This window comes from Nuphar pumila, chromosome 14, assembly GCF_984573655.1.
Source record: "Nuphar pumila chromosome 14, dmNupPumi1.hap1.1, whole genome shotgun sequence".
NCBI lineage: Eukaryota > Viridiplantae > Streptophyta > Magnoliopsida > Nymphaeales > Nymphaeaceae > Nuphar > Nuphar pumila.
In genome coordinates this window covers 10,816,277-10,888,365 of record NC_143262.1, presented here as the reverse complement: position 1 = coordinate 10,888,365, position 72,089 = coordinate 10,816,277, and the positions used below count along the sequence as shown (strand labels likewise).

Below are 72,089 nucleotides of genomic sequence, written 5' to 3'. Positions count from 1 at the left end.
GCGCATTTGAACTAATCAAACATTCAATTAGTTAAATGATATACCTATCACAGGAGCCCATGAAGATGAAGGTTGGGCATGACTACTACTGGATGAACGACCACTGTAACCTCCATGAACCATATTCTAACAAATAACATATGTCATACAATACATTCAAATAATTCACATCAAGTATTACAATACATTCAAGTCATTCGCATCAAGTATTACAATAATTCAAATCATTCACATAAAGTATTGCAATACATTCAAATGATTCGCAACAAGTATTACAATACATTCAAATCATTCACATCAAGTATTGCAATGCATTAGAATTATTTGTATCAAGTATTACAATACATTCAAATAATTCAAATCATTCACATCAAGTATTACAATGCATTCAAATAATTCGTATCAAGTATTACAATACATTCAAATAAATTTTTTAATCATTCACATCAAGTATTGCAATACAACTCATTCATTCGCATCAAGTATTACAATACATTCAAATAATTCAAATCATTCACATCAAGTATTGCGATGCATTCGAATCATTCGTATCAAGTATTACAATACATTCAAATGATTCAAATCATTTACATCAAGTATTGCAATACAACTCATTCATTCACATCAACTATTACAATACATTCAAATAATTCAAATCATTCACATCAAGTATTTCAATGCATTCGAATAATTCGTATCAAGTATTACCATACATTCAAATAAATTTTTTAATCATTCACATCAAATATTGCAATACAACTCATTCATTCGCATCAAGTATTACAATACATCGTAATCATTCATATCAAACAAATTGCAAACATGTACCTGCAACAAACACACTTCAATATTTCACTAACTACTACCATGCCTAGCATGAACTCCGTACTCAAAAAATAAGAACACTTCCATATTCATACATTAAAATCATGCTCAGCATGATCTCCGAACTCCAACAAAGCAACCCTAAATATCAACAACTGAGTGTGTGAACAATAAAGTGTTACATCTAATAAATTAAATAACATGTAATAAGCTTGCATCACTTACTCACCACGGGTATTTACCCGATTTGCATTGTTTTTGTCACTTACTTACCATAGGTGACTGAGCACGAGCTGGTTCCGTTGAAAAATCTGCACAAAAAAAAATATTGTTTTAAAATGAAGTCACCACAAAAAAAAGAAGTTGTTTTGGCAAGGGGTCGACTCCCCTGCTGTTCCGGCAGGGGGTCGACCCCCTTACGAAACATAGGGGGTTAACCCCCTTACGAAACTTAGGGGGTTAACTGACCCTGTTCGGGCAGGGGGTCGACCCCCAGCCTTTTCGCTAGTGAGTCGACCCCCTGCCGAAACAACAGGGGGTCGCCTGCCTGCCTGAGCAGGCAGAGGGTCGACCCCCTGCTGTTCCGGCAAGGGGTTAAACCCCTGTCGGGGTCGACCCCCTGCCGAAAAATGCAGGGGGTCGACGAGGGGGTCCTTTACCTGTCTCCGGGCGGCGAGGCCTGGGGACGGTGGGACCGACGAACGGCGGGAGTGGGACCGACGAATGATGGTGGCGAACGGCGAGAGCATCGAAAGAAGAAAAGGAAAAGTCGTCTGGGATTAGGGTTATTTGAAAATTAGCGACGGCTTAGCGACAGATTAATTCCGTCGCTAAGCCAACGTAAATCAAATTTACGAAAATAACGACGGAATATAGTTCGTCGCTAATTAGCGACGGGACAACTTTTGTCGCAAACGCCGTCGCCAAATGATGCGGCCGTATCGACAAAACAATATGTTGCAAAAGCCGTCGCTAAGTAGCGACGAATTTGGCGACATACTATATTCCGTCGCTATTTTCGTAAGCTTTGTTCATTATAGCAACAAATGTTTTTCGCTCGTTAATCCGTCGCTAACTAGCGACAGAAATATTTTGTCGCTAAAGTCTGTCGCTAACAACGTATTTTTTTGTAGTGAACCCGATATCTGGATGCCCAACACTTAACTACCCATGAAAAATGCTATATAAAAAGCATTTCAGAGTTACAGAGGGTGTACTTATATTACATTTGAAATTATCAAACTCTAGGAAGTGCAGAGCTTGATACTCTGCGGGGGTTTTGGACAGCGGAGTTGTGCAACAAAATATTTGAGATTATAAGAAACTTGAAAAATGAGGGGTCCAAATCTTTCACAAAATGGGGAAAGATCTGTTACAAGATTCGAGAGTGAATTTTTGTAGGAAAACAGAATTTATGGTTCAGTGTTGGTCTTAGTGTGTTCCCCATACACAAGTTACTGTTGTTCTTGCGTTGACCACGTTAAGATACAAAAGACTCTCCTTTGAATTCGCCGGCAGTGCGATGCCACGCGGATCCGTCAACATTTTTGCTGGTTCATGTTATAACCTCCCCCAACATATTTAAATATTGTTCAGCACTGCACTCAGTTTTGATACCCTGTTTTTAATTTTTTTTCGTGTTTTTTTTTATTTTTTGATGTATAACCCAAAGTAACCACAAGACCTGATCGCGGTGGCTCAGCCTACCATACCTGGGGTCATCATGCCAGCAGCGTAAAACTCTAAAACTAGGAGCCCTGCCCCCGAGGCCTATGCTACGTGTTGGCTTGTGCAGAGAGACGACCATGAGAATCAAACCTTAACTGTCCATCTAAGGCCCCACCCCACTAGGCCAACCCTCCTTGGGGCGTTTTGGTGGGATCCAAATTTAAGTCCCATTGGTCAAAGAACCTCTCTCTCTCTCTCTCTCTCTCTCTCTCTCTCTCTCTCTCTATATATATATATATATATATATATATATATATATATATATATATATAGAGAGAGAGAGAGAGAGAGAGAGAGAGAGAGAGTCATCTCTATATCGGTTAACATTTTTCTGAATTTTTTCAATAAAAACAGTTTTTTAAAAAATTTCCTAGTAGAGATTTTCTTAAGCGAGAGATTTGTGACATTGATCCAATCACATTCCATGATAAATTCAATTATACAAACATATATATTTTTTGAAAGGCAAGCTGGGTTTAGGCCGACCACTACCAGTTATACAACTATACCATTGTGTTTTGAACCTGCAACGCCCCCAACACAAGGTGACGTGCACTAGTTGAGCCCCCTTTGGTATACAAACATAATTATTTGAAGACAGAAGGAGAATTCAACACAGATACAATTTAACTGATACTCTGACCATATGAGGGGATAACATTTGGTCATGGCACCATGCATGAGGTACAAACACCTATTATTTTTATATTTTATTTCATATTTTCAAGAATCTAACCCTATAAATATGATTTACATGTTTTTTTAGTGGGAGTCGGCTCTCAAATAATTCATTTATGACATATAGGCTGGTTTTTTAAAGACTTTGAAAATCAATGGCATCCTGTGTACCATATTTTCACGACTCATAAAATAAAATAAAATAATTGAAAAACATTAATCCAAAGTTGTTTCCTATCATTTTTAACCATGCTGAATACACCTATGAACTCTGAACGAGTCAATGCAACTTATTTGTTTTGGATTTATAACAGGAGGAAACCTCACCCAACACAAAGACCTGATTGTGCTGGCTCAGCCTGCCGTACCTACCGTTGTGTTGCCAACAACATAAAACTTTAAGGCTAGGACCCCTGCTCCCAGGGCCTATGCTATGTGTTAGCTTGCACAGTAGGGTGACACTCATGAGAATCAAACCTTGACTGTTTGTCTAGCAGCCAAGGCCCAATCCCATTAAGCCAACCCCTCTTGGAGCTAAGTCAAGGCAACTTGCATTTGTGATTCCTAGATGCGAACAAATGACATCATGTCTGCAGGACCAAATTTAATCCCTCAATAGACTAGTCCAATAAGCCATTATGGGTTCTAGATGTGCTGACCACTTCTTGAATTTGTTGTATGGGTGTTTATCACGTGATCTAATTTGATCGTTCTTTCGAGCTTGTTTGATGGCTTGTTTATGAAATTATCGAACAAAAGAACAAAACAGACAGAACACTCGTTATGTTCATTCCATAACAATTGTACCGGGTCTAATGTTTGTTTGGACAATACACAAAAGTTGTGTTTTAAAGTCCAACGTTTGTTTTTAGTTGTGCATGAACATTTTGGACACATATGGATAATGGGTTGAATAACTTCATTTTAGATGGTACGACTCAATCCACCAATTATTATCCATGTTTTAAGAAGTTTATTATTAAGGATGGCAGTGGACCGGGGGAAAGCGGGGCGGGAGCCCCGCCCCGCCTCGCCCCATTTGGACCAGGGATGAAGGGTATGAAACGGGGATGGAGGCGGGGACGAAGGTTAAAATCCATCCCCGTCCAGGGGTGGAGGCGGGGATGGACGTGCACTTTTCCCCGCCCCATCCCCGCCACGATCCCCGCCTCATCCCCGCCCCGACCACTTTTCCCCGCAATATCCCCGCCCCGTCCCGCCTCATCCCCGTTTGAACCGGGGATGGAGGACATGTAACGGGGATGAAGGCGGGGATGGAGGATAAAATCCATTCCCCACTGGGGATGAAGGCGGGGGTGGAGGATAAAATCTTGAGGCAGGGCGGGGGTGGAGACCATGTCCCTCGCCCCACCCACCCCACTGCCATCCCTATTTATTATGGATTTTGACCCTGAATATAGATATTGAATTAGATTTAAATATGAAAAAAAAAAACAAAACAGTCATAAAAACAAATACTCAAACCATTTTTTGATTGACATTTTGAGACTAAAATCTCGGATTGGATTGGATTTAAAACTTGGATTATTTTAAAATATCAGATTGGATTTAAAACTAAAAAAATATCCAAAATTATCATGCTAGCTTGATCAAAGGACTTCAATGTTCCAAAATTATCATGATAAAAACTAAAAAAAATAAACTTTAAGAAATAAGGAAGGGTTGAAGAAGAAGAAAAGATGTTTGATATTCGTTGTTTTATTCGTTGCGGACAAAGAAGATTCGTGCACCTCAACAAACATGTTTCATTCTTTGTAGACAACTCTCTCTCTACAGAAGTAAGAGGAAGGAAGGGTTGAAGAAGAAGAGATGTTGTCGAGGGGGAGAAGGCCGCCCTCTTGGAATGATGTTCACCCTTTTTTTTTTTTGGATGCGATGAACGATGTTCTGCACTTTCCATGTTCGTTAAAAAATGCATGAAAAGTGGCCATTTCCTTCTTCGGGACGCGCCATCAAACATGACCTCAATGACCTTTTTCAAAGCAGGAGTGTCAGTTTTTTAGAAATTGAAGGATTAACATGAGAATTATATTAAAGTAATGAGAGGATTGGGTGGGACTAGCCTCTTTGCTCGAACAAGTGGGCGCATAAAAAATAATAAAAGAACAAAATTTTAGGGACAACCAAGGGCAAAAGGGAGGGGGGGAGGGACCAATGTTGTCAGTATCGGTATTGGCCCTGTATCGTTTGACCAGTGATTCAGGTGAATCGGACCAATATTCAAGTGAATCGTCTTTAATCGGTCAAAAAATAATTAAAAAATATTATGTCTCAATCAGAGCGTGACACATGTTAAAGTTATTAAAATAATGTTAAAAAAATAATTTTAAGTAATTTTTTATATATTAAAAAATAGACTATTCATGAGTGAGAGGTCGTATCGATTTTCTGTCGATACCGATACTGACAGCATTGTTTGTGAATAGGCTTAGGCACCTAGGGATACCTGAAGTACTCTGTGAATCTACCCAACTTCAGAGGACACCTTTTTTCTTTTTATCCCTTTTGTACCAGCCAAGCCTCTCTTTTATAAATCATTTAACATTGAGGAGGCAACCAGAACCAGTGATTCCAAACCTATATGTTACTATTCTATAATGAAGGGTTGCCTCCTGCAAATTGCAACACCATTACAACTTTGGACTTGAAAACCAGGGGGACAACTCAGCTTTTGGTTCAGGTTGCATCCGACCTGTTTCTAAAACGGTTCTAGTAATTAAACCCGAAACCAGACCCAATATTATCAAGTTTTGGGATTGACAAAAATTATAAACCATGGGTCAGAGGGAAAATGTTCTTAGATTTTATGTAAAAGGAGGAATTTAGGAACGGTCAAAAGAACCTGATCCTAAATGTTATGCAAAAGGGCAATTTAAGGGTTGTTTTGGGGTATAGGAACGGTCAGATCTGACTGTTCCAATAATTTCATAGGAACAACCACTTGAATTGTTAGGAACAGTTATGACTGTCCCTAATACTGAAAGTTGGAGTTTTCGGTGACTGTTCCTAAGCTTATAGGGACACCATTTGTAGGACCATATGCTTTGGTGAGTAGGAACAAGAGCCCAATCATTCCTAATACTTTCAGGAACTTGAATGTTGATGTTTAGGAACAGTTTTGGCCGTTCCTAAAAGTTATGTTTGTCGTATGCCATCTTTAATCTTGTATAAAACTTAGTTCTAGTTCCAAATTGATAAAAAATGTGTTCAGGTTTGGTTTTGGGTATGAATTGTCTTGGGCCTTTATGTGTTTGTGCGAAATGAGTTAGGTCCATAACTGTTCAGGTATAAATTGGTAACAATTAACAGAAGATTATGTTCAAATTTTGTGTAAGTGGGTATGAAAAAAATTAATTGAAACTGAGTGCAAAACTTCTATTTCAAATAAATTTAATCGAGTTTTATTTGGATTTTACCTTTTCCTTTTTTGGGTCAAAAGTTATTAATCATAAAAGAGAGAGATCGGATTCATGCTGATGATGTTTACAGTAAGAATATGTAGTAAATCGGGTATAACTGACATTGGTTAGAGTGGGGTGAGTCGTAAGAATGTGTAGCTTTGGTTCTTGATGCAGGAGCAAGGGCAAAACTTATATGGGTCTATAGGTTCCATTTATATCCATTTTATATTTTTGGAATTTTCTTTTATTTAGATCCCTTGTAATAGATATTGGATCTAAATACTTGATCCATATCCTAACTTAGTTAGCAAGTTTCTTAGTTGATGTTTATCAAAAATAGTAGTTTAGGTATACTTGGATTATGATTCTTCACCTATAAGTATCAGGGAGATCTAGGATTAGAGAGACACTTGAGTTGGAATTCAGATTTGTTTTATCTCCAGTTTATTTATGTTATTTTATGTTGGGTTAAAACTCAGTCATTACGCAACTAGATACAAGTAATTAAGAAGAGAACAAAAAAGTGTGAACAAGCTACAGAACTTGAAGTGTTTTGACATAAAATTAACAGCTGGTGAAAGCACACAAAATTTAGACCTTCATCCTCATGACCAAACTTAGAAAACAAATGAATACCACTGTAATTGTTCAAAAAGGCTACAAATCTAGCAATCAGATGCATTATCCAGATTGAGTGGCCCCTAAATTACAATTGATGTTTCAAAGCTCACAATTTTATACACCTAAACATTTGCAAGCTCAAGACAAAAGAGAAAATTTTCATAATCTGCAAGAGCATACTTTGTTATGAGGATGTAAATAAGCTTTCTTCAAATTTGCTGGACCATGTGAATTTGAACTGCATAAGCAAACATGGAGAAAGGATAAGGGTTGCCTACAAGGATTTCCGCACACCTGGCTAGGTGGGTGAGCTTAATCAGTTTATGTTGGACTTTGTGAGTTTGATATCTAAGGTGTGCATTCTTTGTTGCAAGGTTGAAGCTAATGGAAAACTATCCATTGGCAGCAGGGGGAGTACTTGTAGAGTTTTACACTGTAGACAAGGCAAACAAGGCATCATTTCTCAAGGTAAACATCTAAACCATAACTGTGGTTTCTCCCACAAAAGATATAAGGCATTGTTCTTGTTCTGGATCGTCATGTTTTTCACCTTTTTGTTTCTGATGTATATACCTCTTGGGCACTGTCGAGTGCCCCAAAAGGCTTTACGACTTAACAACCCTGTGTATTCGGACCCTCTCTCCTCCTTTTAATGTACTTTGCTTTCAAGTATCTGTAAAGAAGCTTTTTGCATTATTGCCTCTTTGCTCTCTTTGTGTTTGTGCATGCACGTACTCTTTTTTTTGCTTATGCGCGTGTGTTGTGAGTTGCTTGTGCGCTAAAAATGTCTGCTTTTGGTGTTTGTGATTACTCGAAGCTACATCGTGGGGGCCTTCATTTTTAAGGTCATGACAAGTTGGTACTAGAGCCTTGTCAGCATTGGGATTGACAATGACGCCAAAAAAGAATGTCATGACTCCTTCAGGCAGTATGGTTTCTCCTGAAAAAAACTTCAAGGCCGATGATCTGGTGCCAACCATCTCGCGTGATGTTGTCAAGCTGACTGGGACAATAACCGACATGAAGAAGTTGGTCAATTATGGGACTTGTGCTGATTTTAAGGATCTCAACACAAAGATCAAGATGGTGGTAGAATGGGTAGAAGACTCTATGGAAAGTCTTGCCACTAGATTTGGTTATTCGGTGGAGGACCTTGCCACCAAATTTGATGATCTGCTGGGTCGGTTCAACATCATTGTTGTTGAATTTGATATTGTTCGACGAAAGAATGATTAGTTGAAGCGACAGTTGAGGACTTCCCTAGCTGGAGGCGTTGCGGTGCACGTGGATACACCATGTTACGGGCTACCTGAGCTCGCAAAGTATAAGGGCACGTGAGACTCAAAGGATCTCGAGAACTTTATTTGTGAGATGGATCAATTTTTAGAAGCTGCGAGAATAGAGGAAGACACAGATAGGTTATGAACCACAATAATGTACTTTGCGAATGAAGTAACTCTTTGGTGGAGACGTCGCTTGGGTGATGCTCGATGTGGGTTGGTTACTATAGTATTGTGAGATGACCTCAAAAAAAAATTTATGAGACTATTTTTTTGCCTAAAAATAAAAAAAAAATAGCCCACAAAAGGTTGTTGGTATTGAAACAGAAAGGGTTAGTGCATGACTATGTCAATGCATTCTTTTCAATAATGTTGAAAGTTGAGAGAATAGATGATTAAGATCGGTTGTTCTACTTCAGTAACAGGCTACAAGGATGGGCAAACACAAAACTCATTAGGCATGACCCTAGAACACTAGCTGAGGCACTTGTGGTTGCAGAGAAACTTGTCGAGCTTGATAGGAACAACACGACATTTCAAGGCAAACATCAGGAAAATGACCATAACAATCGAAAGGACAATTGAAGGAATGATCATGCGCAGAATGTTGGTCATGGAAACCAGTAGAATCAAGGCCGACATGATGACCAAAATAATAATCAGAGCTGGAATAACTTTTAGGGCAACAACTATCATCATCGAGATTGTCGTATCTGCCATGGTGATCACTGGGCCGATACATGTCCCAACAAGAATGGGGATAACTGTGCACCCCGAGCTGTGAATGTCGTTTAGGGTGAGAAAGTTCATCAACCTATAGAGGCGCCAACAGTTGATGCAATGCAGATAATGAATGTAGTGAAGGTGATGGCTACTACAAAACTGGTCATATGCAAAGAACTGATGTACTTGGAACTTCTACTCAACAGAAGACTCACCAAGGCATTGATAGACACAGGTGCTACACATAATTTTATCTCGCGTGAGGAGGCAAAACGGTTATGATTGCAGTGGGAAAAGAAGGAGAGTCGTATGAAAGCGATTAACTCAGAAGGCAGGGCCATCTACGGTGTTGTTTGTGATGCGCCAATGCGGATCCACAACTGGTCAAGAAGGATCATGCTATCAGTCGCGCCTATGAATGATTTCAAAGTCATCCTCGAAATTGAATTCTTAAGAAGCAACAAGGCAATGTCAATGCCTCATCTCAACATTGTCAGCTTTGAGAGTGAGAATCAACCCTGCATGGTTACTGCGATACCGATGAAGTCTTGCGAGCGCTTGGTGTCCACGCTCTAGTTGAAGAGAGGCATGAAAAGTGGTGATGAGATTTTTCTTGTCACAATACATGCCACAGACGAAGCAGGTGAAGCCGCTGATGTCCTAGGGGCCTTAGTGTCCATATTGAAAGAGTTTGGTGATGTTATGCCTGCTGAACTGTCGAAGAAGCTACCTCTGAGGCATGAGGTAGAACACCAAATTGAGCTAGTGCCGAGTGCACAACCACCTATAATGACTCTCTATCGTATAACAATTCCTGAACTGTAAGAATTACCAGGCAATTGGATGACATGCTCAAAGCAGGAATTATCCAATCATCCAAAGCTCCCTTTGAAGCGCCCATGCTGTTTCAGGCAATCATGATGGGTCAAAGCGTTTATGCGTTGACTATAGGGCACTGAATAAAATGTTTGTGAAGAATAAGTATCCGCTTCCTTTGATCGCAAACTTATTTGATCAGCTTAGAAAGGCGAAGGTCTTCTCTAAGTAAGACTTATGATTTGACTACTGACAAGTCAGGGTTGCGGAAGGGGATGAGCCAAAAACTACTTGTGTGATGCGATATGAGGCATTCAAATTCCTTATGATGCCATTTGGCTTGACAAACACGCCCGCCACCTTTTCAACCCTGTCAAACAAGATTTTCTACCTGCACCTTGACAAGTTTATCGTTATATACTTAGACGATATAGTGATGTACAATAATTCTATCGAGTAGGATATTCAACACCTTCAGATTGTGTTTAAGACTCTAAAGAACTACGAGCTGTATATCAAGCAAAAAAAGTGCCTATTTGGTCAGAAGGAAGTTCACTTCCTTGGTCATATTGTGGGAGAAGACACATTAAAGATGGACCATAAGAAAATTGAGGTTATTCAAGCTTGAGAGCCACCGACTAAGGTTCCTGAATTACGCTCTTTCTTGGAGCTTGCAAATTACTATCGACTCTTCATTAAGAGATATTCACAGATCATTGCTGTGCTCACAGATCTGCTGAAGAAAGATAGACCACAGTTATGGTTTGATGTATGCCAGAAGGCTTTTGACAGGTTAAAGCGCACCCTAACAGAAGAACCAGTGTTAAAGTTGCCCAACTATCAACAACCGTATGAGGTACAGATTGATGCGTCTGACTTTGCTATCAGAGGGGTGTTGCTCCAAGGACATCCTATTGCATTTGAAATCCGAAAGCTAAATGACGTCGAGTGTCAATACACTGTGCATGAGCACGAGATATTGACAGTCGTGCATTGTCTCTACACATGGAGACACTATCTTTAAGGGTTGCAGTTCATTGTGCACACTTACAACGCTGCGATAAGCTACTTTTAGACTCAGAAGAAGCTGAGTCAAAGGTAAGCACGTTGGCAGAATTTTTTGACAGAATTTGATATGGTCCTCGAGTACAAGCCTGACAGAACCAATGTTGTTGCTGATGCCTTGAGTTGGAAGGCGAAACTTGTAGCCTTGCTCGCTTGGGATGGCAGCGTGAGCCAACCGATGAGCGAACTTCTTGAGCAGGTTTGAGAAGCTTTAAAAAGTGACCCGATGGCTCAACAATTAATTGCATTGGTAAAGGAAGGAAATACACAGAGATTTTGGCTTGAGAATGATTTATTTCGCTCAGCGAGCGACCATCTATATATCCCTCGATAGGATACTCTACGAAGATGCTTGATACCCAAGTGCCATGATACCACCTGGGAGGGTCACCCAGGACAGTAGAGAATATTGACGTTGTTGAAGTGCGTATTCTATTGGCCGTAGATGTATGATGATGTGGATGCGTATGTGCAGACTTGCTTGATTTGCCAACAAGACAAGCCCATCAATCAGAGACCCGGTGTACTATTGGAGCCCCTAACAATGTCGAGCCATCTGTTGGAGTGCATAACCATGGGTGGCAAGCTCAAGGTTGCAGTTTTATCTATGTGGTCGTGGACAAGTTTTTGAAGTATGCTATTTTTGTGCCTGCCCCTACCATCTGCTCAGCTACCAACACTGCTAAGTTTTTTATGCAGAATGTAGTCAAGCATTGAGGAATCCCAGAGAGCATTATCAATGATCGTGATGCCCGCTTCACTGACAAGTTTTGACGAGAAGTGTTTTGCTTGATTAGGGACAAACTTGCACTTCTGCACAAGTTTTCACCCCCAAACCGACGGACAAACGGAGAGGATCAATGGCATGTGAGGAATATCTGCGGTACTTTGTTAGTGTCAATAAAAAAGATTGGGTTGATTTACTTGACGAAGCTCAATTTTGCTACAACCTCCAAAAGAGCGAGTCATTCAGCTATAGTCCATTCGAAGTTGTAACTGGACAATAGTTGTAGACTCTGCACTCCTTGCTGCATGAGGATATGGTAAAGTGCCTTATGGATACCAGTTTGTCAGGAACTGTCACGATAGATAGAGTTAGCAAAGGCATATTTCAACAAGGTGACCAAGCGCATGAAGAAATAGGCAGATGAGAAGCGTCGACCGACAGAATTTTGTGTAGGGGACAAGGTGTTGGTGAAGCTCTTTCCAAATCACACAACTATCTTTTGAGGCCACCACAGAGGCCTTATTCGCAAGTATGATGACTCCTTCACCATTATCAAGCACGTGAGAAACTTGGCGTACCGGCTGGACTTACCAGCAAACTTTCAAGTGCATCTGGTATTCCACATATGCAACATGAAGTCATTCCATGAAGACGAAGAAGACCCCTAACAGAGTATGCATCAACGTGCTCCCATTATGCAACGTGCACCCTCAGTGGTCAGTACCCCAGGCAGAGAACTGAAAAATATTCTCAACCGGGAAAGTAAAAAAGTACTTAGTACAGTAGAAGGGATTGCCAGAATGTGAAGCCACCTGGGAGAAGGCCACCAACATGCTTCAACATCGACAACTTGTAGAGGACTACCATGAACAATTGGTGTCGAAGATGGTGCCAACTTAGTCGAGAGAGCGCGACTGTCATGTTTTTCACCTTTTTGTTTCTGATGTATATACATCTTTGGCACTCTCGAGTGCCCCAAAAGGCCTTACGACTTAAGAACCCCGCGTATTCGAACACTCTCTCCTCCTCTTGTTGTACTTTGCTTTTAAGTATCTATAAAGAAGCTTTTTGCATCCTTGCCTCTTTGCTCTCTTTGTGTTTTTGCATGCGCGTATTCTTGCTTTCGCTCATGCACGTGTATTGTGAGTTGGTGTGCTAAAAAGGTCTGCTTTCGATAATTGTGATTACCCAAAGCTACATCGCAGGAGCCTTCACTTCTAAGCTCGTGACAGTTCTCAGGTTCTTGATATTGTTGGTCGTAACATTTTTTTTTGATATTTACATGGAGAAACTGCCTTCAGGATTATAGACTTAGCTGCGTTAGCTCTGTCATACTTATGATCACTGTACTGACAGTGTAAAACTCTGTGAGCTTACCCCTTGCCCCCATAGGGTCGCCACGCTTCAGCTTGCGCAAAGGGTGACACTCATAAGATTTGAACCTAGATTGCCTGCCTAGCGGCTTGAGCCCCATCCCACTACGACAACTAGGGGTGACAACGGGTGGGTTTACCTAGACCCGACCTGAACCAAACCCTCTAGGGTTCGGGTATGGTGACAAATAATAAGATTCGATTAAGACTAGGTCTGAACCCAAAGGTCTGATTAATACATGAACCTGAATATAATTTTATACCAGACCCGGACTTGACCCGAGTTCTGATTAAGGCCAACAAATTTTCAATGTAAAAATGATAAAAAAATATGGTTTTACAGGGTATGGTATGGGTCTGGTTTATATAGTTCTTATCGGATCCAGGTCTGGTTTTTCTTATAGTAGACCCGATTAGATCCGGATCCAAACCCGATACCATACCCGAAAACTGAGTCCAAGTCTGATACCATCTGGGTCCGAACCAAACTCAACCCAACCCGTTGACACTCCTGCGCCAAACCCCTTTGAGGACGGCTGTAACATTTTTTAACATAAAAAGGAGTGATATTTTTAAGGACACGTCAACCATGGCCAAAGGCATCTAATTGAGCATGGCCACGTTCTTGATCTTATCTCCAATGTGGATACCTACAGAGCGAGAAGAAGGCGACCAGTCATTCGGTCATGCTGTGTCTTTTGTACAGAGATGTTTTCTCACTGCACTCAAGACAAATTTGCAGCTCATCACCATGCTGCGACCATAAAAACGCATCAAGTTGACCAATAGGTACCGGAGGCAATGCAATCAATGAGGCCAACGTCATGTCTCTTATATCAGCACTACCCTTAGCTTGTCAGAGTCCAGCCACTTGTTTCCCCTTCAACTAATCTTTCCCACAAAAAGGCAATCCATCCACATAGTTTATCACAGCAACATTGTCACATTTGACAGTTTATTATGCTTATTGTATTATGAATCATTCTGGAGTACATTAGTCACTCTTATTGAAATACTTCACCAATTAAATCATACAGCACAAAAAATGAAACCAAACTGTCACTGAAACAGATGATTACAAGTTTTATGTAACATATAACAAAAGTTTGTAGAAAAACATCTTCTTTCCAATCTTCTTCTCCCTTAATCTCTACACAAGGGTAAAACAACTAGAGGTACTTGGGTTCCACAGTGCGGGCAATAGATACCGACGACCATTGATTCCGTTCGCGTTGTAGCTAGCTCCACTGCTTGGATCCACCAACAAGTCCCCTGCATACCCTGGATATGCATTCTTACCATATATTCCTGGACAAGCTGATGCAGCTTCTAGAGGAGCAGTAGCTGGGCCTTGGAAGAAACCATTCTTGTAGGGGTTGGTCACTGTGCCAGCCAACAGGCTAGCAATGTTTATAACCATTCCATCCACACCCACATCACCATTTGGTGCCACCAATGGTGGGGTCTGAGGACCATAGAGGGGCTGATGGAATGGCCAAGCACACTGTCCTGGGCATTGGGTCTCAGAGTTACCTACCCAAATGTAAGCAAACCTCTGATTCAAAGCATTAGGTAGAGGAGCAGAGTCATGGAGGCCACAGCTGCTCATGCAGAATCCCTCCACTGCAACATCCTTGGCTGTGAGGACAAGAGTAATTCCCTTAGGGGTGGCAGCCTTGGCAGCTAGCTCACCTATTTGTGCTCTCTTGAGTGACTTTCCTAATGAGTACTTGTCATCCAAGACCTGCTTTCCTAGCACAACTGTAGCAGTACCTGGTTTGCCTGCCTTGACCAGATACCCTTCTATGAGCTTCCACCATGATGACACAGAAGGGCTCATCTCCTTCTGTTGGTTGAGAGAGCTGAGGAAGTCACTCACAATGGACCTCTGAGAAGCTGTGAACTGCCCATACCAAACAATACTAAGGGGGAGGTTGCCTTGGAACAAGGCACCCTTGTGGTAAGTGAGCACAAGAGGAGTTGGCTGCACTAAAGCAGTGAGCCTCCTCCCTCCATGGCAAGCATGAACCAAACTCAAGAAGAGAAGAAACTTCACAAGAGAAGCTACTCCCATCTTTCTATACTAGATCTTCTGCTAGCTTTCTTGAACCAGGAATACTTCTCTCTAACTTTGAAGACTGCAACAACAAATTGAGCTTGAGAGAAATCAAAGGGAAGCTTGTTAGCTTTGCTTTGCATTGCAGGGCGTGGATGACAGGGTGCTTAAATAGGGAGTTCACAGCCTTACTTCTGATCACCTTCCTACTTGGTGCTAACAATGATTAGTATTGAGGGCCCATCTGTCATTGGCGTTTTCTATTTTCTTGAAGTTTCCAGAGATGACGTGTACCGATTTTATTTGTGAGTGGTCTAAAACAGATGACCAACCAAATACGTAGTGCGTCTAATGCGTGGTCAAATACGCCTGCTTTTTCAAATGCACGGGCATCAAGTAGGGCCTACATCTTTAATGGGTCCCACCGCTCGGTGAGAGTGGGACCCTGGTAGGTGAGGGTGGGTTCGGGGGCCGGTTGGCGCCGCCAAGGATCCATTGAGGTTCAGTGTACTGGTGTAGGCAGATTTAGACTCACTCGATGGGAACCTTTTTTTGGGTCGGTTGAGTTGAAGTGGAAATGGATTTCAATTGTATCAAAATAATCTCTTCTTTCCATTAAACTTTTTGGGGTCGGTTGAGTTGAAGTGGAAATGGATTTTTATTTATTTTTTTGATGTTGAGGAACCATGGCCGAAGGAAAACCTCAGGTGGGGCCCCACGACCATCCCACCTTACATGACCCACCTCTGAAAGCTATGGACACACCCGTGCACCAGTGGGGTTTGATTCGGTGCCTTCATCTCAGCACCCTCACAACCACCCCGCTGGCCATGCGGGCAACCGCATGGTGGTGAAGTGGAAATGGAATTTAAGTGCTATCAAAATGGCATTTTTCTTTATGTTTTTCATGGAAGATTGAGAAGGAAACGGATTCGGATTCTACCCAACTTTAGGAATCCAAACACACAAAGTGGCCAAAGAATTGCTGCCAATGAAATCAGTCATGGATCCAACAGGACCTCTCTGACAAATATCATGAGAAATTGGCTGAAAGTTTAAAATGGCAATTTCTCGTGAAATTTTCAAACCATGACAAATATCACAATATTTATAGTTTTAAAAACATATTTATCGAGAAAACCCCTGAAACTTTTATTTTTAAATGTGTTTTAATTATTTTTTCTTATAAAAAGTAAATTTTTTATTTTTAATTCCTGATTTTTTTTTCCGAAAAAAGTGCAAGATTTATGAAAATTTTCAAAATCTCCAGAGTTTTTGGTCTGCCGAGATTTTGCCGTTTTTAAACTTTTGTCACTATTGCACCGACCCAACTATATATTTGGGTCATGTTTGGGCCTACCCAAATCCAACCCGTTTATGATTGTAATATAATATCTAGAGCAACTTACAAGAAGAAGCAGCAGAACTTATCAAGTATTTACAAAAACATATCCAATCTATCTGTTACATTTATTAGACAATGTTTTTATGCTTGTGAAAGTAATACTTGATCCTAAAATCACTTGGTTGACAATTGTTTAGTCAAATGAAATAAATAAAATACCATCAATATAGTTATTTAACAACTTATAAACATAGCACCAATAATTTTATTAACAAAAGCACACAGTGATTTTGTACCTCAGGCTGGTATCTTAAATGAATTAAGGAAAAAAAAAATAGGCAAGTTGAACGTAAACAACAAACAGTTGGGTAACACCCGTAAACAACAAACAGTTAGTCAGACCCCTACCAGTTATACAACTATACCATCCATTGGGGGTATTGAACCTGCAACATCCCAACACAAGGTGATGCGCACTAGCTACTCCTACCAGACAAGCTGAGCCCCAGTTGGTTGCTCCTGTAAATAGTTGAAATGTGATAAGTGGTTTTTTCCAGCTACCCTTAAATTTAACAAATTATATAGAAAATGCATCCCTTAGTACCGAAATCCGTAGTCAGCAAGAAAAGAAGGGGCGATGAGAGAGAACCTTGGTGGTGTGACCAGGTATAATGAGGTCAGGATTCCAAGTTAATTATTTCCTTTTTTTTTCTGTTCACGTGCACAACCGGATCAAATATAGAACTTTGATGCAGAACATTTACATGCACACCTTGAAAACTCTGGATCCACACCATTAAATCAAAACACGACCACACCTTGGAGCCAACACACTGGTAAGCAGCAGCACGATAGTTGTTGGCCTTGTATACAACCTTACAACGGAGGAAGGTGCCCAGAAAGGCAATGAAGGAGTAGAGGCCAGGCCAACCTTCTGTCAACGCGCATCATTAATTGCTCCCAACAATGGGACACGCGCGCTTGCCAGCAATAAAGCTAACGAGGGCAGCTGCCATCCTCCATGCAGCAAATGAAATATAGAATATTGTCACAGGAACAGTCGGTGCCAAGTGGTCCCCGAACCGTCTTTGGCTACAGGCAGGAAAGCGGCGCGAAGAAGCAACCCCACTTGCTCTCATACCGTATCCTCTTGCTCTTCTCTATATAAGTCATCTTCTACCCTCCCCTGATCTTCACAACCAACAAATCCGACCAAAGCAAATATCAATCTTTTCTCAATTTCTCCCCTGTTCTTCAAAAGATTCTTGCAAAGGTTTCAAGAGGAGGGTATGAGAATGGCTTCTTTTATAAAGCTTGCTCTCTTCCTCAGTTTAGTTGATGCGTCTCTTGGAGGGAGGAGGCTCACTGCTTTAGTGCAGCAACCCCCTCTTGTTCTCACCTATCACAAGGGTGCCCTGCTCCAAGGCACCCTCCCCATCAACATTGTTTGGTATGGCCAATTCTCAGCCGTTCAGAGGTCCACTGTGGGTGATTTTCTTGGCTCTCTCAACCAACAAGGACAAGAGAAAAACCCATCTGTCTCATCATGGTGGAAGCTCACAGAGGGGTACTTGGCCAAAGCAGGCAAGCATGGTACAACCAAAGTGGTGCTTGGGAAGCAGGTGTTGGACGAGAAGTACTCATTGGGGAAGTCACTCAAGAGGACACAAATCAGGGACCTGGCTGCCAAGGCTGCCACCCCCAATGGCATCACTCTTGTCCTCACATCCAAGGATGTTACAGTGGAGGGATTCTGTATGAGCCGCTGTGGTCTCCATGACTTTGCTCCACTGGCTAAAGGTCTGAAGGAGAAGTTTGCCTACATTTGGGTGGGCAACTCTGAGACCCAATGCCCGGGACAGTGTGCTTGGCCATTCCATCAGCCTTTGTATGGGCCTCAGACCCAACCATTGGTGGCACCAAATGGTGATGTGGGTGTGGATGGGATGATCATAAACATTGCAAGCCTGTTGGCCGGCACAGTGACCAACCCCTTTGGAAACGGCTACTTTCAGGGACCAGCCACTGATCCTATGGAAGCAGCATCTGCCTGTCCAGGGATGTATGGGAAGAATGCATACCCTGGGTATGCTGGAGAATTGTTGGTGGATTCGATCAGTGGTGCAAGCTACAATGCAAATGGGATCAATGGGCGCCGGTATCTATTGCCTGCATTGTGGAATCCGAAGACTTCTACTTGCTCAGCACTTGTGTAGAGGCCAAGAGTCAAAGCTAAATGAAGATATCGAGCCAAGAGAGAGTGTTGCTCAGTTCTGTACATAACCTATAGATAGCTCCCGTCCGTCATTCATTCTTTATATTTTGTGCCGACCCACATTACTACAAATTTATAATAAAAATAAGAGTTTACCTCAACTTCATGTGAATTTCTTACGGTTCTTTTCTTCCTGAATCTCTCTATGCTCTCATTGTTGCTAAGTTCAGCAATCAAAGTTGGTAAACAAAAATGAGCAGAAAGATATAAAACTGAACCAAGTTTTCCGTGTATGTTTTAAGAGATGTCTATAGAAATGCATTCAATGACCCCTAATTTGCTTATCTGATAATGAGATGCCAGCACCATGATATGCTAACAGCAAAGCTTGACTGGTTTCGACTGGGCTTAGCTGTTTTTTTTTTTGTGTGACGAAAGGCAATTACTGGGCTTGCTTGTTATTGGGCATAAATAAGAGTAAGATGAGAAACTTCAATGAGTGATATATTTGAAATTTGAATATTAAATAGTCTTGTTTTAAAGAAGGAAAACACTTTCAAATCTTCACAACATTTATTTTGCTCCAAAAAAATCTTTGAACTTCTAAATTAATTAGTGGTGTCTGCGCTGTTCAGTTTTCCAATAATCTGTCAAGGGTTCATGTTCTAGGGTATTATGTTTCTTCAATTCTTTTCATTTTCTAGAGTTTAGAGATACCTATATTTTCCCTAAAATATGATATAAATCTTTTGGGTGCATTTTCATTGGGCAATTCATTTTAAATTTTATGCCAACACATGGTATGAGTGTTCAGAAAATGTCCCTAAAAGTTCGTTTTAGAAACTTTCAATATATTGTTATCGTATTTGAGACACTTCAATTTTCTTAGTCTCTTAAGATTTTTCTTTTTTCTTTTTATTTAACTTTCAACGTTTTCATGGTACGAGTGTTCAGAAAAAGTCCCTAAAACTTCATTTTAGGATCTTGATTTATCAAAAAATTGGTCAACGTACCCAGCGTAGGCATTCAAATTCAATAGCTAAAGCTGCTTGAGACTCCAACAGTTATGTAATTCCTCTCTCTCTCTCTCTCTCATTTATGCCCTCTGCACCCCAAGTTACAAAGTAAAGCAAGCCATTTTCCTTGCAAACTTGTACTTGGCCCATCCTACATCAGTTGGAGCTAGGGCCGGTAAACAAGCTGAACCAGCAGCGAGTTTGAAGTGTTCAAGCTTGGCTTATTCTTGTGGCCAGCCAAGCTAAGTTCAAACTCATAATGAGCCCGAGTTAAACGAGACTAGTTCGAGTGGGCATGTTTATAAAAAAAAACATCGGTTTAGAGCAAAAGAATAAGATTACAAAAAAAATACATGTAAAATATATATCTAAAATATATTTTTTAATACTTATTGAGCTTATACGAGTCAAGCTGAGCTGAGTACTTATTATACATATTCAGCCAGTCGAGCCAATTTTACGAGTTGAACGAGCTCCTTACAAGCTGAACACCGCTCCGCTCCGCTTGTTTCGCAGCACTAGTTGGAGGTAAGAGAAAATATGAATCAAGAAGACCATGAAGATTTTGCTGTTTTTAACTTTTGTCACTATGGCATCGACCCAACTATATATTTGGGTCATGTTTAGGCCGACCCAAATCCAACCCGTTTATGGTTGTAATATAATATCTAGAGCAACTTACAAGAAGTTGCAGAACTTATCAAGTATTTACAAAAACATATCCAACCTATCTGTTGTTACAATTATTAGACACTGTTTTTATGCTTGTGAAAGTACATACTTGGTCTTAAAATCACTTGGTTGACAATTGTTTAGTCAAATGAAATAAATAAAATACCATCAATATAGTTATTTAACAACATATAAACATAGTGTCACAGGCCTATTTCCTTCAATGGTCCAGCGTGGCGCGACGATCGTTCCTTACCGCCGCAAGCCTACTTATCAGCTCGCTTGCCAGTTGCGAAAGCTTGTAATCAGAGTGCAAGAGAGCAAGAGAGAATAGAGGGAGAAGAATCGCAATCACAATGAGGGTGAACTCAACGCAATTAATTTATTCATAATTTTGCTCGAGGGCTATTACAGTTCAAGCATACGGGCTGCCCCTTCGGGGTATTGATTCACTTGAACCGAGCAACTTACATCAAACTCAACAAAAGAAAAACAAACTCTAAGCGCAACTTTATAATATAAGTCGCAAGAGAACATGCTCCCCCCTTCAAATCATGCACCGTTCTCGGCGCCATCTGTTTCATGGTAAGCCCTGACTTTAGTCGGGTAGTGGCTGTTCATTCGGAATGCAGGCTCCCCTATTGGTTTTGTTGTTTTCTTCCACTGCACTAGATATTTTTTCGCTTTGCCCAAGTAGTTGACCTTGTGATGAAGGATCTTACTGAGGTGCTTCTCGAACCGTTATGCTGTCGGGGCCTTCTGCATGATGGGAGCGCGTTGTGGCACACTGCATTCCAAATCTCCATCATTTGGATGAAACTGATTGAGGTTGTACAAGTGAAACACCGAATGCACCTTGAAGTCTGGGGGCAACTCCATCTTTTACGTCAGCTTGCCCACCTTTTTTGTGATGGTGAAGGGTCCCTCATACTTTTTGAGCAGTCTATGGTGCTGCTTACAAAAGATGCCTATGTGCTCTAGATATAACTTCACCAACACTTGGTCCCCAACAGGTCGACGATGCTTGTCCGCCCACTTCTTCATTCTCTTTGCCGCATTGTGTAAGAATGCCTTCGCTAACTCATTCTACCCGTGCCAATTGCGAACAAACTGATAGGTGAATGATCAACTTTACTTTTCTTGTGCGGTAAGAGTATGCAGGGTCAGTGGTTGTTGTCCCATGGCTATCTCAAACGAGTTGTGGCCTGAAGACTTGCTTTTCTGCAGATTATAACAAAACTGTGTCACGTTAAGGAGCTTCACCCAATTTTTCTGATTGGCACTAACAAAATGCCAAAGGTATATCATGTTGATGCGCTTTGTCTGCCCATCTATCTACGGATGGATGCTTGTTGAAAATAACAAATTAGAGCTAAGTAGCTGAAAGTTCATGTCAGAACTTGCCTGTGAAGCGAGCATCGTAGTCACTCATAATGCTTTTTGGTATGCCTCAGTGCTTCACCACATTCTTTATGAATAACTCTGCAGTCTTCTCTGTAGGGCACTTCTTAGAAGCTGGGATGAAGGTGGCATACTTTAAAAAATCATCCATCACAACCAAAACAGAACTGAGGCCCTCTACTTTTAGCAGACTAACAATGAAGTGCATGAAGATGCTATCCAAAGGACATTCTAGAATTGGTAGAGGCTCAAGGAGACCAGCAACCTTCTGCTTTGTCCCCTTATCTTGCTGGCAGATGAGGCATGTCCGCACATACCCCTCAACATCGTCGCTCATCTGCGACCAATAGTCAGAGCCGGACCTGTAAAGAGGCCAATGAGGCTTGGGCCTCAGGGCCCTTGGACCCAAAAACATTTTAGGGGCCCATTGTTTAGGTAGTTTATATAAATATTTTATATATTTTTATTTAATATAATATAAATATTTGAAATATTATATTTGTTTAATGTGAATGCAAATTTTATTGTTATTTTGATTCTTTAAAAAAAAATCGAAGGCGCTGCCCCAAACTCCTATTATTAATAGGGGGCCCATTTTTTCCCTCCGCCTCAGGAACCATAAAACACAGGTACGGCTCTGCCAATAGTAGTCGCTCAAGGAGTGCTAAGGTTCGCTCCTAACCAGGATGGTCAACCCATAGTATATCATGGCACTCCTTAAGCAGTTCTCAGCGGAGGTTTCCCTACCATGGCACGAAGATGCATCCCCCTTTTGTCACAAGGAGGTTATCCTATAGCCAAAATCGTTGAGTCTTCACTGCCTACGCAAGAGAAACAAGGTGTTGTGCTGTCAGATCCTGCTGCGTCCCTTCACGTATGCAGCTCAACAATGCACCCTCCAAATACACTTCTGAAGGCTTCGTGTGTGCAACTGCCAGTTCAACTCTGCGGCTCAGGGCATCCGCAACAACATTGGTCTTTCCAACCTTGTACTCTAAGGCAAAGTCGAACTCAGCCAAAAACGTCTGCCACCAATCTTGTTTAGGCGTCAGCTTCTTCTATGTTTGAAAATAGCTTGTGGCCACATTATCCGTCTTGACGATGAACTCGTACCCAGAAGGTATTGCCGCCAGGTCCTGAGGCAATACACGATGGCGGTCATCTCACGTTTATGCACAGTGTAACACCTCTCTTCATCCTTCAGCTTCTGACACTCATATGAAATCGGATGACCCTTCTGCATAATAACTTCACCAATGGCAAAGTCTGAGGCATCTGTGTGGACCTCAAAGGGTTTTGAGTGATCAGGCAATCGTAACACTAACTCCCTCACTAAGACTTTCTTCAAGCCATCGAAGGCATCTTAGCACACTCCTGTTCAGAGCCATACTCGATTCTTCTTTAACAAATATGTGAGGGGTGCAACAATAAGGGAATAGCCTTCAATGAAACATCGATAGTAGTTTGCCAAACCAAGGAATGACCACAACTCTAGCACTTTTCTTGGCAGCACCCATTTCTGGATAGCCCTTATCTTCTGCCCATCCAAGCATAGCACACCACGCCCCACAATGTGACCAATGAAGTTGATCTCCTTCTGCCTGAAGAGACACTTCTCTCATTTGACATAGAGGTCATTCTTGTTCAACACCTGAAATATTGTTTGCAATTGCCCGACATGTACCTCCATGTTGCTATTGTAGATCATGATATCATCTAGGTAAACTACCATAAACTTGTCTATGTAAGGGTAGAAGATCTGGTTCATTAAAGTTGTGAACGTGGCTGAAGCATTTGTTAACCAAAATGGCATTACTAAGAATTTGTAAGCACCATAGCGGGTGATGCAAGTTATCTTCGGCTTATCACTTTCAACAATCCTCACCTGCCAGTAACCTAATCACAAATCTAACTTAGAAAAGATACAAACACTGCCTAGCTGATCGAACAAGTCTGCTATCAATGACAATATGTACTTATTCTTCACCGTGACTTTGTTGAAAGCACGATAATCCACACATAATCGTTTGGAGCCATTATGTTTCATCTAAAAAAGGACTAAATCACCAGATGGGGCTTTCGATGGACGAACGATGCTTGCATCCAACATCTGGTCTAGTCGCCTGCACAACTCCTTCAACTCAGCTGGTCTCATGCGGTATGAAACCATTGCAGAAGGATTCACTCCTAGGGTCAACTCAATCTTATGGTTGACCTCACATCTTGGTGGAAGGCGCTTTGGCAAATCTGGGGGCATCACCTCCCGAAACTCCTCTAAAAGTGGGGCTAGTGATACAATCTCGTTTAGAGATCCTATTCCCAGGATGCTTGCGAGTGAAAATCTTGCCTGATTTTAGCCTTTTTGAATTCCAAGGAGTTGCGAAAGCTTGAATTTCTCAGAATTTGGCTTGCATCTAACATTTGCAGCTCGAAGTGCTTATGATCTGATATGGATCTAAGCTTACTTTAGTCCAAATATCATTCTCAGTTTCTATTGGCCAGATTCATGAATTGAATGAAACGTTCTTACTTTGGATCCTCAACAAGATGATGCCTATAGCATCTTTGCAAGACCTTGCCCTCAACCGTGAACTCCTCAAAGGTGCGATGAAGCTTATAGTAGGAATTGCACAATTAGATCCAATGCTAGAAAATGTTATTTTCTTCTGCTAGGCAAATTGACGATTTGCTGTAATTCTGTATAGCGGTGGAGGTGAATCCTCATTAGCCTGCGGCTGAGCTAATCAAGCCAATTCCTCATCGTTGATGAGGCCTCTCCCTTAGGGAGCCCAAAGTCGTTCTGTCCTTTTGATAAGCTACAAAAGTCATCCTCTCAAGTCAATATCAATTCTTATTTCTAACTTCTCAAAATATTACATAATGCTCAATTACACATGAAATGGAGTATTTATAACACCCAACTCGTATGGAGTGCAGCTCGTTGGGCGACCCATGCATCCAACCCTACTGGAGACGTCCTTCACACTATTGTTGCAAACCACACTACATGCTGCCTTAACTGCATGTGTTGCAATGCTGACTAGAACATCACTCTCCAACTTGATGGTGCATATAACAACTTTGTTGTCACGTTGTCATGGACTGCACTGCTGGCCTAGTTACTTAACCCTTCTTGGCTCAATTGCTGGATAACCTCATGCATTTGGCTATTGCCAATCCCATTACCGGTGTGTTGGCTGCTACATGGAGTGTTGCATACAGATCCTTAGTGAGGACCGTATCACTAGGGTCGGCAGCACTGCTGCTTCTACTTTCTCTTTTTCTGCACACACAACAACTAAGAATGTCTGCTCCCCATGCTTGATACCCTTCTTCAGTTGCATCATCGATAACACTGACAACTTGCCTTTCTGCGTAAGGCACTGCACTATGTGGGACAAGTTTGGCCCCATAATCGTCAACGTGTTAAACTTTGGCAGCATCATAAAATTCTGATTCCGCAGAAACTCCATACCCAGAAACATCTTGAAATCGTTCTGAGGCACCACAGAGAAGTTGGTTTGCCGACCCAGCTCCACACTTTGATAGCCACATCTCTTGCTTCACCAAGGATGGGCTTGACCTCAGAGTTTACGTTTTTGATGGTCCTTTGCTTTGGCCCAGGCTTCAAGCTCAATCGCTCTGCCTCTTCCAGCGAGACAATGTTATGTGTGACCTCATAGTCTATCATAGCTGGAGTAAACTTTTCATTCGTAATGACTTCAAGATACATCAGTTCTTTGCTAACCTACATGTTCTCAACTGCACAACTTCTAGTTGTGTTGATCGACTACATGGCTCCCATCCATGGTTGCATAGCCTCAGTGTTGTTGCATTCAGTATCACTGCATTCTTTCTGCGTTGCATTGGCTTGCCTGTCGTCCTTCACGAGGCGCTTGGGGTACTGCCTGACGATATGCCTATCACCACCGAACCAACATGTTACAATTGCACCATTGTTGTTGTTGTTATACTTTAGGTAGTTCTGTTTCTTTTTTGGATTGATGGCGTGTCGATGCCTCACCTTCCCGACTTTGGTTGATAGGGTGAAAGGCTTGTGCTGAGTATTAACTAAGCGCTCAACCACCACATATGCATCTTCCAAAATATGGAGGTTGCTCCTTTCCACTTCAGACTGTGCCCATGGTTGAAGTCTCACAATGAACCAATTGAAATTATTGTCTTCTGGCATATTAGGCACCTTCATCATGAGCATCTGAAATGTTCTGACATAGTCTTGCAATGAACCAATATGTTTAGGCTCATGAACCATTTGATACGCCTGCCTCTGTGCATTCTTTAGCATAAAGTAGTTGCACAACTCCATTTTCAAGTTGTCAAAGGTGTCTATCATGCATTGACCCCTCTCTATGTTATTGTGCTTCCGCCTCCACCAAGTGATAGCATCACCATCCAGTAACACTGCTGCAACCTTGATCCTGAGATCTTCAAGTGTCACATTTTGAATATCCAAGTAGTCTTCTACTTGGAACAAAAAGTTCTCAATGACTTTGTTGTCTCGAAAACCATTGAACTTTGTTGGTCTTGGCACATCAATCCTTGATGACCTCTCACCATTTCCCCCATTTAGGGTCACTGACTGCTACAATGTACGATTTTTTAAGTAAAGCTCCCCTACTCCAGTCTGCAAGTCGACCACTGTTGTCGTCAACGAAGTGACCTGCCCCATCAGTAAGTTCACCTGCTCTTGCAGACTCGCCACCACATAATTCAGTCTATCGAATGATTCAACTACGTGTGAAATCGCTTCCTCATGCGAAGTCAAATATTCCATCAGCTTGTTGACAATTGCAGCTATCTCCTCTTAGCCCCGAGGTGAACCAATCTCCTCAGCTTCGGTAATTGCTTTGCCTTTGGTGTTGTCTTTGGTGTTGTGCAAGTTTTGATAAGGCGTCATAATGTCTTGTTCACAAATCGCAGTCTGTCGACACCAACTCTAGAGTCCCTTCTCCAGTACGAGAACGAGCTCTGGTACCACTTGTCACGGGCTTATTTTCTTCAATGGGCCAGTGCAGTGCGACAATCCTTCCTTACCACCGTAAGCCTACTTGTCAACTCGCTTGCCAGTCGTGGAAGCTCATAATCAGAGTGCAAGAGAGCAAGAGAGAATAAAGGGAGAAGAATTGCAATCACAAGAAGCAATCACAACGAGGGTGAACAAAAGAAAACTCAACGCATTTAATTCATTCACAATTTTGTCCGAGGGCTATTACAGTTCAAGCATAAGGGCTGCCCCTTTGGGGTATTGATTCACCTGAACTGAACAGCTTACATCAGACTCAATAAAAGCAAAACAGACTCTAAGTGCAACTTTACAATGTAAGTCGCAAGGGAACACATAGCACCAGTCATTTTATTAACAAAAGGACACAATGATTTTTTACCTCAGACTGGTATCATAAATGAATTATGAAAAAAATAAGCAAGTTGAATGTAAACAACAAAAAGTTGGGTAACTCCCGTAAACATTTTTTTTTTTAAAGTCAAGTTGGAGTTAGTCAGACCCCTACCAGTTATACAAATATACCTTTGGGTATTGAACTTGCAACATCCCAACACAAGGTGACACACACTAGCTACACCTACCAGACAAGCGGAGCCCCAGTTGAAATGTGATAAGTGGCTTTTTCCGGCTACCCTTATATTTAACAAATTATATAAAAAATGCATCTCTTAGTACAAAAATCCTTAGTCCTGGGGCCCCATCAGGTGTTTTCCTGGCTTCGGCAAGGGTTCTTCATCATAAAAAAAAGTCCCCAGGTATATATGCCGATTAGGGTATGTAGTCCTATCTCAATCTGATGGTTTAATTATCTACACAATACCGAGGAAGGGCATAATTCTTGGTCAGTTTCTAGTGCCTCAAGAAAGGCTCCCACATCTAAACTCACCTACCCACCCAAGTTTGCCATCATATTTGCTCCAGTTATCCAACTTTAAGGCTCTGTTTGGAAGCTGGTGTTGGAGACTAGATGAGAGGGGTGATAGAGACGAAAATGAAAGATGAGAATGGAGTTAAATTGCAGTTGAAAATGGCCCATTTACACTCCCAATACCATTCTCATCTCCCAAAACAGTGTTCCCAATTCCCAAAAACACTTGGGAGGGGTAAGTGGTATTAATTACACCCTCATTAAATACCATTTTCACTCCCATCTCAAGGCTCCCAAACAGAGACCTAAGTGAAGCTGGCTTGCCCTAAGAAGGTCAAATACCTGGATTTACTATAGTTCATAGAATTCCAAACTCAACGTGCATGACATCTTTTAACACTCATTTATTGTGTTTGGAATCACGCACATCTATCATACCTGGATTTTCTATGATTTTATCCCATGCCTCTCTGACCAGAACTATTAGGATATCCTACTACACCACCTTTGACTAGGTCAAAACTCCAATGATCCAAATGTTTTAGCCACCTAATTTTTTTTCCCAACTGCCTTTTTAAGTCCTACCTTGGGAACCCATGTCGATTTTGACCAATGACCTAATAATGGTTGGTAATGGGTCATGTTGGACACATTGCTCACCACCTTTGTCTTTGACCTCACACAGTGGGACTTCTTTGCTAGACATGTTAGCGTTCATGGCTGGTGGTTGGGCTTGGGCCCTCTTCCCATTTCCTTCACCCTTTAGCCAAGTTAAGCTCTCTCTCTCTCTTATTTTTGTGGTAGTGAGTCTATCCTCCTCTGTCAAAAGGCTATTCAAGTTACTGTGTCAAAACAATGGGTCTCATCCAGTATATGGTGTGGATTGAATTTTGCACGAAGGCAAAAATTGATTGCATTATTGGAGCCAAGTAGATTTAAATCCCATCTCACCAAACGAATTGAGCCTAGTAGGGCAAGTCTTGCTTTAAAATTGGTACGTTTAATGCATGCTTCCGAGCCAATTATTCTTTTTGAGCCAAGTTCTCATATTGTGACTCTTTGATTTTTTTTTTGCAACATGCACTACTTAAGAAGCCCTCGTTGGAACCTGCATTACATAGCGTAGAATCTTATATAAGTGGGAAATTGAATTTCTTGCAATATTATCCTCAAAAAAAAATCCACAAAAGGTGGAATTTTTAATAAAATTACAATAAATTCGATTCATCACCTGTTTCCAATATATTATTATTTCAATTTTTTGAAAATTATTGCATATATATGCTTTCTTTTTATATATATTTTTAATTTCAAATATATTGAGATTTCCCCAATAATTGTTTATAAAAAAAAATACATAGAGCAAAAGGATAAGATTACAAAAAAATACATGTAAAATATATATCTAAAATATATTGTTTAATACTTATTGAGCTTATACGAGTCAAGATGAGCTGAGTACCAATTGTACATATTCAGCTAGTCGAGCCTATTTTACAAGTTTGAACGAGCTCTTTACAAGCTGAACAGCGCTCCGCTCAGCTTGTTTCGCAGCACTAGTTGGGAGCTAAGAGAATGAATGAATCAAGAAGACCATGGAGATAAAAACTCTCATGGTCACGCGAGAATTTACAACTCATGAGTCAAGTAACTCTGTCTTTCCACTCGGCATATTTACTGATTTACATGCACAGTATGAAAACCACTTGATGCAACCCACACAGGTCTAAAACTAAGACCCTGCTTTGGAGCAAAGGTAACCCACTAGACTGTGAAGGCCCTCAACCACTTGGAAGGTGGCTGGAAAGACAGTGAAGGAATAGAAAGACAGGACAGGCGCTCTCTCTACGCGTCTTGTTAATTAGTTGCTCCCAACCATGGCCCATGGGACGCGCGCTTGCCAGCAATAAAACTAATGATGGCAGCTGCCATCCTTGGTGCAGGAAAAAACTGTAGAATTGACAAAACAAGGAACAGTCTTTGGATGCAGGCAGGAAGGTGACGCGAAGAAGCAACCCCCCACTTACTCTCGTACTCACCATACCTTCTCCCCTTTCTGTATATAAGGCTTCTTCTACCCTCCACTGATCTTCACAACCAACAAAGCAAATATCCATCTTCTCTCAATTTCTCCCCTGTTCTTCATAGGACCCTTGCAAAGGTCTAGAGAGGAGAGAACGAAAATGGCTTCTCTTATAAAACTTGCTCTCTTCCTCAGTTTAGTTGATGCGTGTCTTGGAGGGAGGAGGCTCACTGCTTTAGTGCAGCAACCCTCTCTTATTCTCACCTACCATAAGGGTGCCCTGCTCCAAGGCACCCTCCCCATCAACATTGTTTGGTATGGCCAATTCACAGCCGTTCAGAGGTCCATTGTTGGTGACTTCGTTACCTCTCTCACTCAAAAGGGCCAAGAGAAAAACCCATCTGTCTCATCATGGTGGAAGCTCACAGAGGGGTACTTGGCCAAGGCAGGCAAGCCTGATACAACCAAAGTGGTGCTTGGGAAGCAGGTGTTGGACGAGAAGTACTCATTGGGGAAGTCACTCAAGAGGACACAAATCAGGGACCTGGCTGCCAAGGCTGCCACCCCCAATGGCATCACTCTTGTCCTCACATCCAAGGATGTTGCAGTGGAGGGGTTTTGCATGAGCAGTTGCGGCCTCCATGACTCTGCTCCACTAGCCAAAGGTCTGAAGGAGAAGTTTGCCTACATTTGGGTGGGTAACTCTGAGACCCAATGCCCAGGACAGTGTGCTTGGCCATTCCACCAGCCCCTCTATGGGCCTCAGACCCCACCACTGGTGGCACCAAATGGTGATGTGGGTGTGGATGGAATGGTCATAAACATTGCAAGCCTGTTGGCTGGCACAGTGACCAACCCCTTTGGGAATGGCTACTTTCAGGGACCAGCCACTGCTCCAATGGAAGCAGCATCAGCCTGTCCAGGGATATACGGTAAGAATGCATACCCTGGGTATGCAGGGGAGTTGCTGGTGGATTCAAGCAGTGGTGCGAGCTACAACTCAAATGGGGTCAATGGACGTCGGTTTCTGTTGCCAGCATTGTGGGATCCTAAGACCTCCACTTGTTCGACGCTTGTGTAGAGAGGCCAAGAGTCTAGGGAGACGAAGATGCGAAGCAAGCGATAGTTTTGTACACACCCGATAGACCTCATGATATTCATTTGTTCATTCTTTTATCCCTTGTATACCGAGCTGTGTTATAGAATTTGGTACTATCAACGGAGATTGATTATGCATTACCTAAGCTTTATGTGAACTTCTCATGCTTCTAGCTTTTAAATCTTATCTTTCTAAGCTAATCAAAAGTTTTTGCACAAAAAATAAGCAGAATTATAAAGACTAAAAAAACCAACAACTCGACTGTAATCAGTTTGAAACGGTTCAATTTTGGCATTTTAATCAGCACTAAAGGCCGGTTGAAGGAAAATAACATGAAACATGGTACAGGACAGTCTCAAATTTTGGATATTTGTGCATATATCTATTGAATACTCCAACTAAAATCTTTGTTGATAGAGACTAAACTAAACAAAGCTCTCTGTTAGTATTGGATCATGTCAGTAGTAACGTAAATTAGTGCAATCAGTGACACTGTTATGCCCCAAAGCAGCCATACGTTTGATATATGGCTAACAATCGATATTATATGCCCCACTAGGCAATCCCCTGGCAGTATGCTTTCCACAGTTCACATGCCTATAACAGATTATGAGTTTTTCATGTAAATTTTATGAGATGACTACTGAAACGCTTCCAATGCCCCCTGATTTGCTTCTCTAATGAAGATGCACCAGCACCATGATACAAAAGCAGAGCTTGACTTGGTTGGTTCGACTGGGCTTGCTTATCTTTCGTGGTCATGCCTTAGACAAAAGACCCTTGCAAGGGAAAAAAAAAGAAAAGAAAATACTGAAGATTGGAGGGCACGTTATCTGGTTTTGGATTTTTTTTTTTTTATATAACGAGGAGAAACCATTGGTATGGTCCTACGTCCTGTTACAGCCGAGAGGTGTCATGTTGACTGTGGCCTTGTTTTGATGGTCGTAGAGTGGAACTCCATGTGTACTCTCCCTGGGATAGTTTCCCGTTTCTTCTACAATGCAGCAAAGAATGTGCACCCTTGTATCGAACTGTTGACATCCTTCAACTTGAATGTCTTAATGCGATCCATCTACCCAGTTGTTCAGAGCCTTTGTAGTCATCTAACTGGGTATTGACTACTGAAAAATTACTCATCAAACCTGCCTCTCATATAGAAAATTTAGCACATGTGCCTGCCTATCCCATGCATGTGCTAAATTTTCTATATGAGAGGCAGGTTTGATGAGTAATTTTTCAGTAGTCAATACCCAGTTTAGATGACCACAGAGGCTCTGAACAACTGGGTAGATGGATTTCAAGTTGAAGGATGTCAACAGTTCGATACAAGGGTGCACATTCTTTGCTGCATTGTCGAAGCCAACGGGAACCTATCCCAGGGAGAGTACACATGGAGTTCCACTCTACGACCATCAAAACAAGGCCACAGTCAACATGACACCTCTCGGCTGTAACAGGACGTAGGACCATACCAATGGTTTCTCCTCGTTATATAAAAAAAAAAAAATCCAAAACCAGATAACGTGCCCTCCAATCTTCAGTATTTTCTTTTCTTTTTTTTTCCCTTGCAAGGGTCTTTTGTCTAAGGCATGACCACGAAAGATAAGCAAGCCCAGTCGAACCAACCAAGTCAAGCTCTGCTTTTGTATCATGGTGCTGGTGCATCTTCATTAGAGAAGCAAATCAGGGGGCATTGGAAGCGTTTCAGTAGTCATCTCATAAAATTTACATGAAAAACTCATAATCAGTTATAGGCATGTGAACTGTGGAAAGCATACTGCCAGGGGATTGCCTAGTGGGGCATATAATATCGATTGTTAGCCATATATCAAACGTATGGCTGCTTTGGGGCATAACAGTGTCACTGATTGCACTAATTTACGTTACTACTGACATGATCCAATACTAACAGAGAGCTTTGTTTAGTTTAGTCTCTATCAACAAAGATTTTAGTTGGAGTATTCAATAGATATATGCACAAATATCCAAAATTTGAGACTGTCCTGTACCATGTTTCATGTTATTTTCCTTCAACCGGCCTTTAGTGCTGATTAAAATGCCAAAATTGAACCGTTTCAAACTGATTACAGTCGAGTTGTTGGTTTTTTTAGTCTTTATAATTCTGCTTATTTTTTGTGCAAAAACTTTTGATTAGCTTAGAAAGATAAGATTTAAAAGCTAGAAGCATGAGAAGTTCACATAAAGCTTAGGTAATGCATAATCAATCTCCGTTGATAGTACCAAATTCTATAACACAGCTCGGTATACAAGGGATAAAAGAATGAACAAATGAATATCATGAGGTCTATAGGGTGTGTACAAAACTATCGCTTGCTTCGCATCTTCGTCTCCCTAGACTCTTGGCCTCTCTACACAAGCGTCGAACAAGTGGAGGTCTTAGGATCCCACAATGCTGGCAACATAAACCGACGTCCATTGACCCCATTTGAGTTGTAGCTCGCACCACTGTTTGAATCCACCAGCAACTCCCCTGCATACCCAGGGTATGCATTCTTACCGTATATCCCTGGACAGGCTGATGCTGCTTCCATTGGAGCAGTGGCTGGTCCCTGAAAGTAGCCATTCCCAAAGGGGTTGGTCACTGTGCCAGCCAACAGGCTTGCAATGTTTATGACCATTCCATCCACACCCACATCACCATTTGGTGCCACCAGTGGTGGGGTCTGAGGCCCATAGAGGGGCTGGTGGAATGGCCAAGCACACTGTCCTGGGCATTGGGTCTCAGAGTTACCCACCCAAATGTAGGCAAACTTCTCCTTCAGACCTTTGGCTAGTGGAGCAGAGTCATGGAGGCCGCAACTGCTCATGCAAAACCCCTCCACTGCAACATCCTTGGATGTGAGGACAAGAGTGATGCCATTGGGGGTGGCAGCCTTGGCAGCCAGGTCCCTGATTTGTGTCCTCTTGAGTGACTTCCCCAATGAGTACTTCTCGTCCAACACCTGCTTCCCAAGCACCACTTTGGTTGTATCAGGCTTGCCTGCCTTGGCCAAGTACCCCTCTGTGAGCTTCCACCATGATGAGACAGATGGGTTTTTCTCTTGGCCCTTTTGAGTGAGAGAGGTAACGAAGTCACCAACAATGGACCACTGAACGGCTGTGAATTGGCCATACCAAACAATGTTGATGGGAGGGTGCCTTGGAGCAGGGCACCCTTATGGTAGGTGAGAATAAGAGAGGGTTGCTGCACTAAAGCAGTGAGCCTCCTCCCTCCAAGACACGCATCAACTAAACTGAGGAAGAGAGCAAGTTTTATAAGAGAAGCCATTTTCGTTCTCTCCTCTCTAGACCTTTGCAAGGGTCCTATGAAGAACAAGGGAGAAATTGAGAGAGGATGGATATTTGCTTTGTTGGTTGTGAAGATCAGTGGAGGGTAGAAGAAGCCTTATATACAGAAAGGGGAGAAGGTATGGTGAGTACGAGAGTAAGTGGGGGGTTGCTTCTTCGCGTCACCTTCCTGCCTGCATCCAAAGACTGTTCCTTGTTTTGTCAATTCTACAGTTTTTTCCTGCACCAAGGATGGTAGCTGCCATCATTAGTTTTATTGCTGGCAAGCGCGCGTCCCATGGGCCATGGTTGGGAGCAACTAATTAACAAGACGCGTAGAGAGAGCGCCTGTCCTGTCTTTCTATTCCTTCACTGTCTTTCCAGCCACCTTCCAAGTGGTTGAGGGCCTTCACAGTCTAGTGGGTTACCTTTGCTCCAAAGCAGGGTCTTGTTTTTGACCTGTGTGGCTTGCATCAAGTTTTTTTTCATACTGTGCATGTAAATCAGTAAATATGCCGAGTGGAAAGACAGAGTTACTTGACTCATGAGTTGTAAATTCTCGCGTGACCATGAGAGTTTTTATCTCCATGGTCTTCTTGATTCATTCATTCTCTTAGATCCAACACGAAACAAGCTGAGCGGAGCGGTGTTCAGCTTGTACAGACCTCGTCAAACTCCTAAAATATGCTCGACCAGCTGAATATGTAGAATCAGCTTGACTCATATATGCTCAATAAGTATTAAAAAATATATTTTACATGTATTTTTTTATAATCTTATCCTTTTGCTCTAAACACATGTATTTTTTTTATAAACAATCCCACTCGAACTAGTCTCATTTAACTCGGGCTCATTTTGAGTTTGAACTTAGCTTGGCTCGCCACAAGAATAAGCCACGCTTGTACACTTCAAACTAGGGGTGGCAATTTCTGACACGACCCGCCAACCCGACCCGCCAACCTGCCTCTTAGGCCAACCCGTTTAATAAACGGGTCGACCCGCATAACCCGTTTATTAAACAGGTCGGGTTCGGGTTGGGGGTATGCCAACCCGCCAACCCGGCTGACCAGTTTAATAAATGGGTTAGGCGGGTGGGTCAACCCGTCAACCCGACCCGCCAACCTGCCAACCTGATCCGTCAACCCGCGAACCTGAAAACCCGTTTACCCGACCCAACCCATTTATTAAATGGGTTGGCGGGTCGTGTCGGGTTACCCGTTTATTTAACGGGTCGGGTTCGTGTTTGCCACAACCGACCCGTTTAATAAACGGGTCGGGTTCGGGTTGAGGTATGCTGACACGCCAACCCGACCTGATTGCCACCCCTACTTCAAACTCGCTGGTTCAGCTTGTTTACTGGCCCTAGCTCCAACTGATGTAGGATTGGCCAAGTACCAAGTTTTCAAGGAAGATTGCTTGCTTTACTTTGTAACTTGGGGTGCAGAGGACATAAATGAGAGAGAGAGAGACAAACTATAACCATCAACATTACGATACGAAAACAGGTTTAACCAACATTGAACCTACCGGGTAACCAAACACGGGCCCAAGACATGCCAAGTAGCCCAAAAAAGGAAAAAAGAAAAGTTGCGATGCAAGAAGAAAATGAAGAAATAAACAAGAAAACAAATACAGTTAGGCGATGAGCATCACCCTAGATCATGATTGGTCCCTGGAGGCAGATGGTGTTGCAGATCAGGGATGTTGATGCGGAGAATGGCGTATACATCCGCCAAAATAAGGTTCACCATTTTGTTGAACACTGCCGGAATCTGCCGAAAAATAGCATTGTTGCGAGTCATCCATACGACCCACCATGACGAGAGCAACCAGGTTCGCCAAATAATACGCCATTTGTTGCAATGACGAACTTGTTGAGGACCCCACAACAAATCGTTGGCGAACGATTCCTGGCGCACGCTGACCCCCGGCTTATTCCAAGTCACCTTAAAGATGTTTTGAAAAACAGAGCACTCCCAAAAAAGGTGGAAGGCAGATTCTTCAGCCGCCTCACACAACACACATTTACTCGGCAGATGAAATCCGATGGATTTGAGGAAGTTGTCAGTCTGCACCCGATCGTGTAAGATTAGCCAAGCCAGGAAACATGATCTCGGAGTGGGACCCTTGCCCCAGATCAGGTTCGTCGGGAACTGGTCCACCCTCGACGGAAGGAGAGCAAGGTGGCCTTCTTTTGAGCGAAAATATCCGTTCAGAGCAAGATTACGACCAAAGAACTGAGACTGCGAGTCAACATTGCCATTATGAGACAGAACTGCAAACCATGCTTGGATCCATGATCGCCGAAGCTTTGACATAGTTCGCTGATGCACGCTTGTAGCCCCCACCAATGATTTCACACCACCGTATTTAGCTAGAAGCACGCTTGCACACAGAGACCCAGATTGGTGTGCAAGCCAGCTCTGCTTCACGACAAAAATCATACTCCTCAGCCGGGAATCCTTAATTCCCAAACCCCCCCTATTTGGAGGTAGTCGAAGAGTGTCTCACCCTATTAGGTGGCGCTTGTTTTTGGGACCTCGCCCAGACCACAGGAAGTGCGTCACTACCTGAACTATCTTCTTACTAACCCCCATAGGCATTAGGAACATAGACATAAAAAATTCTGGCATAGCAGAAAGAACGTGCTTGATGAGAGTTAGTCTACCCACGATAGAAAGGTAGGACGCTTGTCAGCCCGATATTATTTTCTGAACCCTTTGAATAGTGGTGCTTCAGGCTGCCATTGATACACGACTGATTTGAAGCGGCAGACCCAGATAAGAAAAAGAGTTATCCGAAACCGAGCATCTGAATATCTGTTGGCCCATGTCCAACATTGATGGAGGGGCGTTGACCATGGATAGACAACACTTCTCATAGTTCAAGGATAGACCTGACATCGATTGGAAAAAAAGGACAAGCTTGAATCTTAACATTTGTTGGATGGAGGCCCTTCCAAAGATAATTATGTCATCAGCGTAGGTCAGGATCTGACTACGACACTCTTGAATACCGAGAGATTCAATTAGATCACCCTTCATTGCCCTCTTAACCAAAACCACCAGGCCTTCAGAGACGACGTTAAAGAGTAACGGAGACAGAGGACATCCTTGTCGAAGACCACAACCAAGTTTGAATTATTTTCCTTTGACCCCATTGATCTGAAACTGAGATTGGGCATTGGTTACCAGCTCATGCACCCAGCTAGAGAAACGCCTACCGAAGCCCAAGTTTGCAAACATGTTGAAGAGGAACGACAAATGAACCGAGTCATAGGCTTTAGGGTGAAAAAGCCCCCCCCCCCCCGCGCTGATCTTTAGAGAGTGCAACACTTCTGTGGCCAAAATGAAGGAATGTTGAAGTCTTCTGTTAGGAATGAAGGCGAACTGTTCCTCCGAAAAAATCTTAGGAGCAATTGACCACATCTTGTTAGCTAAGACCTTTGCGATAATGCGATATAAACTCCCTAACACTGATATAGGTCTAAACCGCGAGATATCCGATGCGGCTTCCTCCTTAGGAATAAGCGACACAATTGCTAGATGAGAATGAACCGACAAGCGGCAATTACGATGAAACTCGGCGAAGACACTAAGAATGTCACTCTTAACGCAATGCCAGAATATGCGAAAGAAATCCACAGGATACCCATCAAAACCTGGAGCTTTCCACCCAGACGACTTCCGCACCGCCGAGACGATTTCTTCTTCGGTGAACTACCCCTGAATCGAGTTGGATAACGCTCGATCCATGGACAAAAATAAAGTTGAACCCATATTGCCACCTACAGCTTGGTTGCAGGAATGCAGATTAGAAAAATAGTTGGAGACAACATTGATTTCCTGATCGCCCGAAAAGGAGACACCATTGATATACAGAGTGTGAATCACATGTCTACGATGCCTATGAGACGCCAAAGAATGAAAGAACCTTGTATTCCCGTCACCCGCTTTAAGCCAAGTCACCCTTGACCGCTGCTTCCAACGAATCTCATCCTTTAGACGCCATGATTGCACTAGGAGAGTCAGCTCGGCCGATCTAGCATTGAGACATTCAATATCTGATGCATTCATATAGGACGTATCCAAGAGAGACTGATTGATAGAAGTCAGCTCTCGCTCCCAATCCCCCAGATTTTGGAATTTGCTTATTCTATTGGAGATAAGCCAAGATTTGATATCGCGAGATAGACAAAAAAGCTTAACCATGCATCTTGTGGCCGCCCGTACTGCAAAGCAAGGTCTATTCCAAGATTTATAGATTAACGACTCGAAGCTCGCCTCCTTAAGCCACCATTGCTCAAATCTAAAGGATCTATTGCTGATGAAGCCTTGACCCCATCGGATAACAATCTGACTATGGTCTGAGACAGATGGTGGAAGAAGGCAACAAGAGATGTCATTAATAGAACTCAGCAACTCTGACGAAACAAGCACCCTGTCTAGCAGACGGAAGCACGGTGTAGATCGTTGATTGGACCACGAGAAAGCTTCACCAACATGGAGAACGTGGTACAACCGGTTCATCTGAATAAAGTTTTGGAAGCCCCTCATTGAAGCCGAGTAATTAACCGGAATGCTAGAATCGATAGAAGACATAAGGCAGTTGAAATCTCTCATGATAATATGCTGGTCTCCGAATGAAGCAATTACCCTATTTAAGTCCAACCAAAACTCCTCCCGGCGGCTTTGACGGTGGGGACCATACACCATAGTGACCACTGCTGGAATAGACTTAGGAGGTAAGGGAAGAGTGATGGATATGGAAAACGTACCTTCGTCCACCCGTTGAAAGGCTAGAGAATGCTTCCCGAGGATGAGGATGCCTCCCGCATATTGAGTCGAAGGCTTTAAGAAGAAATCTGCACCACGCCAGATTTCGGAGATGACGAAGCTCGAGATATCTGCCATCTTCGTTTCATAAAGTGCAATTAGATTGGGCTTTTGTTGACGGATCCAACTCGTCAGAAAAAGACGTTTGGTGGGGCAATTCAGTCCCCGAATATTCCAACACAAGATTTTCATAACTGAAAGTCCGGAAATACCCGAGGAGTGCGGATCCTCACAGACCGCCTAGGAGAGACCCCAGACTCGCCGGAGGGAGAAAGCGAAGGTCGACAATGTCACCTAATTGGGAGACCACCCCACTCAGGATGAGATAACCCCTCGACCGAAGGAGATGGGGTGTTGATGGACGAGATACACCCATCATCCGCGACCAAGGTCGGTAAACGATCTGCGATCGCGACAAAGGACTCACACATAACAGATTCGACGCTGAGAAGCTGGGCTTGGGAAAGCGCGAGCTTGAGCCACCGAGCTGCATTGACCACAGATAGACCCAAAAAGGATGAGAGTTGACCACTCATAGATGACGAACCCACAATTAACGGATAGACCAAGTTTGGGAAGCCCTCCAGGCCTGTGAAGTCGCCCTCCCGGATAAAAGAGAAGGTGTTCAACGCAAACGGAGCCCTGCAATACACAACTAACATAGGATCATATACCAAACTGATGGAGACCAAGCGAATCGGACAGATGATGCACTTGGTTGAGATAGACGAAACCAAGACTGAAAGGCCATCAATCAGCTTGAAGAAGAAACATTGTCGGATCGGGACTCCGAAAATAGGCGACCTGTGGTCCCGAGCAAGGAGAGAATTCTCCGAGAGATAAGACCTCTTACGCGAGAAAGGCCGAAACTCAGAAGCCCCATGGGTCGAAGCAAACGAAATATAGGAAGTTGCAACTGCCGAGAGGTAGATAGAATCCTTAGACGCCAAGGCGACACCTGACGGTCCCCGATCCCCCTCAAGCTCGAAGAAAGGATCCACCAAAAGGTTCTGCAACAACATAGCCCAAGACTCAGACCACCCGAGAAGCCACAACAACCAACATCTTCCTGACCGAGGCCAAGATGCCTCGTCACACCCGCCATTCCACCTGAAAAACTGCGCCACTTTGAACAACGAGCCTAGAAAGGAAGATACTACATATGATGACGATGATGCCAGCAGACTTGCACCCCGAGGCTGCAAACAACTCCCTGCCGACACAGATACACAAACATCACCACGAAGCCACGGTGGCCTGAACCCCAATGCCCCCGAAGGAGAGCAAGATGACGACAACGGACAAAGAACATTCCTGCTCACCCAAGAAGACCTCACAATGTCGAAAAGGGCCTCATGCTATCCACCGATCTCTGTACGACTCGAAAATCGAGTGTCCAGCACGACCACCAAGACAAAGAGAGGCAAAAGCGAGTGTCCAACACGACCACCCAAGAAGACCTCACCTCTGGCTTTAACAGCTCCTCGCACATCAAAAGGAGCGAAAGTAGAGAAATAGTACCTTCGTCGAACAGAAAAAGGAGAATAAATCGAAGGCACCCCATAGCACGCGACCTGCATCCCCGATCTACGCCGAGGAGAAAAGGGCGGATAAATCGCAAGCACCCCAGAGCATGTCGTCTGCACCCCCGAGCATGGCGCAAGCACTCCCTGGCTACAGAAGTCACCGGACGCGGAACCCTCAGAGACGGTGGTAGCACAATAGACAGGCGGGCCCGACACAACAGAGCAGTAACTGTCCTGACCCAAGATGGCAGACGAGCCACATGAACGATCACAACAAAGATGGTTGAGATTGAAATGCTTCCCTGCGAAAGACATTGGTGCAACCGTTGACGGTGGCATCGGCACCCAAACGGAGCCGATCTTGAATCCCAAAAATGACGATGAAGGATCTTCCAAGATACTGATCTGGACCCAAGGCGCGAATGAAGCTTTGCGAGGGCGGTGCATACCTCGCGAAGAGGCTCATCCGAAGGAGGGAGGATGGACTACCGCCCACGATTGTCTGAACATAGGGTGCCACCGAGACCTGAACAACGAGGCGCAATTGAGGCAAGCACGACGCCTGCGAAAGTTGAGCGAATGACAACCCGCGCACCACCAGTCACCCGACTTCGCCTTTGAAAGACGAGAATGAGAAAGATTTTTGGAGAAAGATCGCTGTCAGGTCGCTTTCACCTCCTGCCAGCCCCGACCGTCGATCGAGCTGGGCGGCCTACTAAAGAAGAACGGAGCCCGTAGAGTGGCGCCAACCGAGCATGTCTGAAGGGATTCCACCCTAACAGCTCTAAAGAATCGCCCGACATCACGAGCCAATAGTGATCCGGCGGCGAGGCAGGACGCAAAGGCCTCTGATAGAGAGAACACACGAAAAGATAAGCGGAAAAGGAGGGCAACAGAAGCACCTTGGCAACGAAGGGCGAAAGCGAGCCCCCAATCGTTCAAAGCCACTAGGATAGAGGATAGAGCATGTTGGTTGTTCTGCAGGGAGTTGGAGGCTCCTAAGCCCCAGAAGAAGAGGGATGAGGGAGGCATGGGCCACACCCAAAAGACAGAGAAAGACGCGGATGGAGATGGCGCTTGAAGCCTGCGGAAGCTAAGTTGGAGAAGGAACAGGGTGGGTGGGGTCACGAGTGGAACCTGAAGTTTGAGGAAGGCGTTGTTGGAGGACTCAAACAGGTGCAGCGCAGCTTAGGGTAAAGGAATGGTGAAAGAGCAGTCAAGGAGCCGCAGACCAGAGACAGAAAGAAGAGGGTTTCAAGGGCGTAAAGGAGGAGGGTTTGGGTGGGTTGAGGCTCAGAGTGAGAGAAGGAGAGGGTTTCAAGGCCGAAGATATAGAGAGAGAATGTGGTTCTTCTGTGTGTTGTACCACAGGCTGCTGGACAACACACACACAGAGAGAGAGAGAGAGAGAGAGAGAGAGAGAGAGAGAGAGAGAGAGAGAGAGAGATGTTTGGTTCTTTCCACATAACTATGTAAACTGGGACGACTACTTTATCTAGCAGAATTACCTAAACTTGCCCCAAAGTGGGCATTGGATCTTATTGAGCTGAACCCTATATGCCCCATGACTTGTTATAAAAAAATATGGCCAGGTCCACTTGTGTTTGTGAATGCATAGCAATGTTGTCAGAATCTGTATTGGGCCTGAATCGATTTTAGAAACTGACTCAGGATATCAGCCAATTCAGACTCTGAACCAAATAATGCTCAATAGGCTAATTTTTAACCAGCAGATGACACACTTCATTAAAATATTAAAATAATATAAAAAATATTTTAAACTCTTGTTAAACAATATTTAAAAAATAAGCCGAATCAGCTCGCTTCGTATCAATTTTTGTCGAATCGATTCAGGCCAATTCACAACGATGCTGACAACAGTGATGCATGGAACTCAGACCAACTGAATCCACAAAGAGTTCAAAAGAGGAGACAGGGCTCAGGCGAGACCCATACCGCTGAACAAACTATTTCTTCCTGTAGGACCTTGAAACAAACACAAACTTTTCCTATAGTGGATACTTGTGAACAATACGCAGCTTTGTGACATTGGTGGTGAAGGGGATGGTGTACCTCTCTTGCACTCTTCCGAAATTTCCTTCCACAAAGTTGAACTTGGGTTCGTGGTGGAGCATATTTTCCAAATCATTGATAATAGTTTAATGACATGAACAAGAATTTGTTTCAGTGGATCAACAAGGTCCATTAATTTTCATTTTTTAACTGAAGCTGTCCTCCCTAAGCACAAAAAATGAGGGCGCAGCTTTTTGCTGCCTGGGCACAAGGCAGAGGCTGCTGAGATGCTCGGACAAGCCTGCTTGTCCTTTGTAGGATGTTAGCTTGAGACTGAAAGCTGCATTGGCAGATGTTGCTCTAATACAATCTTGAACAAGGAAAACAAATCTGAGTAATAAGGAGAATGTAACATCCTGAATTTTTGAAAGTTCATAAACTTTATATTTTTATATAAAAATGCGAGTCTTTACCTGTTATTTATGATTTAATATTATAGAATATTAAATTATGAAGAGATGGACCCTGAAATCATAAAAATTGGGTTTGGATATATAGGATCCTATTTGATGTACTAGCAAACTCATAATTTTTGGACAAGGGTGTCGTCCGCCATAGGACAACATAGCTGCTTCACCCTCCGCTGCACCAAATGTGTAGATAAGTTATTTGGCATATCCCTATATCCTCTCAACAGTCCTATACGTTTTTCAGGGTAGGAGGTCTCCTATTGGATGAATCTTCATCTGACTCTCCCATTTGAGATAGAGTCAGATCTATCTATCTGTGATCGCATTGGCCAAAGTCTTATTTTCATGACTGAAATTTCTGCTTCACCTTCGTCTGCGGACGTATGTCTGAGTCCCAAACACTTTAATTTGGTATCCTCTTTTCCTTATTCTCAATTTTTTTGTGGTTTGCAATTCATTTTGTTCATGGTTACATAACAGTACTCAATTAAGATGGAGATGTCTTTGGCCAACAGCATTCACCGTATATTCAGAAGATATGAAACCAACTTATGGAATATAGCTTTTACACTTGGGAAATACGGAAACACAAAAAACCAGTGCAAAAAAACGGTACATTGAAATCTGTCAACGTGTAAAGTACATATTCTGTAGAAAGTAGGCAAAAGAATTACATCAATCAAATATCGCAATTAAGAATATGCTCGATTTGTAGACCTGAACAGTCACAGATGATCAGATCGACAACTCATAGACAATGATTGAGAGGGAAGTTTTAATTGAAAATTTGAATTTCCTACCAGCATAACATATTGATATTGTGCAGAAGATTTTTGAAGATTGATTTGTAGATGTAAAGTTATACATGATCTCCACAACATTTCCATTTTCTTCGGTATTTGTATGGTGACTAAATTTAGAAGAGATTTCACCTAATATATTTTTCAGGTAAAGAAAAGTAAAAGGGAATAGGAATTACATTCCAATAATAATTAAGAACTACTGGAGTCTCAAGCAGCTTTAGCTATTGAATTTGAATGCCTACGCTGGGTATGTTGACCAATTTTTTGATAAATCAAGATCCTGAAATGAAGTTTTAGGGACTTTTTTCTGAACACTCGTACCATGAAAACCTTGAAAGTTAAATAAAAAGAAAAAAGAAAAATCTTAAGAGACTAGGAAAATTGAAGTGTCTCAAATACGATAACAATATATTGAAAGTTTCTAAAATGAACTTTTAGGGACATTTTTCTGAACACTCATACCATGTGTTAGCATACAATTTAAATGATATATGGAAAAATAGATGTTAGACTATGCAGAGAAAACGTTGAAAGTTTAAAAAAAGAAAGAAAATCTTAAGAGACTCGGAAAATTGAAAAGTCTCAAATACAATAATATTAGATTGAAAGTTTCAAATTTTCTGAAAAAAAAAATCTATTTTATAGAAATCCCAGAACTTTTTGACAATTCAATGTCTTAAAATGAATTGCCCAATGAAAATGCACCCAAAAGATTTATATCATATTTTAGGGAAAATATAGGTATCTCTAAACTCTCGAAAATGAAATGAATTGAAGAAACATAATACCCTAGAACATGAACCCTTGACAGATTATTGGAAAACTGAACAACAGCAGACACCACTAATTAATTTAGAAGTTCAAAGAATTTTTTGGAGCAAAATAAATGTTGTGAAGATTTGAAAGTGTTAAACTTCTTTAAAACAAGACTATTTAATATTCAAAATTTAAATATATCACTCATTGAAGTTTCTCATCTTACTTTTATTTATGCCCAATAGCAAGCAAGCCAAGTAATTGCCTTTCGTCACAAAAAAAAAAATAACAGGCAAGCCCGGTCGAAACCAGTCAAGCTTTGCTGTTAGAATATCATGGTGCTGGCATCTCATTATCAGATAAGCAAATTAGGGGTCATTGAATGCATTTCTATAGTCATCTCTTAAAACATACACGGAAAACTTGGTTCAACTTTACATCTTTCTGCTCGTTTTTGTCTACCGACTTTTGATTGCTAAACTTAGCAACAATGAGAGCATAGAGAGATTCAGGAAGAAAAGAACCACAAGAAATTCACATGAAGTTGAGGTAAACTCTTATTTTTATTATAAATTTGTAGTAATGTGGGTGGGCACAAAATATAAAGAATGAAAGAATGAATGACGGATGGGACCTATCTATAGGTTATGTACAGAACTGAGCAAGACTCTCTCTTGGTTCGATATCTTCATTTAGCTTGACTCTCGGCCTCTACACAAGTGCTGAGCAAGTAGAAGTCTTCGGATTCCACAATGCAGGCAATAGATACTGGCGCCCATTGATCCCATTTGCATTGTAGCTTGCACCACTGATCGAATCCACCAACAATTCTCCAGCATACCCAGGGTATGCATTCTTCCCATACATCCCTGGACAAGCAGATGCTGCTTCCATAGGAGCAGTGGCTGGTCCCTGAAAGTAGCCGTTTCCAAAGGGGTTGGTCACTGTGCCGGCCAACAGGCTTGCAATGTTTATGATCATCCCATCCACACCCACATCACCATTTGGTGCCACCAATGGTTGGGTCTGAGGCCCATACAAAGGCTGATGGAATGGCCAAGCACACTGTCCCGGGCATTGGGTCTCAGAGTTGCCCACCCAAATGTAGGCAAACTTCTCCTTCAGACCTTTAGCCAGTGGAGCAGAGTCATGGAGACCACAGCTGCTCATACAGAATCCCTCCACTGTAACATCCTTGGATGTGAGGACAAGAGTGATGCCATTGGGGGTGGCAGCCTTGGCAGCCAGGTCCCTGATTTGTGTCCTCTTGAGTGACTTCCCCAATGAGTACTTCTCGTCCAACACCTGCTTCCCAAGCACCACTTTGGTTGTACCAGGCTTGCCTGCCTTGGCCAAGTACCCCTCTGTGAGCTTCCACCATGATGAGACAGATGGGTTTTTCTCTTGGCCTTGTTGGTTGAGAGAGCCAAGGAAATCACCCACAGTGGACCTCTGAACGGCTGAGAATTGGCCATACCAAACAATGTTGATGGGGAGGGTGCCTTGGAGCAGGGCACCCTTATGATAGGTGAGAACAAGAGGGGGTTGCTGCACTAAAGCAGTGAGCCTCCTCCCTCCAAGAGACGCATCAACTAAACTGAGGAAGAGAGCAAGCTTTATAAAAGAAGCCATTCTCATACCCTCCTCTTGAAACCTTTGCAAGAATCTTTTGAAGAACAGGGGAGAAATTGAGAGAAGATTGATATTTGCTTTGGTCGGATTTGTTGGTTGTGAAGATCAGGGGAGGGTAGAAGATGACTTATATAGAGAAGAGCGAGAGGATACAGTATGAGAGCAAGTGGGGTTGCTTCTTCGCGTCGCTTTCCTGCCTGCAGCCAAAGACGGATCAGGGACCACTTGGCACCGACTGTTCCTGTGACAATATTCTATGTTTCTTTTGCTGCATGGAGGATGGCAGCTGCCCTCGTTAGCTTTATTGCTGGCAACCGCGCGTGTCCCACTGTTGGGAGCAATTAATGATGCGCGTTGACAGAAGGTCGGCCTGGCCTCTACTCCTTCACTGCCTTTCTGGGCACCTTCCTCCGTTGTAAGGTTGTATACGAGGCCAACAACTATCGTGCTGCTTCTTGCCAGTGTGTTAGCTCCAAGGTGTGGTCGTGTTTTGACCTAATGGTGTGGATCCGTCTGCATGTAAATGTTCTGCACCAAAGTTCGATATAAAAAGTGTACATACCATGTTTTTGTCACCCTGCCTTTTATTATGTGCAGTACAAATTATTTAGGGTATGTTGATATGGGCAATTAATTTTATCTAGGGTATGTTTATATGGGGGCATTTATAATTTGTTTTATAACCCTAATTAATTATCTAGGGTAGTTTTAATTATTATCATGAAATTGTAATATCTCCCGTGTAACATCTTTTTGAAATTGCCACAACAATTTCAAAAATATGTTACACAAGATATAACTTGCGATATTATAATTTCATGATAATAATTAAAGGTGCATAATAATTAATTAGAGTTATAAAACAAATTATAAATGCCCCATATAAACATACATTAGATAAAATTAATTGCCCGTATCAACATAGCTTTGATAATTTGTACTCCCATACAAACATGACACATATAATAAAAAGGCGGGGTGACAAAAACATGGTATGGGCATTTTTTAGGTCCGGTTCTGCACGTGAACAAAAAAAAAAAGAATTAACTTGGAATCCTGACCTCATTATAGCTTGTCACACCACCAAGGTTCTCTCTCATCGCCCCTTCTTTACATGCTGACATGATTTCTTCCTTGGGTAAATAGCTGAACTGGCTGAGTTTGTGGTCAATCTTGTTTCTCGTTCTTGTGGCAAGCCAATCCGAATTCGAGTACATAATGATCCTGAGTTAAATGAGTGGAGTTCGAGTGAGCTTGTTTATAAAAAATGATTTAGAACTGAAAGAAATAAGATTAAAAAAAGTACATATAAAATATATATAATATTTAAAATATATTCTTTAATACTTAAAGGAGCTCCTAAAAGTTGAGCCGAGTACTACTGATCAAATCCACCAATAATTCTCCAGTATACCCTGCATTTACATTCTTCCCAAATATTACTGGGCAGCTGGTCCCTGAAAATAACCATTCCCAAAGGGGTTGGTCACTGTACCAGCCAACATGCTTATGTTTATGACCATTCCATCAACACCCACATCACCATTTGGTGCCACCAATGGTGAAGTCTGAGGCCCATAGATAGGCTGATGGAATGGCTGGGCATTGGGTCTCAGAGTTACCCACCCAAATGTAGGCAAACTTCTCCTTCACACCTTCAGCCAGTTGAGCAGAGTCATGGAGACCACAGCTGCTCATGCATAACCCCTCCACTGCAACATCCTTAGATGTGAGCACAAAAGTGATGCCTTTAGGGGTGGCTACCTTGGCAGCCAGGTCTCTGATTTGGGTCCTCTTGAGTGACTTCCCCAGCGAATACTTCTCATCCAACACCTGTTTGCCACTACAAGAAAAACACCAAATAGCGACGGACGCTATCCATCGTTAATTCATCGCCAATTCCATCGTTAATGTGTTTAGCGACAGATTAGCGACGTATATCGTCCGTCGCATAATTCTAGTCGCTAAATTCCGATAAAATTTATCCGTCGCAAATCCATCGCTAATTAGCGACAGATTTGCGATGACTTATTTTCGTCGCAAATCCGTCTCTAATTAGCGATGGATTTGCGATGGAGTATATCCAAATAAATTTCGTCGCTAACTTTTGGTCGACAAGTTAGCGAAGGAGTTGCGACGGAATACAATCCGTCGCAAAACATATCATCACTGAAAATTAGCGACGAATAATATCCGTCGCAAAATTTAACTAAAAATTAAAAAAAAAGAGTCTTGAGGCATGCGCCTCATGCGCCTTGAGGCGCGCCTCATACGCCTTTAGGCGTGTTTCAAACGCCTTGAGGCGCGCCTCATACGCCTTGAGGCGCGCCTTATACGCCTTGTGCGCCGCCACAACTTATTTTCCATGTTTTTGCTGAAGGAAAAGCAATAAAACCAACAACAGGATTTCAAAATCAAAAGCCAACTTCACATGCACTGTGCTAATTTTCTCACCAATATAACTTTCACATAAAGAAATATATCATACATCAACAGTAAGTAATCTATGTTACAAAATACCATCATGATTATCAGCTTACATATAATACATTGCTAATAAGGTTAAGCACTAGCAAAATCAAATAATGAAAGCTCAACTGCATGTGATTTGTCTTTGCTTTGTGATTTTTTCCAAGTTCTCTGAAACTAGAGATGTAAGGTTTTTGTCTTCGATTTGGATATCATAATTGAGCTTGAAATGTTTATTAAAACTTGTTTTAAGTACTTTTCATCGTGCAAAACATAACAAAATATGTCTATTTTTTTGCTTCTGCAGAAAAGGAAAGTGCTTGGTAACCTGGGATCAAGTGTCAACTTCTGAATTTCTCTTATAGCCCAACTGGCAGCATACAATGCCATTTTCCCCACCTGAACAACAAGAGAAAAATATTACAGATGACCAAATAAAGTTCCAAAGTTAACAAGTAGAAAGAAAATATAATACGAGTTGTCTGAGGATACAACCTCCAAAGCATGCTTCTTGGTTTCATGATCTTTTGGCAGACAGCGGATTTCTTGTGACTACTTAACAGACTCTTGCAAGATTTCAGGGGATAAAAACTCCAAGCCCAGTTGATTGCAGGACTGAATTTTGAATAAGAAGATTTAGATGTTCATCATATGGTATGACATTATAAAACTCCTCAAAGTATAGCTTCCATCAAATGATAGCTCATAAGCAAAGTATCTACAAGTTTCATCAAGTGGGTAGATGAAACATAAATAATTTCTTTATAAGGTCAAAAAATTCCCACCCACCCCCTCCCTCCCTCCCTCTCTCCCTCTTTGGAAACAATTCAACTAATTCATGACTGGTGTATGAAGGCAGCTGTTTTTTCATCCTATTTTAATGGAACTAGCCACTGAAAACAAGTCAATGATGGAAAAAAAAAAGAACTACTTTTCTTTCAACAAAACTAACTAGTTGATCCTAACAGAAATAACACTCTTATTAAAGTCATAAAATTTTAGACCAAGAGATAAAAATCCAAATTTTAGAAGAAAGGAAGCAACGTTCCCTGTTTGTTTTGTTGGCACTCTCAATGTCCAATTCAAACAAAGAATACTAAAAGGCCATGCCAAACAAAAAAGGCACAATAACTAGTTTGAAGCTGCGCACCATGTAAGAGAGAAGCTAATTAACTAGCTGTTATAAAGCCGGCCACATAAGTAAACTCGTTGGGAATCATTCCTTCATGCTGCATTTCTATGAGGAGTTTGAAAGCCTCCTCTCCATTTGCATTTTGAGCATATCCAGAAACCATAGCATTCCACACCACAACATCTCTTTCCCGCATCTCTTCAAACACAGTTCGTGCATCATCTACACTGGAAGATTTGGAATACACATCGACAAGAGCACTTCCAGCAAAAATATCCAATGACATTCATGCCTTGATGATGAGGGCATGGATATGTTTGCTCAACCATACATCTGTGCATGATGCTGATGCTCCCAGCACACTAACAAACGTCAATAGGATCGGGTTCAATGATGTCCACCTCCTCTCGTTAAAAAGATCAACCACTGGTTCAAGCTCACCTCGTTGAGCATAACATTCAATCATTGCATTAAATGAAACCACATTGTGATCAACCATTGTATCAAATACTTTCCTCGCATCTGCTACAGAATCGCATTTTGCGTACATGTCAATAAGACCATTCCTGGCAAATTCATCATGCTCAACGTTAGCCCTGATAGTGTAGCAATGTATCTGTTTACCATAGCCGAAAGCCTCAAGCGCACCACAAGAATTCAGAACAGATGTGCAAGTGTACCCATCTGGCCTCCAACCCTGTCCATTCATCAATGAAAATAGCTGTAGGGCATCCCAATGAAATGAATTCTGCATGTAACCAGCGATCATTGTAGTCCATGAGATGGCATTCTTAACAATCATATGATTGAATAACTTACGTGCAATACTTAATTGTGCACACTTTGAATACATATCAATAAGCACATTATTTACCAAAACATCTAAATCGCATTGTTTCCTTGTAATATAAGTGTGAATTTATTTGCCATGATGAAGCAATGAAAGAAGCGAGCAAGCACTAATCACGCTAGAGAGGACATACCTATCAAGCTGAACATCAGTTTTCGTCATCTGGCAGAATAGTTTAATTGAAACCTCACTTTTTCCAACAAGTGAGTATCCAGAAATAATTGAAGTCCAACTAACTTCATTCTTCACCGGCAACTCATCAAAAACTAATCGCACTTCTTCAATGCAACAATTCTTTGAGTAAACATCAATCAGAGTCGTGCCCACAAAGACATCTGAATGGTAACCCGATTTCATTGCATAATCATGCAACTGAGCGGCCTCTTTCACTGCGCCTAACCTCGAACAAGCCTGCAAAAGACTGGCTAAAATGAACTGGTTCGGCTTCTCGTGTGCTGCCTGGAACCGAGAGAAGAGTAACAATGCTTCTTCTCCACGACCATGTTGAGCAAAATCAGAAATGATAGAAGACCACGATATGAGATTCCGCTAAGGCATGCTGTCGAACAGTTGGCGTGCTTCTCTGAAGCAACCAGTGGGGGGTGTGACCGCCGGATTGCCAGCGACAGAAAATCAGGAAAGGGTTTTGAAAACCCCCTTTTCCTCTTTTCTGGTTCCCATGGTCGTCGGGTTGTGGTTCTGGTCGGTGGTTTCTCGTCAGGAAGACGAGAATGTCGTGGATGACGGTGGCCTTGCCAGTGCCACTGGCTGTCCGGCGGCATCGTCGTTTTACCGACAGCTCTGGCGACAGACATTAAAAAAAAAAAAAGTAAAATGAGCCCCTTACCTGTCGCCCGAGTGTTGCCTAAGATGCATCGCCGGAGGTGCGTCGCCGGGGGGCAGGTGACCATCGCCGGCTGGTCCCGACGTTGGTTGCCATACGACGACGTGGGTCAACCTGGGGGAGAAGGGAGGGGAAGCGCTCTAAGCGTAACGAGTGAGAGACAGAAGGAGGGAGAATTTAATGCCCTAATTTGGTAGATTTAATAAAAAATTAGCGACAGATTTAGCGAGAAAAATATTCCATCTCAAATCTGTCGCTAATTTGTGACATAATATTTTTTCTCGCTAAATCCGTCGTTAGGTTGCTACAGTTTTTGCGACGAAAATTGTTTGTCGCTATTTAGCGACGAATTTGCGATGGAATTCGTGCCATCGCTAATTTCAAAAATATTTCAAAGATTGGCGACGAATCATGTTCTCTCGCTAATTCCGTCGCTAATTAGCGATAGAAAAAATCCGTCGCAAATGTTCGTCGCTAATCAGGGCTTTTCTTGTAGTGTGCCATGCATCACTTTGGTTATACAAGGCTTGCCTGCCTTGACCAAGTACCCCTCAGTGAGCTTCCACCATGATGGCACAGATGGGTTTTTCTCTTGACCATGTTGGTTGAGAGAGGTAATGAAATCACCCACAATGGATCTCTGAACGACTGTGAATTGGCCATACCAAACAATGTTGTTGGGGTGGGTGCCTTGGAGCAGAGCACCCTTGTGGTAGATGATCACAAGAGGGGGTTGTTGCACAAGATCTGTGAGCCTCCTCTCTATGAGACACACATCAACTAAAGAGAGAAAAAGAGCAATCTTGACAAACAAAGTCATTTATTGTAAGGCTATATGGTCACAAGGTTACTCTTGGAGGCTATTCCAATTGTCACTAACTATGTTTAAAATACAAAGAGACGTGTCTCTTGGGGTTGAGGAAATTTCTCTAAGGGTTGTGTCTCAAACTTGAACTCTTTACAAGTTTATAAATGCAATGAAATAGTATGAAAACATATGGTTACAAGAAAGACATTCAAATTGTAAGTGAGTTGAGAGTGTAGGCCTCTTTGACAATTTCATGTGTAATAGTGTGTTCTTCACCCACACAACAATTCTGCATCCGAGCATTCTAGTCCTTACATTGGTATCAGAACAGGTTCAACAGATACTTGACGGTGCCGAAAGCATCCTGTGCATGCAGGTGTACTAACACATAAATTGAACGCTGATGATACCAGACCGGAACACCCCTTTTATGGCAGAGACTCATCATCGAAAAAGAAAAATATAAAAAAAAATCGAAAAGAGCAAAAAGGCCATTTTATTTTTTGTTTTAGACAAATTGGTGTACCAACGGTTCCCGATTTGCGAAAAAAAAAATAAGAGAAAGGAACAGGGTTTGGCCCTCTTCAGTTTCCTTTTTTTTTTCAGGTAGAGAAGAAGAAATCACCACCACCAGTGGTAATCGGATACTGGGGATGGCCCGATCTTCCTCTCCCTCTCACATTGTGCATCGATCGGTAGCTTTTTTTCTGGCCTGGATTGACCAATTTCATAGCAGGGGTCGTATTGCAGAAAAAAAAGAAGAGGAAGAGGGCTCGGTTGTTGCCCTCTTCGCTCTTTTTTTTTTTTACAGAAGTGCATCCGCCCTCTCACTGGTGTTATGCCCTACCTAGGACCAGCTATCGCCGCGTTCACTTTGATTAGTGCACATAGGCACTTACACACTAATATATAGTTCAGTGCACACATGCTCTATTCCAGTCTTGCGCTCTAACAATATCAATTACAAATTAGTTTATATTATTGTTGCATATGAACATAGTGCCAGTTCCTAATCAGTTGTCGACCGATTGCAGATCATGCTTCTTCTCACTCAGTTCTGGTTCAGATCTATCACATAAAAGGTAGATGAAATGATATAGAATTATATCAGACTGATCTAGCTTAAACCTATGCACTTAGATGGGAGAGTGAAAACTGTGAGTGAGCGCTCGCTCATCCTCACTGGATGTTGAAATGCTAGTTCAGTTGTTGGAGATCCTTTCGAATTGGAAAGGATGAGATCCGTCTGTGATTGCTTTAAGCTGCAAGTTAACAAATATGTAACAATACTTGTTATAACATAATTCAATTACTAAGAGTGAATGCACTTAGTTGCTGAAGGTAGTTTGACAATCGAGAGTTCATAAAACTCATAGATGCGTCATAGGTAGTTTTTCAATAGCCGAATGCTTGTGTGCTTGTTGTCGCACTCCTCCTATCTATAATGCAAAATGGAGAAAGTTTCACTCCAGACTTCAAGGAATTGAATTGGATTGTAGAAGATGAAGATACATGGATGATCTCTCCTAGGTCACAGATGACGTAGAAAGAGCCTAATCCTCATAAGGAGCCCAATCTCTACAAGGAGCCAAAAGGTAACTTTTATTGATTTCAATTTCCGAATTACAAAAATGATCGATATCCTAGTTTACACAGAATGCCTTTTTTTTAGAAAGCTACTCAAGTGGATGTCAACTGGCCAGGCGGCCCATGGATCAAAACTCACTATTGATGCTTCTATTTCCCCCAGACGCACCACCAAGGCTGATACTGAGTTGCTCCCCAACTGACCTTGTCAATTACTCACATGTTGCATTCCCCCTGTCTTGCACTTGCACTAACCCACTGAACTATTAACCTCAACTGGCACTGTCTGACGCACAAAAGCCTGAACCGGTCTTGGATTGAGTTGCATTAATTTTTTGGACCCGTATCAACCCCTCCCTCTTGAAATGATCCTAGTCCTCTAGGATTAAAGTTGGGATATCTATTCTTCACATTATAATCCCATTCCTATGTGGCTGATGTTTCTCCTTCATTATCCCATTCAACAAAATATTTCATAATTCTTCTTATACCTCTTCGCACTAATTTGGATTTTAGAATGCTTGTGGGTTGTCTTGTGAGGGGCTCAAATACCTCTTCACTTGGAAGATGTCCATGATATGGCTTCGGTCGGGATACATGAAATATCGGATGAATGAGTACACTTTGGGTAATCTCAAGTTATAAGCTACCTCCCCAATTCTTACCACCACATGGTAAGAACCAAAGTACTTAGGCAAAAGTTTAGTTATTGGATTCTTGCTTAATGAGAACTGTTCATGGCGAATGCGCTTAAGCCATACCCAATCACCAATCTGAAATTCTTTGTCCTTCTTTTGTTTATTATAAACTTGTTTCATCCTATTTTGAGCATTCTCAATATTTCTCTTTAGGATTCTTAAAATCTCATCTCTCGCCCGTAACTGTTTGTCAATTAAGGGTATATTTGCTATCCCTTCTTCGTATAGAAGAGTTTGTGGTGGAGTTTTTTCATAAACCGCTTCATAAAAGGTCATACCTGTAGTAGTGTGAAATGAAGTGTTATAACACCATTCGGCCCAAGATAGATATTTCACTCAATCTTCTTGTTTCTTGCTTGTGAAACACCTTAGATAAGTTTCAAGAGTTCTATTGACCACCTCAGTTTGCTATCCCTTTGCGGGTGACTCACCATGCTAAAACACATTTTAGTGCCCATCAAAGTAAAATATTCCTTCCAAAACCTACTAAGAAAGGTCGGGTCTCTATCGCATGTGATAGTCTTAGGCATCCCATATAGTCTAGCCACATTTTGCAAAAAAACTTTTGCCACCATTTTTACTGTATATGTACTTGGTAAAGGTATAAAGTGAGCACTCTTGGAAAGGCGATCCACTACCACAAGAATTACCTCTTTCTTTTGTGAAGATGGTAACTTTTCAATGAAATCCATACTTAAATTCGTCCATGTATGTGAAGGTATAAGAAGAGGTTGAAGAAGATCGGGGGGGGTCTAATTCATTCATATTTGCTTGCTTGACATATTTGACATTCCTTCACATACTTCTTTATATCTTTTTTCATACCAGCCCAATATATTTCATTTCTCACCCTTTTCCAAGTCTTATGAATTCCTTTGTGTCCTCCCACTCTTGAGTCATGGAAATGTTTTAATACCTCTTGGATAAGTGAAGAGTCATAAGGTAAAACCAACTTGTCTTTAAAGAACAACTTGTCTCCCTTTACCATGAAAGAAGGATGACTAGTAGGGTCTTCTCGCAACTCATGTATGATTCGTTGAACCTCTTTATTTTTAATTTGGGCTTGACTAATTTTTTCCGCAAAAGAACAAGCGACCGTAGAGATGACTAAAAGAGAGTCATCTTCCATTTTTCTTGACAAAGCATCAGAAACTATATTTTCTACCCCTTTCTTATATTTGATTTTGAAATCATAGCCCATAAGTTTGGTGAGTCATTTTTGTTGAAGAAGAGTAGTAATTCTTTGTTACAAAATGTACTTAAGGCTTTAGTGATCCGTTTGGATTAGGAAATGCCTCCCAAGTAGGTAAGGCCTCCACTTCTCTAAAGGCAAAACAATAGCAAGTAGCTCCTTTTCATATGTAGAAACGATTTTGCTCCTCCTCGAAAGTGATTTACTTAAATAAGTCAAGGGATGTCATTCTTGTACAAGCACGGCCCCAATACCAATGTCACAAGCATTGGTCTCAAGGATGAAGGTTTTGTCAAAATTGGGTAAGGCAAGAACTGGTGCCTCCACCATAACTTGTTTTAGCTTAAGAAAAGCTTGTTCCACTTCACTATTTCTTTAACAAAGCCGTGAGAGGTTGAGTGATGATACCATAATGCCTAATGAATCAGTGATAGTACCCTGTAAGACCCCAAAACTCATTCAAAGCTTAAATGGTGTGGGGTGTCAGCCAACTAGCCATAGCTTCGATCCTTTTTGGATCAGCACTAACCCCTTCACTTTCTACCATGTGTCCAAGGTATGATACACTTACTTGTCCAAAGCTACATTTACTTTGCTTGGCTAAGAAAGTGTGTTCTCTTAAGATTTTCAATACAATTTTGACATGTTTGAGATGTTTCTCTCAATTGGCACTATAGACTAAAATATCATCAAAGAAAACTAACACGAACTTCCTTAGCATTGGTCTAAAGATGTCATTCATGGTTCTTTGGAAAGTAGCCGGAGCATTTGTCAATCCAAATGGCATGACTAAGAATTCATAATGACCATCGTGTGTGTGAAAGGCGGTCTTCTGAATGTCTTCATTTGTCATTCTAATTTGATGATAATCGGGTCTTAAGTCAAGCTTTGAAAAATATTTGGCACCAAACAATTCATCCAACAATTCATCGATGACCGAAATTGGGTGCTTATCCTTGTAGGTAACTTTATTAAGTGCTCTATAGTCGATGCAAAAGCGCCATGTGTTGTCTTTGTTGCGCACAAGGAGAACCGGTGAGGAGTAAGCACTTGAACTAGGGCGAATGATGCCACTTTGAAGCATCTCTTGCACTATATTTTCAATTTCACCCTTTTATGCAAAAGCATACAGGTATAGTCTTACACTTATCGGCCCTTATTCTTTCACAAGAGGAATATGATGATCTTGAAAGTGTGATGGAGGCAACCCTTTAGGTTCTCCAAACACATCTTGGACTGACTCAAGTAGATCATTCATATCCGGCGAAATTTTTTCTTCTAACTTAGTCTCTTCTTTAGATGTAATGGGTTGTGTCATACATATAAAAGCCATATGAGTAGCCCGAAAGATTTTGAGAGCTTCTTGGCTATCAACAATTTCTCCCTCTAATGTGTTATTAGCTTTTAAGCTCATAGGTTGTCCCGCATTGGCAAATGTCATCTTCATATTAGTGAAGTTCCACGTGACACTTTCAAGTGAGCGTAACCAACACATTCCAAGCACCACATCGGCCCCTTTCATGGGTAAGACAAACAAGTCCAACTTGTAGGTTAAGTTCCACATATGTGCATAGGTGCCCACACTTGAGATGACTTTCATCTCCCATCATAACATCGAACCTTGGATGTTCATGTGGCATAAATTTGAGTTTAGACACCAAATCTTCTCTCACAAAATTATGTGTAGACCCCGTATCTATGAGGACTTTCACTCTTTTGCTGGAAGTGTTGCAGAAACTCTCATAGAATTTGGGATAATTTTGCTCCCCAAGGCATAACATTGGCCAATTGGTCTTTGAACATTTTTAATTTCCTCTTGATCCAATTCTTTCATGGTTTCTTCTCTTTCTGAGTCACTCTCTTCTTCCTTCGTAGTCACTATTAAGCATTTGAGCGAGTTACACTTATGTTTGGGCTTCCAATTTCTCTTGCATTTGAAGCATAAGCCCTTTCTTCTTAGTTTATTCTCTTCTTCTGGTGATATGTGCTCTACCTTAGGGTTATTGAAACCCTTAAACTTAACTCCCTTGTTAGGTATGAACCTTGGTATGACTTTAGAGTTCGAATTAAAACTCCATGAACTCTTTCACACTCCATGCATTCTTTTATACCTTTCCTCAACAATGTGTTCTTGAAGATAGCATTCTTCAAGTGACTTGGGATTTTGAGCTAAAAGTTCATGACAGATGTCATCTTTGAATCTTCCTATGAAAGAACTCAAGAGTGCCTCTTCATTCAATTGCTCACATAAGGAGTATAGGTCTTTAAATTGCACTTGATACTCTTGGACACTACCCATTTGCCGAAGTTGTTTCATTTCAACCCCATGATTCGTGCAAGGTGTGGATCCAAACCTTTTAACAATTTATTGTTCAAGAATATCACAAGTTGGATATCCATTTCTTTGCTTCATTCATCGGAACCATCTAAGAGCTTCTCCCTCAAAGCTCATGATAGCACATCTCACTTTGTGCTTGTATCTCACATTATGGCTTATGAAAAATTGATGTGCTTTATAAATCCATTCTTTGGGATCTTGTCCCAAGAAAGTTGGAAAGGGTATCTTCACTGTCCTCGAAAAGTTCATCTCTACGCGATTTTTCTCAAATCCACGCCCTTTAAAAAAGTTATCATTGTCTTCCATATTCCCATAATCATGCATACAGTCATCATGCATGAACTCGTTTTCATAACGTGCATCATTTGAAAAGTTTGGCCCCAAGGATTCATTTTGCCCGAACTCGGTTTGTTCTGCAAAGCCGGCCATGTGTGGCCCTTTGTCGCGCATGTGATACCCCTCTGCAGCATTGCACACAACTGTTGTCTCATGCGCTCCATGCCCATAGCACTTGCCTTGCGTTTCGCGTGGCTCACGCATACGATGTACCTCATGTGTGTCGCGTAGCCCACACAAGCAATGCTCCACTCACACGTCATGCATCTTGTGCATGTAGCGATCATCCTGTGTGTCACATGGTTCGTACGCACAACGCACATCGTGCATGTCATGCAACATGTGCATGTAGCACTCATCGCACGCTTAGCGCTCATCACGCACATCACGTGGCTCGCATGTGGCAGCGTTCATCACACACATAGCACTCATCGCACATGTCACGCGGCCCGCGCACGTAGCACTCATTGCACGCACCATGTGGTTCCTTCAATCTGCGCACATAGCATGTGTCATGTTGCCCTCGTGTATAGCATATTTCCTGTTTGCTGCGTGCATCCAACGCATCACACATATGTTCATAGGTTGTGTCGTGCATCACAACACCCACCTCTCCCAGCACTTCCCGTATATAGCCTGAAGAAGGCTCACACACCTTGACCAGTCCTGCCAGGGATTAAAATGTTGCTGACTCTACTTGCGGTTGCTTTTGTTTCTCGTTGGTGCAGAGTTGCAACATTATCACAGCAAACTTCTTTGACACATCCTGCTGATACACCGTCAACCGAGTGTCTAGTTGTTTTAGCTTCGTTTCTATTGAAGTTGCACATACTGCAATCTGGTCATTCTTCTCGTCGAACCTCTGCTGCAAATTTTTCGGCAGATCCTCCTTGAACGGAGTCTTCGATGACATCGGCTCTGATACCAGTTGTTATGCCCTGCCTAGGACCAACTACCCCTGCGTTCACTTTGATTAGTGCACACAGGCACTTACACACTAATATATAGTTTGGCGCACACATGCGCTATTCCAGTCTTGCACTCTAATAATATCAATTATAAATCAGTTCACATTATTGTTGCATACAAACATATTGCCCGCTCCTAATCAGTTGTCGATCGATTGCAGATCATGCTTCTTCCTTCTTCTCGCTCTGTTCTGGTTTGGATCTATCACAGAAATAGGCGGATGAAATGATATGGAATTATATCAGACCAATCTAGCTTAAACCTATGCACTTAGCTGGGAGAGTGAAAACAGTGAGTGAGTGCTCGCTCATCCTCACTGGATGCTGAAATGTTGGTTCAACTGCTGGAGATCCTTACAAATTTAAAAGGATGAGATCCGTCTGCGATTGCTTTGAGCTGCAAGTTAACAAGTATGTAGCAGTACTTGATATAACAAAATTTGATTACTAAGAGTGAATGTACTTAGCTGCTGATGGCAGTCCGATGATCAAGAGTTCATAGAACTCATAGATGTGTCGCAAGCAGTTCTTCAATAGCCTAATGCTTATGCGCTTGTTGCCGCACTCCTTCGATCCATAATGTGAAATGGAGAAAGCTTCACTCCAGACTTCAAGGAATAGAACTGGATTATAGAAGATGAAGAGATAGGGATGATCTCTCCTAGGTCACGGATGACATAAGAAGAGCCTAATCCTTACAAGGAGGCCAATCTCCACAAGGAACCAAAAGGTAACTTTTATTGATTTCAATTTCCGGATTACAAAAATGATCGATATCCTAGTTTACACATAATGCCTTTATTTATAGGCAGCTACTCAAGTGGATGTCAATTGGCCAGGCGGCCCATGGATCAAAACTCACTATTGATGCTTCTATTTCCCCAGGCACACCACCAAGGTTGATACTGAGTTGCTCCCCAATTGACCTTGTCAATTACTTGCATGTTGTGTTCTCCCTGTCTTGCACTTCTCTTGCACTAACCTACTAAACTACTAACCTCAACTGGCACTGTCTGACGCACAAAAGCCTGAACCGGTCTTGGATTGAGTTGCATTAATCTTTTGGACCCGTATCACTAGAGAACAACTACAGTGGTAGAGGGCGGGGATTGAGTTATTGATACTAAAAAAATCATCACCTGCAGCAGTGGAGGAGCGGGTAAAAAAAAAAATTAAAAAAAGAGGAGAGGGGCTTTAACCTTTGCCGTTGCTTGGGCATCGTCGGATAGGCCGAAGGAGGTAGCTAAACCTCCTTTTCCCTGTCTCTGCCATCATCCATTGCAAGAGGTAGTCAGTGACTCACCGAAAATCTTCCTCTACCGTCGATGCTTCTTCAGGCAAAGGGCGTCTTGTTTCAACCCTTAGGCAGTGGTAGAAGCACTGGGTTGCAACCCATTGCCAGAAAAGGCACCGGGCTGCCACCCAATGCCAAAAAACCGGTTGTCACTCAGTTGTCATTCACCTCTCTCAAAGAAAAAAGAAAGAAAAGGAAACCCTAATCGGGTTTTCATTTTTTATTTTTTACTTATAAGATTTTACTTAAAAAAATAATATATAAATTTCAGTTTGGAACTGAAGTTTTCTAAAAATTCTGAAATAAGGTGTCATTAACAGGTGGTTAAGTCAGTTTTTTCTGAAAAATAGAAAAATAGTACATTTTTTCTAAAATTATAGAAAGTGGTTCTTTTCTTTTCTGTTAAACTTAGAAAATTTCAAACATATATATATATATATATATATATATATATATATATATATATATATATATATATATATATATATATATATATAACATGATGGATAATTACAGAAAGGCTACTATTATTTTCTAAAATTACAGAAAAAGGGTTGAATCTTTTTGTCTAACTTAGAAAATTTTTAGTTTGAAGTTTCTGTTTTCCTTTTTGCTTAGAAAGGCTTCTGCTTTTTTGAAAATTACAGAAAGGTGATTTATCTTTTATGATAAACTCAGAAAGTGTTCTATTTTATTGAATTTTTGTAGAACATAGAATCTAATCTTTTCTGATATCACAAAAACAGGGTTAAATTTTTTTGTTTAACTCAGAAAGTTGCATAAAGAGGTTTATGTCTTTTTTGCTTACATAAAGCCTCTTCTTTTATTTTTTGAAATTGTAGAAAATTAGTGGTCCAGAGTTTCTGAAAACTACTTAGTACTTGTTTTTGTTAAAAGTATTTAGAATTTAGCATTTTTGTGCATATTCTTGCATGTTTAAGTATCTTATTACATGCTAAATTTGTTTAGAAGGTTCAAAACTGGTTATATTTACAAATATTAGTTGGAATAAGATTTATTAATTCTAATATTTGTTTATAATTAGGAATGTGGCAAATCGAATAGTCATGACTAAGTTGTCTAAAATTGAAAAACTGAATTAGATGAATTTTGGAACATGGAGAAGAAAGATAGAATATCTATTAACACATGAAAAGACTCTATATGTATTGAATAATGTAAAATCTTCACTAATTAATAAATCGAGTGAAGAAGAGAAAAAAGCTTGTAATAAGTTTATCGAAGATGATCAACTTGCTCGAGCAACTCTTCTAACATTTATATAAGATGATCTCATTTGAATATTTAAAGACTTTGACACTATAAAGAGAACAATGCAATAAGTTAGAAAGAAATATGATATGACTTCAGAAACCTACATTCAACTTCTTTTGAAGCAATATAACTCATGCAGGATGAAAGAGTCAGACAACGTAGTCGATCATATGAATCCAATGCTGGTAATGGCTAAGGGCTTAGCCATAGCTGAAAATAATATTCCTCAGTGAATATAAATCTCCACCATACTAAACAACCTTCCTCCAACTTGGAAGATGATGTTAATTTCTATGAGATTAAACTAAAAAAAAACTTACTCTAACTGAGCTCCATCTGCAATTAGCCCTTCAGCAAAAACACATGTCAAAAGACAGGAAGAGAGAAGTCATAAATACCCAAGAATCCTTTTCAGCAACCTCTCACAAGTTCAAGCCTAAAGGCATATTCTTCAAGAAAGTTAAGAAGAATAAATTCAATAAGAAGCGTCTAGTGCAAACCAAGAACTCCAAGACTGCAACTAGAGGAGCATGCTTTTCTTGCAAAAAAGTTGGGAATTTCAAGAATAATTGCTCAAATATAACCAAGAAAGAGAACCCAAGAAAGCAAATAAATGGAGAACGAGAAATAGTTTGCATTGTGTTTAAATCATTGATCCCAAGATGGTAAATTGATTCAAGGGTGACACAACATGTGTCTAAGTCAAATGAAGGAATCATGGAGTTAAAGAAGCTAAAACTTGGAGATCACGTGATAGGGACCTACAGGGTCTAAGTAGAAGGGACCAGTCTCCTACTAACAAATGTACTTTATGTACTTTTTATGATAATAAATCTTTTAGTAGTAGAAGATTTTACTAAAAAGGGCTTCAAAATTCGCTTTCGGGGTGACAAGGTCACTATTGGTAAAGATGAAAAAGTGAAGCTCATGGGTCTCTATGATGTTGACCATGGTCTCTTTCATTTAAATATAACTCCTTCTATAAATAATGCCATGAATATTTTTTGTCATATTGATTGTGCATTTAATGTTGATGCATATTTATGGCATTTAAGGTTAGGATATATAAATGTCAATAAAATAAAAAGAATAATTCTTATGGGATTATTACCTTCTCTTAAAAATATAGAATTTGAAAGATGTGAACCATGCATATCATGTAAAATGACTAGAAAATTTTTTCCTAAGGGAAGTAAATCATGTGACTTGGTAATTTTAGTACACAGATATATGTGGAACCTTAACAGTAGAAACACATGAAAAGAAATCATATTTTATCATATTTATAGATGACTACTCAAGGTATGAATACATATATCTAATTTCTAAGAAGTCTAAAGCTCTAGAAATGTTTAAGGCATATAAACATAAAGTTGAAGGATTACTAGAAAAAAAAAATCAAGTTATTAGATCTGATAGAGGAGGTGAATATAACTTTGATGAGTTTAAGACCTTTTACAATGATAATAATATAACTCATCATACAACTATGACTTATACACTACAATAGAGCGGTGTACCATAACAAAGGAATAAAACCTTAATGGATATGATAAGGTCCATGTTGACACATACAAATCTTTCCAAGAAATTATTAGGAGAATCAATTTACACCACCATGTATATCCTAAATAAGGTTTCTTCTAAGGTTGTAGAGCTTACACCCTATGAATTATGGACTGGTAGGAAGCCATATTTGAGTCATTTGTGAAATAGGAGATCATATGCTCATGTGTTGATTCTAAGTCAAATGAGAGACAAGTTAGATAGCAAAACTATCAAATGCATCTTCATGAGATACCCAAAAGGATCAAAGGGATATCGTCTATATAATCCTGAAAAGGGATTTATAGAAAGTAGAGGTAGAATTCTTGGAAATAAAAAAAAAAAACAAATTTGATCCTGAAGATGATGTCCTTGTAGATATTATAAATGATCCTGGGATAGTAAATTAAGAGTTAGAGAATAACGATTCAGGTGTGAATAATAAACAAAACTCATAACCAGTAATTGGACAGAAAAGAACAAGCACTCCTCCATCCTATTTGAATGCTTATTATACATTCTTGAGTAAAGAATTATGTTATTCGATAAATTTGGATAAAACTCTTGACAACTTGAGTTTTGAAGATGTATTTGCTTTCAATGAATCTGAACTATAGAAGGAAGCATTGAAATATGAGTTGGACTCTATAGAAAAGAATGAAGTTTGAGAACTAGCCACTTTGCCTAATGAATATAAGAAAATTGGTAGTAAGTGGGTTCTAAAAAAAAACTCAAGGCAGATGGATCTATCAATAAATTTAAGACAAGATTAATAGCAAAAGATATTCTCAACAAGAAGGGATTGATTATGAAGAAACTTACTCTCCTATAGCCAAATTGGCATCTATTCATATCATTTTAGCATTGATAGCTTACTTAGATCTTGCCATATATCAAATGGATGTGAAAATAACCTCCTTAAATGGTGAACTAAATAAAATTATTTTCATGCAGCAACCAGAAAGTTTTGAAATTAAAGGTCAAGAGGATAAAGTATACAAGTTGAATAAATCCTTTTATGGACTTAAACAGTCACCAAGATAGTGGTATTTAACTTTTCATAATGCTATAACCAAATTGAGTTATGAGGTAAGTGGTTTGAATCACTGTGTATATGCCAAGAATAGTGAGAGTAAGTTTACTGTGTTATCCCTTTATGTTGATGATATATTAATCGCAGGAAATGACATAAACATGATAAATTTGACTAAATCATGTTTAAGCCCTTGATTTGAAATGAAAGATATGGGTGACGCTTCATATATCCTTGGAATTAAGATTCAGAGAGATAGAATATCAAGATTGCTATGTCTAAGTCAAGAAAAATATCTTGACCACATTCTAAAGAAATTTAGAATATAAAGTACCAAGGCAAAGGGTACTCCTGTAGCAAAAGGCCTAAAACTTAGTAAGAATGATTATGCAAAAGATAGATAAGAAAAGTTGAATATTTTTTATATTGAGGCAATTGGAAGCTTGATGTATGCAATGCTTTATACTAGACCTGATTTAAGTTTTACATTAAGTCTAGTAAGTAGATATCAAAGTAATCTGAGGCTCTCTCACTAGAAAGCAATAAAGAAAATTTTTTGATACATAAGGGGAACTAAGAAACTCAAGCTATGCTATTAGTCAGATAGTTCAAATCTTGTAGGTTATTTAGATGTTGACTTTGTTGGTGATAGAGATGAAGACAAGTCCACCTCTGGTTATGTATTTGTGTTAGAAGGTGGGGCAATTGCATGGTCATGCAAAAAACAAGGGTGTGTGGCACAACATACCCAAGCAATTGAATATATTGCCTATAACATGACAACCACATTTGGTGTGTGGATAAATTACTTCCTAAATGAGTTGAAATTGGATATTCCAAAGGATCCAGTTCAACTTTATTGTGATAATAAAGCTGCTATAAGACTAATACAAACAGGAGTTGATAGCTCTAAAAGTAAGCATATTGAAGTTAAATATCAATATATTCATGATATGCTTATGAAAAATAAAATAGCAGTGGACTATATTATTTAAAGTGACATGGTAGCAGATCCCCTAACCATGGCAGTCATTGAAGATATTTTCACTAGACATGTGAGTCAGATGGGACTCAGATATGTCTAAGTGGTGAGTAAATAAAGATCACTCAGAAAGTGTGTATGCAAGGTTCCGGTTGAGAACAAACATAGAAACAAAGGATATCCCTTATTGCCAAGTGGGAGAAGTAAGGCTATATGGTCATAAGGTGACTGTTGGGGGCTATTCCAACAGTCACTATGTTTAAAATATAAAGAGATGTGTCTCTTGGGGCTGAAAAGATTTTTCTCATGGTTGTGTCCCAAACTTAAACTCTTTACAAGTTTATAAATGCAGTGAAATAGTATGAAAACATATGGTTACAAGAAAGACATTCAAATTGTAAGTGAGTTGAGAGTGTGGACCTCCCTCACAATTTTGAGTGTAACAACATGTTCTTCACCCCACAACAATTCTGCATCTGAGCATTCTAGTCTTTACATTTATTCACTTTCTTGAGAGAGAGAGCGAGAGAGAGAGAGAGAGAGAGAGAGAGAGAGAGAGAGAGAGAGAGAGAGATTGTTGAGAGATTGGTGAAACTTGAAAGTGAAGATGAAAACATATTGTGTGGCCTTGTGGGTGTGCCAAAAGACCCATAAGTGGAAGGGTGTGGTGGGGGGAGTGATTGATTCAACCTCTCCTTGATGTTCTTTAAAGGATTCACATGGTTGTAGACGTGTTGTAGTAAAGAACACAACTTGGTAGTCTGGCATTGAGTTTTGCATCCCCCCACCGCACGGAGTTGCCTTCATCTCAAGTGAGAATGCTGGTCAGAGGCTGTCGTGTTTATTCTATTGTTGTCAATGTGTGGTCCCACGTACGAGAGGAATTAAGCTCAACAAAATTTGCGTAGATGGGATCCACCCTCGTTACCTAAGCTCAACAAGAGATCCACATATATGGGACCTACCCTACAATATTATATTACTTTAGGGTATACCTAGCACCAACGTACCACCTAAGCATATCTTTTGCTAATATTTGCTAATTGTGATTAGCTTGAAGTAACAAGGTTTTGTGTGAAAAAAAAATTATTGGTCTTCCAATATCTAATGATCTAGTGGGACTAGACAGGCCAGACTAAATATATAATTTTATGGATGTGTTACATAGCATTGTATTCAATGATTTATATATGTTTGGTTTGGTTTGGTTGGTTTTACTATTCTTGGCTAGAATCCATGGGTTTTTATGCATTGACAAAGTGGGGTTTTTGAATTTCTCAAAATTCAGAGGGAAAACATCATAATAAACCATCTCAGCCACATGAAGAAAGCTTTGTGCTGAGAATAGGTAGTCTTATAGATATCAACATTTTTTCAGTAAATCATGAAGTGGATAGGCTTGGCATAATCCTTGTATCAATTGTGTGAATGTTGACTATTTGTAGCTTCTGTTCTCACATCATAGTTTGTTGCAGGATTGTCCCCTTTAAAGATACATTGACAAGGACAAAAAGCAGAAAAGAAAGGAAACTTAAATGGTGAACTGGTACTCCATTCAGAATTTTGGACAACTTGGTTCTATAAATTATATAAAAATTGAATGCATTTAGTGGTGGTATGGAGGCTTTGGGTGTGATGAAAAGATTAAATTAATTAGATTAATTGCACCAATAGAATTGTCAAGGGCCTACTTCTTCAATAGGCCAGTGCGGCGCGATGGTCCTTGCCTTTTGGTCGCTTACATGCAACAACAAAAACTTTGATAACTGAAAATGCAAAAAAATGAGAGAATACAGAGGGAGAGAAATCACAATCACTCTGAAGCAATCACAACGAGGGTGAACAAAAGAAATCTCTTAGCATCTACATTCATTCATATTTTTTGCCTGAAGGCTCGTTACAGTTTAGATATATGGTCCGACCCTTCAGGGTATTTTTCAAACTCAATCAAAGTACATGGGTGGCCCAGCGAAAGTTACCTGTGACTCAACACTTTATATCAAGATTCAACTAATGCAAAACAGACTCTTGACACAACTAAACAAAGTAGGTCGTAGGGGAACCCAACAGGACGACAGTGCGTGTCCTCCCACTTCTTCATCCTCTTGGTCGTTTTATATAGAAATGTCTTTTCCAGCTCAGTCTGCTCGTGCCAATCTCGAATAAACTGATAGGCAAAGGATGACCTTCCCTTCTCCTATGCGGCTAGAGTATGCGGGGTCAGTGGTTGCTGTCTCGTGGCTATTTCGAACAGGCTATGGCTTGAAGACTCGTTCTTCTGAAGATTGTAGCAGAATTGGGCAACATCTAGGAGCTTTACCCTGCCCTTCTAATTGACACTAACAAAGTGCTTGAGGTATTGTTCTAATAGTTTGTTGATGTGCTCTGTCTGCCCATCAGTCTGTGGGTAGAAACTTGTTGAAAATAGCAGATTGGAGTCGAGTATCCGAAATATTTCACGTCAGAATTTGCCCTTGAAACGAGCATCACGATCGCTCATAATGTTTCTTGGTACACCCTAGTGCTCCACCACATGCTTAATAAACAACTTCACTGTCTTCTCTGCAGGGCACTTTTTGGAAGCTGGGATGAAAGTGGCGTATTTAAAGAAATGGTCCACCACCATTATAATGGAGCTAAAGCCATCTACCTTCGGTAAGCTAACAACGAAATCCATGGAAATGCTTTTCCAATGATGTTTTGGGATAGATAGAGGCTCAAGGAGGCCGACAGTCTTCTAGTTGGTCCCCTTGTCTTGCTGGTAGATGAGTCACGTTCGCACATACCCCTCCACATTGTCTCTCATTTGCAGCTAATAGTAACTGCACTCAAGGAGTGCTAAATTCAGCTCTTGACCTGAATGACCTACCCATAAAGTATCATGGCATTCCTTAAGCAATTCACCGCGAAGGCTTCTCTATCACGTCACAAAGACACGTCCCTCTTTAGTCACGAGGAGGCCATCTCATAGCCAGAATCATTGAGTCTTTTCTGCCTGTGTCAGAGAGACAAGGTGTTGTGATGTTGTGTCTTGTTGCATTTCTTTACGGATGTAGTCTAGCAATGCGCCCTCCAAGTGAACTTCGAAAGGCTTCGCTCGCACAACCGCCAGTTCTACCTTGCGACTTAGGGCGTTAGCAACAATGTTTGTATTTTCCACTTTATACTCCAAAGCGAAGTCAAACTCAGGTAGAAACATTTGCAATTGAGCTTGCTTGGGTGTCAGTTTCTTCTGTATCTGAAAATAGCTCATGGTGACATTGTCTGTCTTGATGACGAACTGAGCACCTAGAAGATAGTGCTGCCAGGTCTTGAGGCAGTGCACGATGGCCATCATTTCATGCTCATGCACTGTGTAATGCCTTTATGCATCTTTTAGCTTTTGGCTTTCATAGGCAATTGGATGACCCTCTTGAAAGAGTACTGGGGTACCAAAGGGTGCTTTAGAAGGATGAATAATGCCTGCCTCCAACATCTTGTCCAGTTTCCTGCATAACTCCTTCAATTCAGCCGCCCCCATGCAATAAGGGACCATGGTAGAGGGCTTTGCTTTAGCGGTCAACTCTAATTTATGGTCGACCTCGCATCTTGGCGGCAGACGTTTCAGCAGTTTTGGGGGCATCACTCTCCGAAACTTAGCCAATATTAGGGCAACAGTTGACAACACTGTTACTTCCACATTCTCTTCTTCGATGTGTATGGCTACTAGGAATGTTTAATCTCCACGCTTGACACCCTTCTTCAATTGCATAGCAGATAGCATTAAAGACTTACCTTTAAGAGTATGGAAATGCACCGTGTGTGAAAAGTTTAGCCCAATGATTGTTAATGAGTTGAACTTTGGCAGCATCATCACATTCTGGCTGCGAAGAAACTCTATGCCAAAAATTATTTTGAAGTTGTTCAAGGATACCAATGAGAAGTTGGCTTTGCCGACCCAACTCTCAATTTGAATAGCCACATCCCTTTCTTCACCATGGATTGGATTGGCCTTAGAGTTCACTGTCTTGATAGTCCTCTACTTTGGCTGAGGCTTTAAGCCTAATCGCTTTGCCTCTTCCCGTGAGACAAAGTTATGCGTGGCCCCGGAGTCTACTATTGTTGTAGTAGACTTCTCATTTGCAATGACTTTCAGATACATGAGCTCTTTGTTAACCAACATGCTCTCAGTTGCACTACTTTTAACTGCGTTGATCATTTGCATGGCTCTCATTCTTGGTTGCATGACCTCAGCATCACTACTTTTTGCATACACTGCATTGGCCTGCCCATCATCTTTCATGAGACGCCTTGGACATTGCTTGGCAATATGTCTCTCGCTAGATAACCAACAAGTCATAACCGACCCTTTGTTGTCGTTATTGTTCCTCCTTCTTGCCTTCGTGGTCTGACTTCTTCCCAGCCTTAGTTGATAGAGTGAAGGACTTCCGTTGTGTATCCACTAGTTACTCAGTCATCACATACACATCTTTCAAAGTTTGGAGATTGCTCCTTTCCACTTTGGACTATGCTCAAGGTTGTAGTCCCACAATAAACCAGTTGAATTTGTCTTCATCTAGCATATTAGGTATGTCTAGCATGAGCTTCTAGAACGTCATGATGTAGTCTATCAAGGCTTCAATGTGTTTGAGGTCTACCACCATTCAATAAGCTTGGCATTATGTATTCCTTGGTATAAAATAGTTTCGTAGCTTATTTTTGAAGTCTTCAAAGGTATCAATCACATAGTGGCCTCTTTCTATGTCGTTATGCTTTCGTCTCAACCAGGCTATAACATCTCTGTCGAGTAGAGTTGTTGTCGTCTTCACCCTGAGGTCTTCAGCCAATATATTTTGAATGTCCAAGTAGTCTTCCACCTGAAACATAAAGTTTTCTATGGCCTTGATATCTTTAGAACCATTTAATTTAGCTGGCCTTGGCACATCTATCTTTAATGGCCTATTATCATTTTTTCCATTGAGGGTAACTTTCCGTTGTAGAGTGGGATTCTTTAACTAAAGCTCCTTAACTTCAGTTTGTAGGGTGGTCACTGTCGTAGTCAGCGAAGTAACATGTCCCATCAGCAAGTTTACCTACTCTCACAGGCTCATCACCTCATCGTTCACTCCTCTGAATGACTCAACTGCACATGAAATTGCTTTTTCATGCAAATTCACATCAGCCAACACTTTGTTGATAGTCGCAACCATCTGCTTATGGCTCCGAGGTGAACCCATCTTCTTAGCCTCGACAACTGCCTTTTCTTTGATGTTTTGCAAGTTGTAATGGTGCACCACGATGTCTTGCTCACAAATCGCGGCTTGTCAGTGCATCTTTCGACACTGACTCCTGAGTCCCTTCTTCAGCTCAAGAACAGGCTCTAGTACTACTTGTCACGAGCCTAATTCTTCAATATGCCAGTGTGTCTCGATGATCCTTCCTTACCGCCGCAAGCCTTTTGATCAGTCGCTTGCAGCAGCAAAAACTTTGATCATTAAAAGTGCAAGAAAGCGAGAGAATAGAGAGAAATCACAATCACTTGAAAGCAATCAAAATGAGGGTGAACAAAAGAAAGCTCTTCATATTTACATTCATTCACATTTTTCTCCGAAGGCTCCTTACAGTTTGGATCTTCGGGCTGACCCTCCATGGTATTTTTCAACCTAAACCAAAGTAAATGGGTGGCTCGGAGAAAGTTATAAGTGACTTGATACTTTACATCAAGACTCAACCATCAAGACTCAACCAAAGCAAAATAAACTTTAGACACAAATGAACAAAGTAGGTCCCAGAGAAACATGAATAGTGTTATAGATTGTTTTTCAAGGCAAACTGTAAGTCATAAAGGCTACGTCATCGAAAGTTTTTCTTAAGAGATTCTTACCAAAGTTTTGTCTCGTGAGTCAATTTTTTGAACTGCAAGAGTTTTGATGTTTTATTGGGAAAAGTAATCTAAAATTGCACTTATTTTCTACGTGCTTATGTGGTGTTTGTTAAGTATGAAATGGGACAACTTCACCTGATACAATTATATACTTGAACAACTTTCTTTATGCAAATCAAGCAGGCTCATAAATTAAAAACAAAAAGAAAAAATATCAAATGCATCCGACCATGTTTAACAAGAGTATCAAGACCCAATGAAATCCAATCACTTCTTGACCTTTGCACTTTAAATTGTGTCTATTTCAGTTTTAAGTAAAGCTATTAAATTTTAAATATAGTAGCGTTTGATCATGTTAATGTAATTTCCTGCTTTTCAACGGCCTTGTTTATCGGCAGTTTCGAAATAGAAAAAGTATTATCCAGGGATGGACATAATGACTCGATATTTTAAGTTCAAAATAAGTGTTAGGTGCGCATAGCCTCTTTTTATAGTGGGGGTGTTGGCTAAAAAAAAGACTAGACATAATCCAGCAAACAAACAGTTTATTTCATTATTATCACATAAACAAAC

The 72,089-nt window shown here is 41.2% G+C and overlaps 4 protein-coding genes, 1 long non-coding RNA gene and 1 pseudogene across 6 annotated transcripts; 2 read left to right on the top strand and 4 right to left on the bottom strand.

The window, feature by feature from the left end:
- Positions 1 to 14,212: 14,212 nt before the first annotated feature.
- Positions 14,213 to 15,447, bottom strand: LOC149816356 (protein PHOSPHATE-INDUCED 1-like). The gene has a single exon (XM_089987697.1). It carries the CDS (start codon positions 15,330 to 15,332, stop codon positions 14,409 to 14,411), a length of 924 nt encoding a protein of 307 aa, XP_089843823.1. The 5' UTR covers positions 15,333 to 15,447; the 3' UTR covers positions 14,213 to 14,408.
- Positions 15,448 to 17,855: 2,408 nt separating this feature from the next.
- LOC149816355 (protein PHOSPHATE-INDUCED 1-like) lies at positions 17,856 to 19,035 on the top strand. Its single transcript, XM_089987948.1, has one exon. It carries the CDS (start codon positions 17,949 to 17,951, stop codon positions 18,873 to 18,875), a length of 927 nt encoding a protein of 308 aa, XP_089844074.1. The 5' UTR covers positions 17,856 to 17,948; the 3' UTR covers positions 18,876 to 19,035.
- A 10,808-nt stretch (positions 19,036 to 29,843) lies between these two features.
- Positions 29,844 to 31,136, top strand: LOC149816354 (protein PHOSPHATE-INDUCED 1-like). The gene has a single exon (XM_089987947.1). It carries the CDS (start codon positions 30,041 to 30,043, stop codon positions 30,959 to 30,961), a length of 921 nt encoding a protein of 306 aa, XP_089844073.1. The 5' UTR covers positions 29,844 to 30,040; the 3' UTR covers positions 30,962 to 31,136.
- A 2,057-nt stretch (positions 31,137 to 33,193) lies between these two features.
- Positions 33,194 to 34,352, bottom strand: LOC149816353 (protein PHOSPHATE-INDUCED 1-like; annotated as a pseudogene).
- Positions 34,353 to 45,214: 10,862 nt separating this feature from the next.
- On the bottom strand, positions 45,215 to 46,400 carry LOC149816352 (protein PHOSPHATE-INDUCED 1-like). Its single transcript, XM_089987946.1, has one exon. It carries the CDS (start codon positions 46,306 to 46,308, stop codon positions 45,382 to 45,384), a length of 927 nt encoding a protein of 308 aa, XP_089844072.1. The 5' UTR covers positions 46,309 to 46,400; the 3' UTR covers positions 45,215 to 45,381.
- Positions 46,401 to 47,183: 783 nt separating this feature from the next.
- Positions 47,184 to 51,747, bottom strand: LOC149816351 (uncharacterized). 2 transcript variants are annotated; one of them, XR_016427737.1, is made up of 6 exons: positions 51,601 to 51,747; positions 50,887 to 51,164; positions 49,922 to 50,651; positions 49,267 to 49,386; positions 49,100 to 49,170; positions 47,184 to 47,526 (listed from the first exon to the last, which is right to left on the bottom strand). It is a non-coding gene; the product is annotated as an uncharacterized LOC149816351 (long non-coding RNA). The 2 variants fall into 2 exon arrangements; XR_016427736.1 differs by lacking the exon at positions 49,267 to 49,386.
- Positions 51,748 to 72,089: the final 20,342 nt, after the last annotated feature.

Coding starts and splice junctions, on each gene's coding strand:
- LOC149816352 (XM_089987946.1), bottom strand. CDS start 46,308: ATGAGAATGGCTTCTTTTATAAAGCTTGCTCTCTTCCTCAGTTTAGTT.
- LOC149816354 (XM_089987947.1), top strand. CDS start 30,041: ATGGCTTCTCTTATAAAACTTGCTCTCTTCCTCAGTTTAGTTGATGCG.
- LOC149816355 (XM_089987948.1), top strand. CDS start 17,949: ATGAGAATGGCTTCTTTTATAAAGCTTGCTCTCTTCCTCAGTTTAGTT.
- LOC149816356 (XM_089987697.1), bottom strand. CDS start 15,332: ATGGGAGTAGCTTCTCTTGTGAAGTTTCTTCTCTTCTTGAGTTTGGTT.